Below are 72089 nucleotides of genomic sequence, written 5' to 3' on the forward strand. Positions count from 1 at the left end.
ACAGATTTTGTTCAGCAGCTCTTCTGGATACCAGATAATACAACCATGTGTGTGGGAGACAACAATCTTCTGCAAAGCATGACAATCTGTTTGTGTTCCATTCCCTGTAATGAATTCATTGCAAAAACTAATCAGGTGCAGATCAGCATAATTTTGCTATGATTCATTTCTGGGTCCCAAGACCTTCAAAACCAATATGTACTGACCAACTATCAGCAGGGGAATCGTTTCCTTTGTGTTCAAGATTAATTTTCTGTTAATTGCTGATAATTGTCTGAGATTGTGTACCATTGTGCTTGTTGCAAACCCTGGCCATATTTCCTGTGATCATACCTCCTTATCTTGGATCTGATGCCATGCTTTTGCCATCTTTTATTGCACTACCAAGATCCCTGCGTACATATTTTTCTATTCCAATAATTTTTCACTTCTTTGTGTGTTGTATTAAGACTCCTGGCTTGCCCTAAACAAGTGGATCTGTGAAGTGTCTGTCAGTGAGTTATGGAAGAAGGCATCTATCCTTCGCTATGCACTTCAGGTAGTCAGTATCCACATTGCGCAACGGCTATGTTTCCTGGCTAGAATTAAGTTTATGGACGCTTTCTAAGCCAGCCAAGTGGAGTTTAAACAGTTCAGAGATTAAATGTACTTGTTTGTAGGTTGGTTCTCAGCTAATTATGAAATTTCATTCATAATTTCAATTATTTTTCAGCTTCCTGGATTTTTCAATTTCACAGAATAGCTATGAGGACAATAAAAATATTCTCCAGTGTGTCTACATTAATAAAATAATCAGGTTTAAATTCATTTTAGCAAAATGATTGAGACTCTTTATTGGTAAACACATAGTTTAACTTAATCTGGACCAAACCATCTGTGTTTGCAACATGACCGAGACAGGTTTAGAAATCAGTAGACAGTCTCCAAAGCATCCTGTTCTGGTAGTTGACTTGAAAAGTTAGAACATTTAACTACAAAGACGCAGCCCAAGTTGTTCTTGTGGTATTTATCTGTACAGATGTAGCTGTAGACATGCAGGAAGTTGTCCAGCTGGTGGCTGGAAATGATGCAAGAGTCTTCCACAGTTCACAGAGTAGGCTATATTGTAATCTATGAAATATAATATAAAATATAAATGTGCTATTATATATAGATATAAAAAATTTCAAATATACAATATATTTGGCTCCTGTTTTGATTTATACTAGACTTGCTATATTTTCAGGTATTATAATGAGTAAAGAGATTCAAAAATATTCAATAACAAATGGTAATTAAAATAGGGGTTTTTTGTATTGTAAAATTAATGCTCCATGCAAATCTTGGCTACATTCTTGAACAGCTGGGCTATCATAATTACTTAATTTTGAAGAAATGAACATTTGCTAGAAGTGTTTGCAATAATATGGACACAAGTAAAATATTTTTCAGCCACACAGCTTAAAAAGTTTTTATGTTCTGACTCACATCAAGCTGGAAAAACAGGGCCCAGCATTTTTAATGATGTCTATGAAATAGAGGCAATTAATTTTTAAATTGCTGAAAACTAATTAATTGATAGGAAAATAAAGAGTTTTTCAGGTCATTCTATAAAGTGAAGGTCCTAGGAGATGCTTAGTGGCAGAATAGTGCTAGAAATCATTACTAGTAATAAAGAATGTGTTACTGTTTTATTGTGAATGCACAAAAGAAATACTTCTGTTTTTCTGCTTCTTCCTGTTCAGTTGTACAACAGTTATAAGACAACATTCATCAAACTGCACAGCTTTAATTGAATGATCCACCTATCAATTACCTGTACTCTGCCTGGTGTATTGTGGATATTACTAAAACAGAGGAAAAATGGGTTAAATGGGATATATGGATAGTTTGCTTGCTCTGAGATTATGTGCTGAGGAAGCCTTCAGAAATTTATTGTAGTTTCTTAAGGGAAGCTTAGAAAGTATAAGGAATACACAGTGGAACATGTTTAAGTATTAAAATAGCATTAATATTTATTAATGAAGTTCTGGAGAATGTAAGGAGGGAGAATAGCAGAGGTACTTCTGTAGACTTCATATTTTTATGGATCTCATTATCGTAGTGTCCAAAGACCTCACAATCATTATGCATTTATTTCAATGTATATTTAAGATCAGACTTAACACATCTTAAGGGATGGTAATTGAGCTCTAAAGAAATGAAGATCAAGAGATTTAAACATTCCTAGATGCCAGTGTCTGAAGGTGAGCAATGAGCTCAATAAATCCTAAAGCAAGATGACAGATGGAGTTCTCTCTTCTACCTGTGGTTGGTAACCCAATTGTTTGGACAAACACTTTCTCTTTTGAACCCTATCTAATCTTAGTAGCAGTCAAATGAGGAAGCAAAAGTAGTTGCATATAATTTTTCTTCTCCTTTAAGGAGTTGATAGTGATTTAGAGCCAAGGCAGTGCTAGCTTGAATTAGGAGCAATCAAGTGCACCTCCCTCTCTTCCTCTAGTGCATCCTACATATTATGTAACTTTCTATATACTATTAATTTCCTGCATTTAAAAGAAGCCTTTAGCTTACAGTACAATTTGCATATTCACAGAATTTAGAGTTGCCTGGAGCAATGATAGTTAGGAATCTCAAGTCCTTTGGATGTTGTTAAACATTGTATTACATGGAATGTTAGTTGTAACATTAGCCACCATTTTGAATGTGGTGTTTCATTTACAGTGGAGAACTCAATCAGTTTGATTTTCTTCACCCTGAGACAAATCCAGCTGAAATCTCCCCAAAGAATTTGAACAAAACACTTTCAGAAGCAGATAATGTTTTCTTAGCAAAAATTTAGGAAATTATCAAAAAGTACGTTGTCTTTTTCTTGGTGCTTTTGATCTATCTGAAAGGAGGTTGTAGCCAGATGGGCGTCGGTCTCCTTTCCCAGGCAACAAGCGGTAGGACAGGAGGGCATGGTCTTAAACTCTGGCAGGGTAGGTTTTGGTTGGATATTAGGAAGAAATTTTTTAGAGAGAGAGTTATCAGACATTGGAATGGGCTGCCCAGGAAGGTGGTGGATTCACTGTCCGTGGAGGTTTTTAAGATGAGACTGGATGTGACACTTAGTGCCATAGTCTAGTAACCACAGCAGTGTTGGATCAAGGGTTGTACTTGATCTGGTCTTTTCCAACTGGATTGACTCCGTGATTCTATGATTCTATGATTTATAACTGAATTTCAGAAAGATGGAAATACACTGAAGAAGTCAATGAATTCGAAACCAGTGAATGCATCAAGCAGTTTCAAATAAGCCTGGTGACTTTTTATTTATAAATATCTCCAATTATGCTTAAAGAGTAAAAAAAAAAATGTATAGCAAGTTAAGATATAATTCAATCTAACAGAGCTGTACAAAATATTTCTATATCAATTATTTAAACTAGATTAAGTAGGGCCAATGAAATTTTCAAGTGCAACAGTTTCTATTGTAAAGGCTGATGTAACAAAAGCTAAACATTTTCTCAGAGCATTAATTTCATAAAAAAAATTGGTGAAATATTAATAAAGAACATCTAAAGAAATAGGGAAGTTTGAATTCAGCCTTGGGTTGACTGATGTAAGTTAACTCATAAGATGAAGTTAGCTGGGTCTTTGCTCAGGACTGAACAATCTTCATCCTTCCCCCAGCATAACCCTACATAACAGATAGAGAAATCTGGGGATAAAGAATTGACACCTTAAGGTCCATTTAGTTTTTTGATTTTTCTAATTTTCTAATTTTCTTTAAGGCATCAGAATGAAGAGCATGTAAGTAAGAGATATGACAGTCAACCATGCAATTTGATCCAAACACCCACCTGCATTAGAACCAATGCTACCAGAAAGGGACATAGATTATTATTAGTAATTGGATTCCTTACTGAGAGGCAACAAAGCACCTATTTGACATTCTCTAGAGAAGTTTGCTGCTTTTTAGGACCTTGCATTCTCAATTGCCCCAAGAGGCTGCCAAGTGGTGGAGCCTACAGATCACCTTCTCCTACTGTTCAACATAGGATCTAGTGATACTGTGATGAGGGAACTTAGAACAATCAAAAGAGATTATATATGTCCCCCAGAGAAATCTTAAAAGGATGTGGAACACAGGTGGCTCTCTATCCTCCCAGTCAGAGCAGAGGGTTTGGGAAGGAGGAGGTGAATTAAACAAGTGAATATCTAGCTGCATAGCTGGTCCCATGCTCAAAGTTTTGATTTCTACCATCAAGGATCTACCTTTGAGAAGCCAGGTCTGTTGAGAGCTAGTGGAATTCATCTGTGGAGTGGAGTGAGAGGGTCTTACACAAAAAGCTGATCAGACTTTTAAGGAGAGCTTTCAACAAGATTTATCAGGGGAAGAGGATGAAGAGAAAAACCAAGGGATGTTGATGTGTTAGGAATCAACAGGGACATACCTGTGAAAAGCCTAAAAATAATTAGAGTGTGTTCCTCTGAAAAGGTGACATGGCTGATTGCCTGGATGAAGTGCCCCTCTGCCAATGCATGCAGCATGGGGAATAAACAGGAGGAATCAGAAGCCACTGTGCAGCTAGAAATCTGTGATCTAATCATTATCACTGAGATGTGATGGATCACACTACTGAAGTGGTGCAATTGGTAGCTATAAACTATTTAGAAGGGACAAGCAAGAAAGGTGAGTGGGGCAGATGGGTTGCCCTCTATGTAAAAAAAAATTAATTGACTGCACAGAACTGTCTTTGATAAACAGTGATGAACGCATTAGGAATTATAGGTAAAAATTAGGTGCCAAGCCAGCAAAAGAAATCTCGTGTTTGGTGTTTACTGCTGGTCAGCTCATCAATGTGAGCTTGTTGACAAGCATTCTTACTTCAACTATAGAAAGCATCATGTTTGCAGTCTCTGATCCTCATGTGAGACTTCAGTCACCCTGACATCTTCTGGAAAAGCAGCACAGTATGCTGTATGCAGTCCAGGGGACTCTTGGAATGCATGGAGAATAATTTCTTAATCCAGGTGATAGAATGCCTGACTAGAGGAGATTAGTAGACCTATTGCTTACCAACGTGGTTGAACTAATTAGAAATGTAACGATTGGTGGTATCCTGGTTTGCAGTGATCATGTCCTGATGGAATTCACAGTCTTGAGTGATGTAGGACAGGTGAAGAACAGAGCAGGACCCTGAATTTTAGGACAGCAAATTTTTGGTTGTTTAAAGAATTGGTGGACAGGAACCTCTGGGATAAATATGCTGAACAGAGCTAGTAATTCTCCAAGGTTATGTTTCTTAGAGCACAAGAACTCTTGATTTCCATGTAAAAGAAACCAGGCAAGAAAGGCAGGAGGCCAGCTGGTTCTCTACGGACCTCCTCATCAAGCTGAAGTGTAAGAAAGAAATGCACTGGCAGTAAAATCAGGGACAGGTATCCTGGGAAGACTATAGGAATGCTACCTGGATGTGTAGGGATAAGATCAGGAAAGCTAAAGCACAGTCAGAGTTGTCTTTGTGGAGTGATGAGAAGAATAATATAAGAACTTCTACAAATACATTGGACAGAGAAGGAAGATTAAAGAAAGTATACTCCTACTGATAATTCAGACAGGATAACTGAGGACAACCAACATGAAGAAGGTTGAAGTATTCAATAAATTTTTTCCCTTAATCTTTAAAGTTAATTTCTCCTTCCACATCTGTCAAGTCTCTGAAATTCAAGACAGGGACTGGGGGAAAAAAGTCCTTCACATTTCAGGAGAAGATTTGGTTTAAGACCACTTGAGAAACTCGAACAAATATGAAATGTACCCCAGGTTTCTGAGGGAAGTGGTGGATATTGTTGTCAAGTCACTCTCTGTCATATTTCAAAAGCCATGGCAGTCAACAGAGTGGAAAAAGAGAAACCTTGGGAGCTACTGACCAGTCAGCTTCACCTCCATGCCCAGTAAGATCAGGGAACAGATTCTCATGGAAAATATGTCAAGGCATATGGAAGACAAGGAGGTGATCAGAGAGAGCCAGCATAGCTTCACCAAAGGCAAATCATGCCTGACTCATTTAGTGGCCTTCTATAGGGTAGCAACAGTGTCAGTGGACAAGGGAAGAGCTACAGATGTCATCTACCTGGATTAATGTAAGGCTCTTGGCATGGTTCCCCACAACATTCTGTCCACTAAATTGGAAACACATGTGTTTGATGGATGGATTGCTAAAAGGTTAAGGAATTTGCTAGAAGGCTGCATCCCAATAGTTACAATCAATGGCTCAATGCCCAAGTAGAAACCAGTAACGAGTGGAGTTCCTCAAGGGTCTATACTGAGACAAATACTGTTCAATATCTTCATCAATAACATAGACAGTGGGATTGAGTGCACCCACAGCATAGACCCACTCCTCAAGCCTGTCAAGATCCCTCTGGATGACATCCCTTCCCTCTAGCATTACCAACTGCACCACCTATCTTGCAGTGGTGCAAGATGCCTCTTCAAACTTGCTGTGGGTACTCTAATGCCAGATGGAATCACAAAGTGTGGAACCTGCTGTGCTTCAGGACCAGGGTTATTTGCTGGAAACCAGGATGCAGCTGAGTGCAGAGGCTGCTTTTTTTATTTTCCTCATCTATCTTTTTTTAAATTCTTGAACCTTTTTCTTAACATCTGCTTCTGACTAGAGTAAAAATCAAAATTCTGCATTATGCTCATTTTTGGTGTGTTTTATTTTGCAATTCTATATTATTACAAATTCTTTATGGCACTATCTAGCCTAAACCGACAGATAACACTGTCAAATAACTAATCAAGTTCTCCTTATTCGATTACAAGGTGTTTTTCCTTCAACCTTGTGATTTGGAAGGATAATTATTCTTAAATTATCCATTAATCCCTCAAGGACAGGGTTCTGTCACCTTCTTGTTTCACTGGAATATATTTAATATCAACAGTACAATCTGAAATCCCTAACAGTTGCTCTGCAAAGTCAGACTAAACCCATTTAATCTCTTTCATCAGTTCTGGTGTCCTCAAGTTTCCTTTGAGGAAGGAAGAAGGGAAGAATTAGAAGAGAAAATTATCTTCAGGTTTAGTTCCACATATTCAGTTTCTGCCATGAAATGAGGTGGGAATTTTTAGTCCTCTGAAAGTATCATTAATGGCCAGTCTTCGCGAGCGAAGATTTGGGAAAGGTCATTAACCCTTCGAGCCTGCGCAGTGGATTTTTTAGGTGAGACACAGCGTGCGCTGAACTGAGCCCACCCTTTAATCCTGAGGTTCATCTGCCGGGGCCAAGCAAACTTGGACAGTGGCAGAGAGGGTCTCAGGACGTAGGTTTGTTTAGAGTGACCTTCTCTTAGATGGATGGCCTTACAGGGCTAACGAGCTCCATCTGCCCGGGGGGCTGGGAATCGAACCCGGGTCGCAGCGGTGAGAGTCCTGCACCCTAACCACTAGACCACCAGAGGCCCCACGAAAGTATCATTAATACGCGTGAAAATATAAACCATGAAAGACCTCCTCATGCAAGCATCCCCTATTCATGTAGGCAAGATGTTCTTAGTACAAAAACATTTTCTGCATTTTTCTGCTGTTGATAAATGTTTTGAAACTTAAGTCCCAGACCACTGCCACTAAATACTGAAGCAGGTGGGCGTCTTCTAATGTTCTGATTGTGCTAGTAGAAATATTAGCGAGTTAACACTTATGCCCAGGCTTTTCTGAAGTCCTTAATTTATTAGGAGCTGAATTTTGCCTTTAAAGTATAATCTTCACTCCTTTTATACTATTGACCAGAAAAAAACCCCAGTTTTTATTGACATTGTTTTCCTTTTTCTGATACTTAGAACCTAAAACAGCAGAAAGTCTCAAAAATGAAAGTTTAAAAATTATTTTTGAACTCATAAGAAAAGTTTCAAAAATGGATAAAAGTTTTACTCTTATTACTACCGTGAATTGTTGATTTACCAATGCCTTTCAGGGCATAATGGAGTTACATTCCAAAACTCCATTTTTAAACATGAATAAATCAATTGTAAATGGAAGGTCATAAAGATTGTGGTGTGTTTGTTATGTTCATTTGATAGCTTGTTTAGATGAAAACAATGCTGACTATTTGACATAAATTTTACTGAAGATTTTTCTATTTTTTAACGCAGTGGTTTATTGATTTTGTAGTTTTATTCCAAAGGTATGTAATTTGATGAAGTCCCACTGTTTGTGAATATTTGCAACTCTGCTAATAAAAAGCACATACCATAGATGACAGGATTTCTTGCTAGGACTTTTCAAAGAGTTTTGAAATCTGTAATTTTAAAAGAAATTACTAAAATAATGAAAATATTTTTGCATTGCTGTGTAATTGAATCACAATGCTATTGTTACATTCCAGGTTAATGGAAGACAGAAGAATCCAATCAATTTGCTTATGAGCAAGACTGAGTCTTCATAGGTCCTCTATTCAACTTTAATTACAAGATCTGAAAAGTGTACTTAAAAATTACCCTTAATTATGTAAAGCCAACTCAAGTGTAGGAGTTAGATTAATCTCATTATAGGTGCACAAATACATGTATGAGAGAAGCAGTATCAGCTTCCATGATTTATAGTATTCACTAAACCTAAGAGAATTAACATAATTCTGCAACCCTATAGTTAGTGTTCAAACCTCAGTCTAGTTCTTTCTTTGACTAAGGTTTCTATATTTAGTGCTGAAAAGTTACTGGCTAAGGAAATATTGATGAAATGTTGACCTCCTATATGATATGGAGCTAGGTATTTAGCTGCTTGAGAATCAGGATCAAACTCTTCAGTGAAAAAAAAGAATTGGGTCTTGCACTTCATATGGACTTGTTCTAAATAATGAAATAGAGCAGAAAGAGCAGTTTAAAATAAATGAATGAAATCTTTGCTTGGCCAAGGAAAAGAGCTAGATACTGTGTATAGGGAAGGGTTTCGGGATGGTTAGTCCTAGATAACTTTGAATTGATTGGCTTTGAATTTGGGGTATATTCTTTTATTACAAAAGTTTGTTTTCGTAGTCTATGACTGACTTCTGCATGTCTTGTTCTATGATGAACTAATCTCTCCATGCTTATTAGGGAAAACCTCTGCCCCACAATTCTACATTCTACTACAGAAGTCAGCACTGAAAATTTAGGGTCTGAGATTATCAGTCTCTTTTTTATTCTATCCATTCATGTCTGGAAAAAAAAATCTCTCCTTAGAGTGGTAGAAATCAGAGATTGCTATAAACACTAAAGTACCTTTGTATATTTGGTCACAGTACTAACCAGTTACAATGAGTCAGAAGTCACCTTAGAAAGTAGAGACTTGCACTACTTCTTCTGCTTCTGGAAAAGTAAAATTCCAAAACATCACATACACCTCTCTATGTTCCCCCAGCTCTGCCCCAACCTATTTCTGTCAGTGGAAAAGCAGGGAGGTTTCTCTTGTTTCACCTGAGATGCTACACTGTCAAATTAAACAGAACCTCTCCTTTGATGAGTGTAAAGTTCTTGTGTTCAAGGCTTAATGGCTACATCTACAATATTAAATTATTTCACATGAGGTGATGTAGAGATATTGTATCTCTCTTTTCAAAACTGTTTAAACTTAGCAGTAATGCATCCATATATGCCTTGTACAACTCAACTTTGAACCTTCTTAGAAGAGTTCTTTTTGAGTTCCCTGTGGCCCTAGAGTATAAATACTATTTTTGCCTTTTTTTTCATTGCATTGTCTGAAACTATAAGACAGCTGAGTTGCAGGCCACCAGAACATTGGGTTTTTTACATAGTACTGAGTATATGTGTTGAAAGGCTGGGATGGGACTTGAAGATACTTCAAAAAGTTTGCAGCCAAAGCCTGTTATTGGAGCAGGGTGTAGGAAGTCAGACTTGATGCTATCTTATACTTACCGACTATTGCAAATTGTCCTTGAAATAAACTATCCGAGAGTTACCTTAAAGTTTCTTCTCAGAGTAGAGCTAGTTTGCACTACCAAAGACTTCAGGAGAAAATGAACATTTTTGTAATGTTGAGGACTGGGGAACCGGAACACAGGAGTTAACCATGGAGTCAACTTAGCTGGTAATGTGAATGTGCAGCATGTCTGTCATTCATGTAGCTCCCACGCAGCAAAACTGAAAGCTCTTCCAATATAATTTCAAATGATGAATGAGTTTGAGAATTATACCATCTGCTTGCTGATACAGGGAAAAAAATGTGTAATTCACTGAATTCATTATTTCTTCAGGTCTGATAACAGCAACAGATTGTTTGGAGGATGTAAACATCAAAGAGGGAGAAATGTTATTCACAAGGAAATGGCTTCATATGGTGGGATTAAATGAACAGAGTAGGAATGCTAGATTGGGGGGGATGGGTGGGCTGTGCTGACATGCAAGATCCAAAGTCCATTGAGATAAGAAATTAGAATATGAAAGCAAATAGTTTAGCATAGAAGAGTTTTGGTAGATTTCTGAAGTTCCTATATGTGAAGGACAGCCTGGCTTAGAACATACTAAGGAAGAGAAAGAACGATTGTGTGGACTGGTATCAAAATTAACTGTTTTGAACCCATGGAAATTCCAAAAGTGAGAGAAGAAAAACCTTGACTTGATAATGCAGAAGAACAAGTATCCACAGAATAATTTTGTAGACCTTTTATAGATGACTGTATCTCTTCTTGATAATCCAGATTTACAAATATGACCAGGGATAAAACATTGAAGTACTTTACCTATGCATGTAAGGAAATGGTATTGTTCTGATGCTATGTTGGTAGAGCACATCAGTCAGATCTGAAGCCAAAGATGCATTCATTTTTAAGTGCTAATGACAAAAATTCTGCCAGACACAATTTTTTTTTTTTTTTTTAAGTATTGGGAGCAATTGTTTGGAACCTCTCTCACTTAACATATAAAAAATGCCAACAGATGGCTCTTCCTGCATCTGTGCAGCTGACAATTTCAAAATAAGTAGTGCTGAGAGACTTCTGGGTGAAGCTAAGGGACAAGAAAGGCAGCTGTCACTGAATATCTTAATTACAGCATTTACAAAGTTCTAATTAATGTAATGTTGTTTCTATAGCTATATTAATGTAACATCCATTAGTATGTCATTGGTTATACTTTGTGAATTAAATTAGGAGTTTGGCACATATAAGTAGTTTGTGGCAGCAAGTGTTTGGTCTAACTCCTCAGCATTAGAGGGAGAATACATTTAAAATACAACTTGAAAATATTAAGTCAAGTTTTTAGAATCACAGGTGATGTTGGACAGTGGTGGTAGACATTTTATGGCTGCTGATACATGAATACTTCTGAGCAGCATTTCATAGTGGTACTGAGAAGACCTACTTTTGAAGCGTGGTTTTTAAGAGATCAGAAATCAAGAATAATGTAGCTGTGTTTTTCTAGAGAATCAACACTCTGTGGCATTTAAGTTGGTAAATTTGATCAATGAAAATGTTTATAAAAATACTTTTTATAAAAAGCCTTAAAGAAATTCCTACTATAAGTTGAAGGAACATATGGATAAACTGTGTAGTTTAAGTAAACATCAAAGATAAAGTTGAAGGAAAAGTTTCAGAACTACATTGTTGTAACTTTGATTTCAAGATTATTCACTATTTTTTCTCTCTCCAGAAATCTTTTATTCTGATACCTGATTAAGGCTTAAAATAATTCTTTCCTTTCCTCTCACATTTCTAAAGTCACATCATAATATCAGAATCAGACATGGGAGACTGCTGTTAATAACACAGTCCTGCATTTTAAGAACAGTCCCTTTCAATAGATCTGGTCTAATAAAGCATTAGTTTTTCCTTTACCCCTTTATTTCCCAAATGCCACCTGTGTTTATTCTGACCAGATAGTTAAATATCACTGTGATTTGTTTCCAAAGGCTTTCACTAAAATAAGAAAGACCATGGATGGATACTTTTGCCTGGTAAAACTGTGTTTGACTGCACAGGGCTACATTCTTCCAACATTCTCCTGATAACTATAAGGATTGTCTTTAGTACTGGCCATTTTGTGTTGAAGAAGAGTAAGGAGTCAACATGGATTTCGTGTGTTGTGCAGTTTAATAAGGTGAAAGCAGTAGCTGTAAATAAGATACAAAGTGATCATACATGCCCTTGCTTCAGTTTGTCCTGCATTCGGTTTTATACAGTCACATGATATGGCAGGACAAAAGAGTAACTGGAAAGCTAGTTCTATTATTTTGTTAAGGAAACTTCCCAGTCTGACCATTCACGAGACTCTCTGGCAGTCACACTCCTAACACCAGAGACTTTCACTGCTGGAACCGGAGCCCCTTCACAGCGGGCAGCTCCAGCTCCAACAAGTGCCCCCGTTTGACTCCCTGCACACCCCACACTCACACACAGGCCGAGCAGGTTTCCTTGTTGTTTTGACCTCAGATTTCCAATAGCAGAGTCTCTGATGTCTCATTTCATAAAGTAATTTATTCACGATGCATTAACACAGAAACAGCTTGAGCTGGTGCCGCCGAGGAGGAACACTGAACAAAGGAACTCTCTACCCAGTCTCACTCTTCTTCCTCAGTTCTCTGCTCCTGCTCTCCTTCTCCATGCCCAAGCCGGCATCACTCGACTTCGTTTCCTTTGCTATTTGAAAGGCCAGCAGTTCTAGGCTCCTGCTGTATTTCTCAGTGTCCATTCATCTGGCTGGCACCCATTCTCATGCCCTTTGTTATCCCAAAGGTTGGCAGTTCATGACCTCTTGTTTTGGGCTCCCACCCAGAGCTCAATCTGCATCTCAATCTGCAGCTTGCAAGCTGAGCTATCCCGATCACATGTATTCCTCAAAAATTTGCAGGTTTGTAAATTACTGAACACCAAAATAAATGTGCCTTTTTTTTCTTTTTCTTTCAAGATGTACAGACTTGTACAGACTGCATTACTGTATGCATATGTTGATAGTGGATATGGTGCTTGCTGCTGTGAATAATCATATAGAAAACCATTTCCACATGAAGAACACATTGCAGACCATTGAGACTGAGGCAACGCTTGGAAGGATAAAAAAATCAGTACAATACAGGAGAAGATTACTTGCCCTTTTGGGAAGGAAGTTTCATGCAGAGCAGATTGTTTGAATTGATTACTTTCTTGTGTTGCTAGTAGTTTACCTAGGAAAAAAGCATTAAAAACTTTTATTCTCTAGTGCGGAAGGTAATAATAAAAAAACCCACCAGCTAACGAAACCCTGTAGGTTTCCCACTGCAAGACAATTGAAACATAATGGAAATTCAATTGATTTTCAGTGGGGAAAGCTGCAGGGCACCAATTATCTGTGCTCCAGAATTGTTGCTTGAAGTGCAGCTACACATTGAGGAGCCAATCAAATGTATTTCAATCCCTGCATGCAATATGCTCCTGACAGCAGCATAAGGATCACATTTTTCAGCTTCTAATTAAATGGACATATCAAGGCAACCTTTGGTTGGCTTTTAAAAGGACATTTGAAATGTTTCTGAAAAAATGAATGCCACATACAGTAGCAATTGTGTAAAACTTATAAAAATCTCACTTTTAGTGATGATGAGTTGTATTACTTCTGCCTATATAAATTCCAGCTTATGACCAATATGTCTATATCAGATTTATGTGAAGGATAAGAGTTAATTAAAGTAGTTAAAAATATTTAAAACCGACTTTATATTTTATTTCTTGATCCAAATCCAAATAAATCTAATAGCTGTTAGGAATATTTATTGCCTGCACATGGAAGAATTACTTTTTGGACTTTACAGAGAGTTTTAGAATTTCTTCATTCTCTATGTCAGCTGCTGATGGACTGCTGGTAGATAATGGCTGTCTCAGATCAAGCAGCACTGAGAAATCAAGATCTATACATAGAAGGAAACAGAACTATTCTGAGCAGCAAGGTAGAGCAACATGGCAGAGATTTAACTACTAAGTTGAACAGGTAAAAGTGGTTAAAAATACAGAGATAGAACATCATATGGTTTCTGAGGGATATTTTCTCTTCAGCATTTTTGTTACAACTTGAATAACATAAAAGAGAATACAGCTATTAAATTTATAACTCAATAAGAATTTCAAATTTTTAGGCAGAAATTAATAGTGGAACAGAACAAAAAACATAATAAACAGCAATTTTAAAGAAAAATATCTTCTACAGCGTATCTCAATTTGAAAAAAGTGTAAAGACATGCATTGTGTTAAGAGTGTATCTTGCAATATACACATAAATTGTTTCTTCTGCTCTGCTTGATAATACTGAGCCCTTGACTTGGGAGCTTGAGGTACTCCAGCTGCATAAAAGACGTGTGCCATCTAGCAAGAGTACAGAACATGATCAGACATTGTGAAAATGGAAAGATGTAGAATTTAATTCAGGAAAATAAAGACTGCAGGCAGACATGACAACCATTTTTAGATAAGCTGCAAAATACAAATTAGTAAATTGTTCTCCGGATTCCAAAATATTTACAGTTTCTTCAAGCTTTGTATTGACATTTTCATGTTTAACAACTGTACTCCCTATTCTGTCATCCAAGACAAGAACAGGCTTAATATTCAGCAAGAGAGATTTCGACTGGGCATTAGGAAAATATTTCTGGTAGATTAGCTAAGGAATGTCAATAAAAGAAGCAAAATTTGCATCATTTAAAGAATGATTTAGGCAAACATCTGCTTAGAATAAAATTATAGTTTTTCTTGTGATGAGATTGGATGGAGGAGAACTAGATTACACATTTTCCTCAAGGCAGATTTATATTAAATTTGCAGACAAATGTGCTGAAGTTTTACTAGTTGTTTGTGCCTTTCTTATCATTCAGATAGAAAAGAATATTTGCTCAGTGTACAAGAGAAAGAGAGTGTCATGAAATAGAAACTGAAGTGACTTTCACATCTTGTTCTGCTATTTCATACTGGAGTGGGTTTCATCTCTGGAGAAAAATGTTTTCAGGGTGCTGATTACTGAAAGGAATTGCAGAATACCATACACATTTAGAAAAAATTATGCTGTGTATACTATAAACATTGCCATATATTCCTTTTTGTTTCACTGGACTACTTACAAAGTAATATGCTCTTCAAGGTGAGAAAAGAAGTCAAAGGACCCCAGATAGATAAACTTCAAATCAGTTGGGAGGCACAAGTAAATCATTGCATAAATGAAGAAATTAACAAAAAGGGTAACCTGAAATTTAAGTGCTTTGATTCATTGATAGTTAGAAATTATCAGTTTTATGTATTGTTCCATCAGTTTATAAATTGCATTACTTGAATAACCCACAGATATTCTTTCCGAAGTTGTCATCCTGTTTTTGTCATTCTTAAACTGGATTTCTATTGCATATGAAATGCAAATATTTTCCCAGTATAAAGAAATAGAGCTCTGACAGTTTCACTATTTAGCTGGTAGTATAAGAGTAGCATTTACATAAATCTGATTTTTGTCCTTTACTTTCTATTAGAACCACTATCAATAGATGGTGACATATCAATTTCCCACCTTTAAGCTGACTTTACACTTTCACAAGTGGCTGCACAGCACGTAATTGTGATGAAATGTTTCTCCTGAACTGATTCTATAGCTTCGCTTGTAGCACTGGAAATTTGAATTTGTTAAATGGACACCCTTGTCCAGCTGAAGGTGGAAAGAAACATCAGGAAAAAAAAAAATCAAGGGAGTTTTTTTCATCAGTCTGTGGTTTGACTTTGAGGGCTTCTGATTCCAATCCAGCAAACACCTCAGATGTGTCATTCAGCTCAATAATCAGACTCCTACCTGTAAATGCAATCAGTAGAAATTTAAGAGCAATCCAGCTCCCAAAGTGGAAACCCAGAGCAGGATTCAGCTGTCTAAACACAGGTGTCTAGTTACACTATAGGTACTCTGGGACTTCTTACCTGCTATCCAGTTGACACATCAGAGGGAGTATGGGTCTTCCACAAGTCCTACATCGTATTTGCCAACCTGTTAAAACATCTTGATACTACAAGGTATCTAGACTGACTAAGGTGATCTACATTATCTTATGTGCCTATGGATAAGAAAAAGAGTCATATAATTGTTAGCTGTTCAGCTCTCTAGATTCCTGGACTGTTCTGATATCTCCATTGACAATAATGGAAATTTAGGGATGTCTTACACATTCCAGCAGCTATGTTTGGATTTCTTACAAAGTAAGCTGAATATTGCTCTGCATCTTTCTCTGTTCAACCTGACTGTAATTATGAATACAAGCTCTTTCTTTCTTCAAAGGGATGTTATGACTTTTTTTAGTAAGTGTAGTAAGTATGTTGATATCCTGGATACATATTCAACAGTAGGGAGCCAAGTGCAAAATAATATATGAAAATTGTAGGAAAAAATATATCAGAACTGTTCTGCTAAGTTAAATTTAGAGGAATTTTCCACTAGAAATTAATTCTTCTCTCCCAGCTGTTGCAAGTGTAACTTTTGAACACAACCCATTTTAGATTTTTAGCTGACAATAATTTTTGGGCTTTGGGGTATGTCATGCAATTGGAATGTTATGGAAAGAATAAGGATTTTTCACACATCAAGAAAGTATTAAAAGAAAAAAGAAATATATAACTCACTAGAATCAATTTAAATACCTAAAGAAATCACTGTCATGCCAGCCCATACCAAGGGCAGTATAGAAATTAGTAAAGGGAATGAATTTGTTGATCCAGCTGCAAAGGCTGCAGCCTGACAACTTCTGAGAGAATGCATGGTTGCAATTCCAGCAATAGATCAAAGTGAATGGCCAAAACTAACAGACCCCAAACCCCTGTATGAGTCTGCTCAGCAGAAGAAAAGCAACACTGGGAAGCAAACCAAGATAATGATGGAATACAGACAATTGGAGGGAAAACAATATTTCCAAATAAATATGTATTTACTATGCCTAAATGGTTTAATGACAAGATCAGGGGGGACCAAGGGCAATAGCTTCAGTGATAATGTTATATCTGATTAATGACTGGAATAGTAGATTAATGTTTTTACAGATTTGAAAGATTCATAGACAATTTGTCTTTGCTTGTAGACTACCAAAGCTGGAAGATTCTTCCTTTCCTGTCTTCCCAACTCACTTTTATCACTGACTGTAATGTTATGTTCTATGAAGGATATGTAGCTGGTCATTATCTACCTGTTCCATGTTATATATTTATGTTGTACTTTAATATCAAATATACTATTTTTTAATACTATAAGTGCACATCCATTGTGACAATAGAGGTGTTGTTAGGAAAGCAGTATCTAAAAGTTTGTCTTAGACTAATTTGAAGTTAATTTGTTACTCTATAACAAGAAAATGAGAGTATTTCTTTTTTCATAGAGAGATGTAAACAAAGATGGTAGAAGTTCTTCTTCTTCCTGATTGTTGTGTTATAGCACAGATCTGGAAGGGGCAACCAAAGGGGAGAAGTTCATCTTGTCTTTGCTTTCAGTCCTTGACTTCTCCAGTGAAACGGAACCAAGACCTTGCTGAAAGCCTGATTGTATTGTCAGACCAGAGACAGAGAGGGCAAATGAAGTCAGAACAAAAAAAATAAGATTCTTTCTTCCCCTCTGACCCAGCTTGAACTTGAGTTGAAGTGTTTTTGAAGGTGAAATTAAGAAGATCCTTCATGTGTGTGACAGCATCTTAGATTGAAACCTTATTCAGTTTCTTAAATGGATTGGGTCCCTGAAGGCTCCTGACTTCTGGGATATCTTTGTGAAGTGTGAAAAAGTTATCCCAACTAGAAAAAGCCTAAGCTGAAAGACTACAGGACTGTTTTGAGACTTTTCTCCTTGTCCGGACTGCCATTGCTGGAGCACAATACACTAAGGATCTTGATATACCAAATGCAGGAATGAATAGAGAAAGGTTATAAAGATACTGATCCACTAATGCTTACATAAACCTTGAAAATAGAAGTAAATAGTTTGGCAAGAAACAGTTGACTTTCCAGCTCAGAAGTTATGTTATGTGTTCTTGCAACACTAAGGTCTGTATCAACAGTAAAGGTCTGTATTCTATTACCCAATTTGATAATAAACATCTCCTTTCTGTGTTTTTCTTTCTGTTAACAGGTACACTTTCATTATGTGCAAGATCTCCAATAAATGGCTACAGAGCCCAAGGGTTCTGGAAGAAAAGTTTGACACATCCAAACAAAGGGTTCTGATCTCTTCTACAAGAGCTTCTCTTCCTGAACCAGCTGCACTTTCAGTGAAGTAAATAAAACTCTTAGAAACATAATAGAAGATAGAAGGGTGAAAAGTACAGTGTTTCCTTTTCTTTGTAAATCATGATTTTGGCTTAAGGAACAGAAAAATTCGAACTCAGTGCAAGTAAAAATTTAATGTTCTGGTCAAGGGCATTTTTATTTGAAATAAGTTTTACTGATATTCAGCAGGCAGAAAGAATTTGTAAAGTGCATATAAATTAAGCAAAAGTGAGACATAGTTTGTCGTTAAGGTTTCTCATTAAAAATTTAAATAAACTTTACAACTTTATAATCAGTAGGTTCAGACTTGTACATACCTATGCGTAATCAGATATGCAATCCAAAAGACAAAGATTTGACCTTTTTTTTGGCACAGTCAGAGTGACAGACACTTGAGTCTTTTTTTTTTTTTTGTCCAAGAATATTAGCAAACAGCTTGCAGGTTTATAATCTCATTATCTTCCGCAATAATAAACTTTTCCAATAGTAATTCACATGGTCTGTGATTGTAAGATGAGTGGGAGTGAACATTCAAATAAAGAGACAGGCTGGTTAGTCAGTAAGTGGCCTTTAACATCTCTACTTTATAGAGCATGTTTTCATAGCTATCCAATTCCTGCTTATGGAAAATAAATAAATGGAAAAAAGGGAAAAAAACCCCAACAAACCCTATCTCATGAGTTCTTCATATCTTCAAGATAGTCATACTTTGCAGTAAGTAAGGACAAACAGATTTGACTGTATGGAAAAGGTCTTCAGATTTTGTACATAAAAGTGCTTTTTGCTTTGCGTCCTATTTAGTTGGAAAATGTTTTGATTACATTTCTGAGAAATTATGCTAATAAGAAAAGACATGATCCATGTGTAACATAACAAAATATAATCATAGAATCATTAAAGTTGGAAAAGACCTCCAAAATCATCAAGTCCAGCCTTTGACCATACATTGTCATGTCAACTGAACCATAGCATTAAGTGCTACATGACAAAAAGATGTACAAAAAGAATCAGTGACCTTGAGCAGGTTTGTACCACAGGAGGTAGCTAAGCCATAAACAAAACATGCCAAATGACAATTTATATTGTCATGCAAATTCATGGAAAGGCAACACGGGAGGAACTTTATCTTTTACTGTTGCAGTTTTATAATTATAGATTCTGATGTAATAGTACCAAGAATGTAACAAAAAATTTCCATTTTCATTGCATTTTTATTTTTTTTTTTAACTTTTTCTGATCAGTGATTTCAATCAATTTTTCTCCCAGGCTTTGCCCAGGAGAAGAGCTGGGTAACCACATTGGTTACCTCTGAGCTCTCCATCGTTCTTATTTGGTCCTAAAATTATATGTAGACGATGCTCTGTATAACTTTTATACTGATCACCTGCTAGTATGAGATCAGCTGCTCACAGGAAAGGTGTGGAGTCCCTGTTCATAGTAAGAGTCAAGGAATTTTCTTGGTTTTTTTTCAGCTACCTCCAAAGCTGGCAGTTGAGTGTAGAGTCAGCTCAGCATAAATCATAGAACAGTCTAGTGTGCAATGTATAGTAAATTAAAGTTAATTTGTTTTACATGTTCCCTATACTGGCAGAAAAGGAAACATTCCTTCAGTGATAGAAAAAATTGACATTTTCGTTAATAAGAAAATAAGGATACATATTTGTTGGTGAATGCTTTGTTCCATGTTTATTTTCCTCTGATTCTGGTTGGCACTGAATCAGAATATTCAACATAATATGTTTCTTTGTAATGGAAGAAATTCTGTCAAGGAAGTGAATGTATTATTTCTGTCACATGTTGGTTACTGTATAATGCCCAGTGATAATTTAGATGTTTCAGAAACAGCAGGAAGAGAGTTTCTTTACCCCAAAAAACTTTCAAATATTGGTTTTGGTAATTGAAATAGAGAGACAGAAATCCATGTGTTTCATGGCGTCCAGGCTGAAAATTCAAAACTAAAATATTTTATGTGCCTTGGAGAATTTTAAGGAGGGTTCCTTTAAGATATCAAAGAGAAACAACAGTGGTTGAGTATTTAGTCAAACTACATTACCATCCTCACTTTGCAGGTACACTTCAGTAAGAATCTGTGGTTCAAATCAGCTATCTGGAAGCTAAACATAATGATACCAATTTCTTCTAGGAGTAATCTGAGATTCACATGTGGAAAGCACTGTATGAAAAGTGGTCATACTAGATATATGCAATTGCTCAAATTAAGCTTGTCAATTAGATGTGAAGACATCGATTTTTCAGTTCAGTGAATAAACAGCTCTAATGTGAGTGTACTTGTGGTGTGACATTAACAGCTTAAAAAAAATGAGAGGAAGAAAAGGATCAGAGTCCCACTAATTGTGGAGTTTAATGACTTAGAGAACTTTAGATGGGATGATGTTTGTAGGCCTCAGAGGACAAGAAAGGACATAGCCATATGACTTGGCAGGAGAAAGAGGTTTAGCTGTGGTTTATCTGATTTGTAGTGTGCAGCTTCTCTTTGATGTAGAAAAGGAAATACAGAATTTTCCAGTCAAATTTTCAGATGACTTGCACTTTTCTGAAGCCTGGAAATTAATCCTACCTCTTCAAAAGAGGTCAGGTAACAGCAGTTTTGTAGAAACTAGAACAGAAGGTGAAACTAGTTAAAAAGGTGGAGGAGATACAGCTTAGAAAAAGCTACGTCATGAAGGTTGAGGTCATACGGTAAATTTATAAATGTGGGTCTACTAGGAAAATGTCAATCTTATATTAGTTTCTGCATCCCTTTCAAAGACTTCAAATTAATCAGATAATTGGACCACATGAGGTGCATCCAAGAATGCTGAAGGAACTGACCAATGTAATCACAAAAAGAACAAAAAGGAGGATCCAGGAAACTGTAAGTCTCACTTCAGTCTCTGGGAAGGTTGTGGAGCAAAACCTTGTGAAAGCTGCATCCAAACGTTTGAAGAACAGTAAAGTGACTGTGAACAGTCAGCATGGACTGACCAAAGGCAAGTTGTACCTTCTACAGTGAGACAACTGACTTTGCAGGTGATAGGAGACCAGTGGATATCATTTACCTTGATTGTAGCAAGGCTATCATCAGATTTTCCATATTGTTATTGCATTCAGAAGTCCAAATCTAGTCAAAATACTAAATATGTTGACTACGAAGTGTGTAGCCAAACGACTGTACTGCCAGGCTCAGTGAAATACCACTGGTAGTCAGTTATGAATGACATTTCCCTGGGATCAATACTGCTTTGATATATTTTCCTGTAAGTAATGACTTGAAGTTTGAGCTGAGTGTGCCAAAATCAAATTCAAATCAGGGGGAATAATCAACTTGCTGGGTGGAGAGCAGGGCTGCTTTTTAGAGGGATCTCAACATGCTGGAGAAATAGACTGCCACAAAGTGTATGAATTTTGGCCAAAAAATAAGTGAAGTTCCACATGTGATGCAGAATAAGCCCATGCAAAAGCACAGTCTGGGGACCGGTTGACTGGAAAGCAGCTTTGCAGAACATGAGCTGGAGGTCCTTGTGCTGAACAAGTTGAACATGAGTTGGCAGTGTGCCTCTGCAGCAATGAGGGCCAACCACACACTGCTTTAGTAGCATCATAGCCAATACATTGAGGGAAATGGTTATTTCCTCTCCTTGGCCCTTGTAGAAACACATGAGAAGTGGTATGTCTGGGTTTAGACTCAGCAGTGTCAGAAAGTCACTGACATACTGGAGAGAATCCAGAGGAGTATCAAAAAAGATGGTTAGGGACAAGAGCACATGATGTGTGAGGGGAGGCTAAGGGAATTAGATTCATTCAGACCAGAGACGAGATAGCTGAAGGGACATTTTACTTTCTAGTCTGGGCATTCCTCCTCAGTTGAGTGCAAGTGTTTAGATTCTGTGTTCTGTGGATGCAGTCGTCTGGAACTGTCTGGACGCCATCCTGTGCAATGTATTCTAGGTCAACCCTGCTGGATCAGGGAAGTTGGACCAGATAATCCCACTGTGATCCCTTCCAACCTTAAGCATTCTATGATTCTGTGATTTGTAGATAGGTCCAGCCATATTCTTGAGTTTCTGTTTGAAATGAACTCAAGCTCTGAATATTTTGCTCACTGCCATCAACAATGCTGTTCACTACTGAGTATATCAGATCCCATCAAAATAGAATCCCAAGAACCACTCTGATTAACTCAGCTGATTCTTTAACTCTTCTGTTTAACTCAGACTTCCATTTTCTTTTCCACTTGCAGTCACATAAAGTTTGTCACTTGTGATATTTTCTTGACTTTACTTTGTTTGCCAGTGGGTATCATGATGCACTTAGTACATTATTTGTCAAAAAATGTGTTTTGCTTTTCTCTTTTGATGCCCCACAAATCTCCAGTCACTAGAATTAGATGAAAAACTCTGATTCCATCACTGTGGGAATTATGATTATGCAAGCATTTACTGGAGGTTTGTGTGTTTGATTTTTTTTTTGATATCTTAACTGTAAGAAAACTTAGAAAGTATAAGTTTCTCTAAAACAAACACACAAACAAATCAGAACTAACCCTGGGAATTGGAGATGCAGTTATACAGCTAAACCTGCCACATTTTCCAGTTCCTGGGAGTCTTAGGTCTACCAGCCTAAAAGGAAAATTTTTCATACATCATGCTGCAAGGTTCAGTGTTGCAGAGGTCTAGTAGAAGTCTGCTATATTTTTTGAACCCCGAGGAGAATAAGAGCTGCAAGGCTAAAATTAAAATATGTTCTCAATTCATCCTGGGAACTCAGCATCACAGAGGATCAGCTGACAAGTTTTTCAGTATGGATTTCCTTCCCTCTTGAATTTGAGATAGGCTTATGCTGAAAGAAATCAAATCTACTCCTCAAAAAAAATACTACTAATAAAACTTAGGAAATCACAGGCAGGGGAAGCTCAATAACAGCTAGATTGTTGAAGGTTACTTGACAATAAAGTGTGAAAATGAGGACAGAATTAGGAAAGCAGATTTCCTTTTTCACTTTCCTCAACATAAATTGAGAATGGCAAAATTGATGACCAGTGCAAGTGAGAACAAATTTGGACCAAGGAGGACTAATTAGAAACTCATGCCAAAACACTCTTTTTCAGTCTGTCTGCAGATGTAAATCTCTCTTCTGCAGTGCAGAATTCTATTGCACATTCAGCACTGAGAACTTCACCCAAACCCCATTCAGCAGGGAAAATTGTCCAGAAATTCCAAGACCTTTTAGTTCAGACCTTTCCTTTTTCTATGAAATTACTGTTGGCTTCAATTTTTTACGTGGAAATGGGTGAAAGCTATTTCTAAATAAAAATATAATGTAATCAGTAAATAGAAGTTTTCTTAATTTTACTTTTTTTAAAATATAAACTACTTTGTATTGTTTGCAACCTTTATAAAAACCACCTCTTACCACAGAGACAAATCATAAGTTAGTGCATAGGTAAGTACATAGGTAAGTGTTCAGCAAGTGCCTTTTTTATAAAGTTAATTACTTCTATGCCTTTTTAATAATGTTAGATTGGTCTAAACAGAGAGATGGAATAAAATATTGTCATAGTTTCAGACCTCTAAAATCCAATTCCTGAGTCCAAGCCCCCCTCCCACATCTCAGCCCAGTGTGAGATGGATTTTCCAGACACTACACAAGACTCAATATGGGGGGGAAGGGAAATATATTACAATCACTGTACAAATAAATATTACAATACATCATATACATAATCTTAACTATCTCTCCTATGATAAATCAGTATTTACAATGGATCAATCTCTTCTCCCTCCAATAAAAGTCCAGAAGGGAGAAGGAAAGATCCTTTCCACTCTCAGAGCAGCAGCCTCTCTTCCATGTAGCAGAAGTAGTTGGACTGTTGTAGCTGGATCTCTACATTACACACAAGGGGGTCTCCTCTCCTCCCCTCTCTTCCGTGGACTGCGATATCAGGGACAAGTTCACATCACCACGTCATGTCACGAAGTGCAGGGGCACCTTCGTGACAGTCCCTTTCCTCAGGGAATTCACCCCTGAGTCAGAACGTCTCGGGCAGCTTTCAGTAGAAAGTCTTTGCCTCAAGAGTTCTACCAGAGCTCCTGTGCTCTGTCTCAGCTGCTGTCAGCTTGGCAGCAGCAGTGGGAGCAGCCAAGGTCACCCCCTCCGCATTCCGTCTGGCCGTCCCGGTCCAGCTCCGGGATGTCTTGAGCTTCTTAGCTCCTCTCTCTGTTCCATGCTGCACTCCAAGACTCCTCTCAAATAGGAGTCCATCTCTTCCTCCTCTCTAGGAGGTCTCAGAGGGGTTTGAGGAGTTTGCTTCAGTTCTTACCCCAAACTGTCTCTCTCTGCAGAGTTTAGTCCTGCTCTGTCTCTCTCCATTAGAGATCTCTGTGTCTTCCTGCTTAGCTGCAGGCTGTCTCTGCTGCATCTTATCTCTTTCTGGCTCTCTACCACGGTTCTCCATCTACTGCTGCTCTGCTGCCGCTTTTAGTATCTCCTGCTGCCCACTCACAGTGCAGAAAGACTCTCAGCTTCTCAGTCACAGACCTCAGTCCAGTTTAACACTGTTTCTGAGTTTCTATGACTCCAGCTGGGGGCTGGTGGGCCATGGCCCCCCAGAGGGGCTCCTACCCCTTCTCCTCGTGGCTCTACAACGTGACCACTTCTCTTCCAACAACAAATACATCATTCTTCTTTTCCAGTCTGTGATATGTTTATATTTTGCAGGAGCGCTGATTGACTCAACCCCAACAGACAACACCTCCTCGGGTGTTACCATTTTTTTAACTCCAAGGGAAAAACTTTTTTTTTTCCCCCACCACAACTCTATAGGTTGAAAACACTTTAGTCAGTACTTGAAGCAATAATTTCTGGAGGCTGCTAGAAAAGAACTTCAGCCCAAACTGATATTTTTTTAAATTTATTTTTTATTTTTAATGAGAACTTAACATTTTCAGTCCTGTGCTGTGTTACTTGGAGACTTGTGGTACTTCCACGGAGAAAAGAGCACCTAGTTAGTTATTTTGAATTAAAATACCCACTCAACAAGGAAGCATGTAAAATGCATTTAGCTAAGAAATACTGCAGTGTCTTTACAAAGTGAGGGAAAATAGACCCTGACTTACAAAGCATTTTAATCAACAGAAATATTTCTGTTGACTTAATCCACTTGAGATATGTCTAGTGGTCCATTAAGTCTGTACCTGTGTAACAAGAATTATTCACTCATCTAAGTCTCCCTTGGTTTTAACATGACTTAGGCATACATTTGAACTTAAACAGAACCTTAGGTGGTTTCAATACAGAAAAGTTGAAATGTCCTGTCAAACTGGAACTTTGATGAAGGGAGAAACTTATAGATTAGTATGAACCCAACTACTGCATAGAGAATTAGTTCCCTAAACTGCGACATAAAACAAATCTAAACTTGGAAGGATCTCCTAATGTGTTCTGTTTTCCTGCATCTATTTTCAATACCTTGGAAGTTCTCTTGGAAAGACGATCTTGTGATTCCCACTGATTCTCAGACTCTTGCCTAATCCAGGTGCATTGTGATATCCTACTGCTTTCTGTTCAGTATTACACATTTTTAAAATTCTTCTCGCAGACAGACTGCCCTGTACTTACTGGTAAACTGGACCATTGATTGTGATGTCAATGTCTTTTATCTTTGGTACTGAAATATGAATAGTTTAAACTGAAACATAAATGTATCTAAATCATATTTAATAACATAGCTCCGGTATACCAATGTTGTGAGTTTTTTTAAACAAAACAAATTTTATGACATTTGCCAGGTGGATTTTTTTCTTTTTAAGAAGTTAATAAATTTTACTATCCACAGTGCATTACGAAAAGAAGGTTGAAACCTTCTGGTTTTGCTGCTACTAAAAAAAGAAAGGACACTGCACTATTTACACTTTCCTGGCATTTCTTTGCTTTTAGTGAAGACTGCACTGTCAGTTGTAGTGAAGGTTACAAGTACTTTCTCTGTGATGTGCAACATGACCACCAAGACTCATCAATGGATGAATGTTGAAGCTAGGATGACACAGAGCTTACACAGTTCCAGAAGATTTTGATAGCATAAAGTGAGTCTGATTTTTGTGCAATGCAGACAAAAATGTGTCATCCCACAACTTCATCATAAGCACGATTTTATTCAAGTTTTAGCCTACCTTTAACAACATGGAAAAATCTATAAAGAGCAGTTGTAAGCTCCACCTGACAACCAGCATTTTATAGAAAGGTTGTATCATTTCATCTGGACATTGTAAGAAATGTAATTTTTCGGATTTTTTTGTTTTTTTTTCTTAATTTCAGTTATCTAAATCATGATGAAACCACCTAAAATATGTCTCCATATTTCATTTGCAATGAAACAGAACAATTACCTAATGCAAAGTTATTTATCTATATTTTAGTAGGTAGTCCAGCAGCAACTCTACACTAAATGTTCTCTTTTCTGATTTTAAGATATGGCCATTTGAAGAAGTTTATTTTGGTCAGTCTGGCAAATAAAAATTGTTTCTAAAATTTAAGAGCAGGGATGAACAGAATAAATACAACATTGAATCCAGTGATTTAAAGGTTACTTTTGTTTATCTCTATCCTTTTGCTCCAAAATACCAAGACAAATTAACTGTCAGTAGCATATGGGACTTCTAAACAGCCCTGTGGAGTTAGTGCTTGGAATGAAGGATATAAAACATAGGAACCTCACCTTGAATAAATCTGCTTAGCTTCACTGATTTCAGAATGGCTAAGCTAATTTATAACAGGAGTAGTTCTGCCCCAGAGATATAGCCAAAAGTAAACAAAGGTAAATGCAGTCTTCTTTCTCACTTGAACTCAGGTATTTTAAAGTTTATCTACTTCTCTACTCACCTACTCTGAACAGAAGATTTTCCTCACTTTTTTGCACTATATATAAACATATCACTTTTTCCTGAATAAAAATTATCGACTTTATGGTATCAAACTTACAATACAGTTTTATTAGAAAGAACCTAATGACTGATTCATTTTATCAAAAATTATGTCATAGATGAATGCATTCAAATGCTCCCACAGCCTTTTATCTATTTGGTAGTGTGTGATATTTTAGCAGTGAAGTAATATGATGGATAGTGATATGATGCTTAAAGAATGGCTTCACAGTCGAGGGTCAGCGCTGTGGGTGTAGTGATGTGGTCTGACACCATTGCAGCTGTCATTAAGCCATTTAAATGTATTTTGGGATGGTATATTAGGAAAGGAAGAAAGAAAACTTAAGAAGAAGACTGAAAAAGACACTTCTGGTTTAGTGTGATAGGACCAGCACCTAAGGGCAAGCAGTGGTTCCACACAGGACCACGTCATTCGGTGGTAATTCTGTGCCTAAGAGTAGGAATCCAGACATCCTCAGAAGTATTGGCAGTGAGAGCACAATGAATACCAAATTTTATCCTGAGTCATAGTGAGGAGGTCCCCAGGGAGTCCCAATTCATCAATTGTATTCTCAGATCATGTCTAATCCAATGGAGAAGCATTGAGTTCAACACAAAGCACATCAGTCATGGTTATTTTAATTCAAAAGTGGACAGTGAGGGAAAGTGGTGTTACCACTGACCTTGATTTGCATAACATATACTTTTTAGAGTGAACCTGTCAGGATGGTCAGGTTCCCCCTGTTCTGAGTTCAGCAAGCACTTGTCAGTAAATCTGATAGTCTGCTGCCCAGATCATCACTGCTCAGGGTTGCAAATCCTATCAAAGAAATGAGAGACATGGCTCAAATGCCTCGTGAGACAGAATGGGATCAAAGCTTCATTTCTTTGTGAGAATGCCCTGGTCACTTTACTAGCAGGCTTGTGATGGAAGAGTCAGGTGAAAGTCAGGTGAAGTCTAGATGTTTTCACTGTAAGTTGGGAAGCTGTCAAGTGAGGAAAGGAAAGGTCATAAGCCAAGATCAATGAGGTGAAACAGAAAATGAGGGAAATCCTGGATTTTGCTCTGTGCTGATTATTTGTACACTTTGTATTTAATTGAGGTTGGGTCTGATGTCAGTATTAGGAATAGAAATCAAACACATTACTCCTTCTTCTTTAAGAAAGGCTTGCTCCCATCAAATATACAGGAGATTTAAATGGCTCTTTGAAAAGACCTGATGGAATATCCAAACAGTTACACAGAAGAGGCAATTTGCATGTCTCTGCCCTTCAGTTCTCTCTCTGAGAAACCAAGATTAGAAAAATATGTGATTGTTAACAAGTATACAATAAACAACAGAAACTGTCCCCACATGCTAATTTAAAAACACACTGTGAAACTGATCTCACTGCAGCATCTCTTGATGTTCTTTACTAGAGCAACAGGTAACTTTTTATTTATGATTTCCTCTATATGAGAATTATGGAGGATTCATAAATTATTGATAACTATTGCAAGCAGACTTGCATTATAAGTAGTTACAAACCTTAGATTAAAAGATACATTAGATTATTTTGAGCTGTGGATATTAGCAATCTATTGACACCATCACTATCCTGTCTGCCCACAAACCCATAACCTTGGTAATACTGCTAACTCAAGATGCCTATGTATCAGTATCTAGCTTTGGTAGACTGACTCTTATAGGTTCTCTGACACAAGGACTGAGCATAATTTTGTGGTTTTACAGTACCTAATATATTTTTATCCAGATTCCTATAGAGTAAAATTATGCAAAAAGATGTTTTTCCAGGATGCTAGCAAATGACAGGTTGTAGATTAAAAAAACCTAACTTTTTAAAAAATACCTGAGGATAAGACAGAAATAATATCTTACAAAAGAAGACAAATTCCATTTCTCAGAAGTCTGTCATGTTTTGAAATTTTGCTGCATTCTTTTAAGTAATGAGAAAATCAAGTGCTTTTCTGAAGAAAGAACCATATTAATTTTTAGATCCAGTTAAAACTTTTAAGAGGCTACATATTTATATGATCCACAGGAATGTTTAGAATAATAATTGTTAAATTATTTATGTTGGAGCAGAAACGGAATTTGGCTCAAAGATGATTTTTGTTAGTCTTCCAAGACAAGATACTGGCTGCTGAGAATATAGGCTCAACTGCACTATTACTACTCCTATTAATAGAGCCTCATTTTTTTACTGATGAACCATGATCAAGAACATGAAGAGATCATTCTAAGCTTATGATCCAGGAATGTTTTCTCTTTCCGATTGGTTTACTAGCGTAAATCTGGCATCAAAATTTGTCATTTCTACCTTTTCCAACAAGCAAGAGCTGGTCCAGTTGCCACTATGCTGTAGTGGTTGTTTCAATATTTCATAAAGCTGCCATAGAATTTGTCTCTTGCATGCATTTACCTATATCAGAGCCAGAGGTAACAGTCTTAAGTTGGTATAATTCAGTTCATGTCTGGCACTGGAACAGTAATTACAACACAAAAAGCACCAAAAGCTTGATGGGCTAGAACTCAATATTTGGGATTGAAGGAGACCTAATCCTTATGGACAGGACACAGAAGGGACAAGCAATGCATGTTACACCTATGTGTTACTGCAGGCAGTGCATGTTACACCTATGTGTTACTGCAGGCAGGCATACCATTTAACAAAATATATCTGGAAGGATCTGGAGAGATCAACAGAATCACTGTGCCTATTTAGTGACATTCACAAATGGGAATGGTAGATTCTGCATATAGACAATTAGAACCAAAGCCAGGCAGCTACATGACAAAACACACTTGATTACAAAGAGTTTCTTGCTTACTCAAGAACTAAAAAACTACTCACTTTTGTTTTTCACATAATGTAGTGTTAAGGGTTTTAACCTATACATCCTCTGAGTATTTTCTTCTTCACCTCATAGATAGGAGGCTCCTTTGTATGGTAATAAAACTTGAATAAAAACAATTAAAAACAGACAAAGAAGAAAGATCAGGTAGTATTTCAGGACCTGAGGTGTGGATGTAATAAAGGCTTTCTGGTGTATATCTAGGTTAAAATAAATGCAATTGTGTCTTAAGGAACTTATTTTTAAAAAGGCCTATTTGTAAATGTTATGCAGAACTTGAGTAGTTGGTTTAAGATATGTGTGACCAGATTTGTTTTCTACTGACTGAACATACGTGAAATATTGGGGCACTTTATTTGTTTAAACTGTTTTAGTGGGGGGTATTTTTGATCATAGTTATATTGTGAAAAGCTATTACCTAGCTAACATCTCTTCATTCAGGGACACCAGTATGTATCTAAGGCTATTAAAGAAACTTTTAATAGGGACTTTTTAAAATTCCCAAGTCAGTGTTGGCAAGACTCCTAAAATGACTTTTTAAACTTCTTTCCTTGCTGAATTGCTTTATCCTATTGGTCATTTCTGTGTTAGATGCTATACTGAAAAAAGAGGATCTATTTATTCTCCTGACACCTTTTACAGCTTTTATCTCTTCTTTAAGAAAACATCTGTCCATTAGCATACTAATAGCATCTCTGCTGGTACTTAACGGAGATTCTTTTATCTTTATGATCCCATCTGGTTTCAAGTTACTTTAACAGAAAAAATGGGTAAAAAATTTAAACATCCCAAAGGCTCTCCTCTTTGTTGTTGAAAAAAACTGTACATATGTATATAGGTAAAGTGCACTTCTTTGCTGACTCTCTTCTCCCTCTTGCAGAAAAGAGACTCAGATGAAAAGGCTACCAGCTCTACAGGATCTGACCACACATCACAGAATCCTAGAATCCTAGAATGCTTTGGGTTGGAAGGGACCTCAAAGGTCATCTAGTCCCAGTCCCCTCATGCTATGGGCAAGAACACCTCCCACTAGACCAGGCTGGTCAAAGCCCCATCCAACCTGGCCTTGTCCACCTATCCCACTCTCATGTCTTCAAAAGAGGTTAGATCACAGCAAATAATTAGACATGTAGTGATACTTCCCTCTTAGAAAACCATTTGCTTCCCATGTTTTGCAGGTATCTGGGGAGAAATGCCATGTTGACAAAGGTGTAAAGGTGAAATTCACTTCTTCCCATCTTAATAACAAAACCAACAGTAATAATAATAGTAATGCTTATTACATAGGAGAGAAGAAGTTAGGATAACTCCAGTATTTGCCTCCCTTTCCTGCTTGCTTCTGTGGAAGAACAGAACATGTGTTCCTCGGCAGACACAAATCTGGGTAGGGTGAAGAGTGGGATACAGCCTTGTTCTTCATCATTCCTCAGGCCAGTTGAGGGAGTCATGGGTTGTCTCAGTTTAACAAGACAAAAAGTTGGCCAAGGAGAGTGGGAACCTTCCTGGGGTAGGAAGAGAAAAAGAAAAAACCTTCTCCCTCCAAGTTATTATAACTTTGAAAATTAACAGGCTTTAGGTAAAACAAAAAGGTGTGGAAAAGGAAATAACAGTGCTTTACTAGGGAATAAATATATACATATATATATATAGCAAAAACAGAACAAGCAACACCACCATAACTAAAAACTTTTAAACAACGAAGTATCTTTGCCTTTTGGTGCAGTTCTAACTACAAAGAGTAGGGGCCGCCGTTGGGCTCTGGAAGGTGCATGGGCTGGCCAAGAGAGCGGTGCCAAGTTCCAGACAAACCCCACGTGGCAGTGACGGATTTCGGCAGCTGCAGACGGTCTGGGACCCCAGAGTGGGACACCACAGGGACTCTCACAGTTTCCCAGAGTGGGGGGTTTAGAAGCTCTTCTGTAGATGGTGCCGGCTTTACGATGTGTCCGAGGCAAGTCCAGGCAGTGGACAGCACAGGACGTGCGGGGTCGGAGGGGGTAAGCTAACCCCAGCAAGGCAGCAGCCGAACACCAAAGCCGATGGAACCAGAAACAGGTAGACCCGGCCAAAATGAACACGGAGACTCTCTCCCCACACCCCTCCCCGAGTCAGAGGACAAGGTGAAGCGAAACAAAAAAAAAAAACAACAGCTTACCGCCCCCAAGCCTACCCAAGCGATAAGGTTGGTATTTGGGGTATTCCCTACGCCTTTTGTGTGGCTCAGTCACTGGCTATCCCTTCAGAGCAGGGAAAACTAGTGAGCTAAACCCCCCCAGCTGGTTGGCATCCTTCTTTCACAGTGATAAATGGGAAAAATTCAAGCAGGAGTTTTAAAAGAAAACCTATGACATGGATTTATAACAATTTATATGAATATGCATGTAAAGAAAAGGTGGAATCTTCAGCTTTTCATAACACTGCCCTTATGCTTCAAAAATTGGACTCAAGTTTTTGCCTTATAGTAATTTTATTTAGAGAGTAAGACTTATCCTTTAGATGGATTCAGGATTTTCTAGCTGTTTGATAGAGAAATAGAACTCATCCTCTCCACCTATATTTAGGCTGATATCATAGCTAGTTAATTTACATGCTCTGAATCATCTTCCAGAGGAATGTATCTCTCACCATTGGTTACAGAGGTAACTACAGAGCTCAGCAGGATAACTGGTGTTTTCCTGGTCCTTCACAGGCTTGAATACCTTGATGGTAAACAGAGATTTTCACATGGTCAACTGACCATGTGGACTGCTCTAGACCAATGCAGGGTAAAGCAAATGCTGTGGTGGCAAATCACCTTCACCGAAGAGAATGCTAGGGGGTAGCACAGCTACTGAGTTACTGAAGGTGTAGTGGGGATTTCAGATTGGAATGTGCAAAAATATCCTAATAGTTATGGCTCCTTATGTTATTTTGCTTCCTTGTGTTTTTCTTTAAGAGAAGAGCCAACAAATGTAGTGCTGTTTGGGGTCACTATTCTCATCTCACATTTTAGGTACCCCTGGAGCAATAAATAGCAAATTTGACATTCCACGTGTGCTACATACTTTATTTGATGTATCTGTGTCTGTGGCACGAGTGCCCATGGCTTATACAACTGAAGCCAAGCAGATCTCTATTAAGTAGAACTTTAAGTGTGGGATAAAAAGAACTTATTAATGGATGTTTGTGGACAGAAGGAGGTGGCTGCTGTCACTTGCTGTCAGTTTTTTCTTCAATAGAAATCATGTGCTTGATATCTTGCAGCATCTGAAAAGATGCTTGTGATGTATGACTGAAATCTGCTAATATTTTACATGCTGGGTGCCTAATCAACAGACCGAAAAAACAACCAGTGGATTTCAGTAAAACATTCATATATCACAGGAACTCTAGGCAGTCTGAGACTGTGGAGACACGGGCACAGAAACAAGGTGAATTGCTATGAATTACATAGCCTTCCTTTTCTTCATGATTTCAGTAGATATTATGATATTATGATATTATGAGCTTAGGTTATGACATATTTGTTAGACTTTTAAGGACCAAAGTTGAAAAATTATAATTTTAACGTATGTGTAGCAGCACCTGTAATCTATAAAGTAGTTCATACCAATATGCATAAACATGTTCAAATACAGCAGAAAATTGGAGTTGAAATTTCCACACATGAAGCACATCGGAGGATAGAAGCATCTTTTGTGAAATCAACGGCCCTGAGTGAATGTAAAGATTGTAAATTAATGTTAGAGTTGTCTGCAAAAGAAGTGAATAACTCCGGTCTCCATGTTCTCATTCTGTAGTCATGTAATAAGGGAAATTGTGGTCACCTTTACACACTAGTGTGACCTACCCTGAGGTTGGTTTAGTCTTGTTCCAATGTAAGAAACACCTCTTTGATCTCTTTACTTTTGTAGCCTAAAGTAAATTAGAATTTGTCACCATGTTATTTGCTTCTTCTTCACCATGCTTTCCATTTCATCTGCTATGGCAGTGTTCTTCCACTTGCAACACTATTTCATATGTGAGGAAAACTGCTTTAATTTGAATGTTTGTCTCTACCAGACCAGCATTCCTAAGTACTCAGAAGAATTCTGCTTGCAGTGTTTGCTTTGATATATTAACTCTGACCTACGTGTGTTATTTCTTCTGTTGGCACCATGCCTGTTGGACCCCCTGAAGTATGGGATAGAGTGCTTTTGTTTATTATGAGAAAAGGCTTTTAAATACTTCATATATTTGTGTCCTCCCTTCTATTCTTTTCATACAATATCACTGTTGGATAAAAATAGATTAAGATTGCTCCAAATAATACCACAACTGCTCTTGCAACAAAAAGTTTAAGTGAATCAAAATAATAGTTCAAAAGTTCATTGTTGGTAAGTGTGAATGTTCAAGGTCTTCATAAACTTGAGACATCTTTCAGTGTCATCAGCAGGCTTTTATTAGTTAATAACTTTTAATAAATGTTTCCACAACTGGCTTCCAGGCAAAATCCTCTGAAATACACAGCCAACACCTTCAAAATATTGAGATAGTACAATGCTAGACTACTTTAAGTTGTACTTGTCAATCACATATCAGTTCAGGTATTTTTGCCTGTTTTTTGAGGAAAGATCTTAATTGAAAACATGCAGGCCTGTACTGCACAAAAATGAGATTAAGACACAAAATTAAAAGATAGAGAGCATAGAGTGGTGTTCCTGGGCATGCTGGTGCAGCTGTGCGTACAGCTGGGGAGCTTTCTTCTGAGTTCTGAATAAAAAGGAACCAATGATTTGGTAGACATCACTAGGTACTGCTGGTATATGTATCTTTCATGCTGTTTTTCTTCAGTGTGCAAATAATTGCTCACTCTTGGAAAGAAATGCTATTGCTGTTGGGTTTGGTAAGCAAATATCCCTGGAAGTGGTTATCCATGGAAGTGTTCAAAGCTAGGCTGGATGGGGCTCTGAGCAGCTTAATCAAGTGGAAGGTGTCCTTGCCTGTGGCAGGAGAGTAGGAACAAGCGATCTTTAGGGTCACTTCCAACCCAAGCTATTCTATGTTTCTATGAAAGTCATAGCTGGACATTAAGGGAAATGAAGCCTTTCATCCCTCTGCCTTTTCCACAGCTCAGTTGTCAGGTGCACTGAGAAGCACAGCACCCTCTGACAGAACTGGCAACTGCTTCTGCCCCTGTGTTGTTCTGACGTACATTTTCTTGGCTAGAAGGAGAAATACAAGAGTGCTTTGCTCTGCAACATAAATTCATTAAGTACTTTCCAGAAATATCAAATCCAGTATCCTAACAAAGTATCTACTTTGTAAGTTTTATGGCATATTTACCAACATTGCTGTAATAAGAGATTGTAGCTGACAGAAAAGAAATTCTTCACATCCATTTCAGAGAAGAAAAGTCCATTACAGGGTGTGGCTGTAACTCGGAAGATTCACTCCAAATATTTTTACATTTCTGTGCCATATATTTCATTATACTATGAGCATCTGGGGAAATATATTGTAGGCATTTAATATTTATTGGAATCACTTAAAAAACCCCTGGAATATACCTCTTTGTGAAAATGAAACCGATTATGCTGTCTCTGTCTTTGATCCTTCAGTCTTATTATCCAATTTTAATTCTACATCATCTGTGGAAAGATACTCTTTCTTTCCCCTCCCCAAACAATTTTGCCTAAAATACTAAAAATGTAAATTTAGATTTTCTTAGTCCTTTCTTGTATGCTGTAGTAAGCTGTAATAATTATATTGATCTTACTGTCACTACTACTGACACAAACACCTAATCAACAGAGTTATTGTCTCAGGCTGTGTGGGAATTCAGACAGACTTCACTGTGGATGTGCGAATATTTTTGCAAGATGTTGTCTGCAAATGTGATTTGTAGAGTATTTCTATTTTAATAAGAAAGTTAAGACTGAAGAAGAACTGTGGGAAAGAAAGCAAAAAAGGTCTTTCAATTTCAGCTAGTCCTTTATCAAATTAAAATATATATTTATATGAATTTGAAAAGTACTTTTTATCTTTCTTCAATGGTGTCTGGCACAGGAATAATAATAATATGGCAAGTTTACTCTCTTGTGCGGTGCCAAACTAATGGGTCATAAATTTGGCACAATGTTTCTACATTTGTTAAAGTCAATGGTAAGATTCCCTCTGGTATTATAGGGAAGAAGATCTGACCTGTAGAGTGCTCTTGTGACACTAAATACGTGAAACTTCTTCATCAATGTGGAGCTGTGAGAGCAGCTCTGTAGATGGCAGTAACTGATTAGCTGCTTGTAATAGTAGCATTAGCATCTCAGACTTTCTAATCATCCACTCTCAAAACCTGGCATAATTTTTTTTTTTTTGAAAAGAGCAGTTTTTTCCCATTCTTCATGACTTAATTTGATTAAGCTCCAAGGATTTGCTTAGTATCATCCTTCTGTTTTCATTTTATTGGCCATGATTTTGAAAGCCATTGGAATAGTTTTCCAAGAAAAGGGTAGCTGGTTAGTCATCTACTACTCTAAATATGTGCTCTCTTTACAGAACTATCAGAAGTTTAGTGCATGTTTTGTAGTTGCTTGTTCAAAGATCTTTTGCAGGTCTGGTAGATTTTTCTTACACTTCATCTCCCTTACTGGATCACAGCAGCAAATGATTTTATTTTTCATTTGCTACAGAAGAAGACCAAACATAATTTTTTGTTTAATGTCAGCAAGCTTTAAAAAAGTTGATATTTAACTGATGCTAATTAGAAATAGGTTTTTATCCTATCTTCTGTTCTCTTTATTTATAGAAAAGAGACAATTAGAATAGTCAGTTTCTAATGTCATCTCAGTTCTCTGGCCAGTCTCTTGATTTTAGCATAGGTCACATTTATGAAATGTCAATGTATGCAAAGAAATTTGTTATTCTAGTCAGCCATTTTATTTAAATATTCTCATGAAGATATAACAGATAAGACTGGATAAAATTCTCAGTGGTTTCTGGAGAAGAATTTCAATGTGTTCTTCTTTCAAGGCTCTAAAGGAGCATTATATATATTGCTGCTAAAATAACATTTGCAGCAATCATAGGAAAGATGTATGTGATTATGGAATTTATTGCTTAGTGTTAACATGAGGCAGATTCTGATAGCTCTTATACATAGTCCACAAATAACTTTACAAGTTAACATTAATGACATCAGAGAAGTCCTATGTTTCCATTGTCATTGATATTGACCCAAAAAGGGACACCCTCAAAATTTAATCTTCATACAGTGTGCTTGGTCTGTAAATTGAAAGGCACTTTAAAATCAAGATCAGTATCACCATCCCTTCTTTGCAGATGGAAAAAAGTGGAGAACTGTCTTACTGGAAGTTAACTAAAAACCCAGATGTAAATGCAAAATCCAGCTGTAAATCCAAATCCTATTGACTGCCTTATGTTTCACATCACTGTCTCTTCCAATTCATTGTCGTAATAATCTTGTCTATTTGAACTGGATGATACCTTTTCATATTTCTGGTGACAAAAATTTTGTTATAATATTCTATACAGGTTTCGTGTGTGGGTTTTTTGTTTACAATTTTTTTAGGGGCTGTAATTTAATGATATCTTGAAAGAAATAAAAATGCTGTCAAAATATTGCCTCAAAAAGTGTTAACATTTTGTAGTAATAGTAAATATTAATAGCATATTGTTTGTTACATTCATTCTTTTTGGTAACATAATATTTATCTGTACTTGAAGTTAAAAAAAATATGAAATTTATGTTTGTCTAAAATTACACTCACTGGAAACTAATTCAATATATTTGTTTTCCCAGTTCTTCTGATTAGTAATCAATTTCCCTTCAATAAATTGATGAACAAAAGGATCCACTTACATGAGAAATAATTTGTGCATGGAACAGTAAAAACATGGAAACATGGCACAGAAATGCTTGTTCCTATATATAGTACATGCTGTTATGGATGCAGTCTATCTTCCATTCTCTTTTTTTGTGACATAGGTAGCAAAACAAATATAAGTCTTTGACTGAGTCTTTTAAGTGCTGACTCAGAATAAACCTTTAATAATGCAGTAGAAAATAATAAAACCCTGATAAGTTATTTAATTTGCTATGAGGTAAGAGATTTCCTTTATCAAAATAAGACTAAAAATCAGTATCATTAGTTGTCCATGAATCCTTACAAGAATTTTATTTTGAAGAATTAAATAGTTTATGTAGTTTCCACTAACTGTTTTGTCCTATTTTAAAAAGGAAGACAAGCTATTGCTGCATGCACTTGAATTTTTATTAAGAAATTACACTGTCTCAATTGTCATCTACTCTTAATAATCCAGAGGAGGTAGTGAGGAGATTTAAATTTTAAAATATTCTAAACTGTAGAATAGCAGGACATTCTTCACTAATGTAATTTAAAAAAATAATAAGGAGATTCAGGCTTGACACACATTTAATTCCGAGGTTGTCCTTTACCAGATACATCTGATCAGAATGTTCTTCCTGGCTAGATCAATCATATGGAATCTATACATACATAGCTAAACACCATCTGCAGAAAAATACGTATAAGTAGATCATGTTCTATTTAGCCTTTGGGGAGAAATAATTTCATAAAACAAGAAAGAAATGCTTTTAATCATCCAGTGTTCCACTTTTCAGTAACTAATTATGATGAAAAGGGAGCTCTCCTCCAGCCTATGAAAAAAAAAGAGGATAATCTACTTCTGAAGATATATATGTTATATAAGATGTTCTCTTTTTAGTTCTAAAAAGAATCAAAGGAAATATATGCTTGCATGTATTATATAATATCTTTTATTATACAGACAGTAAATTGCAAGATATTCAAAAGAGTAATTTTTTCCAGTACTTTTAACTATTCAAATGAGGAAAATGGGGGCCTAACACATTTCAATTTTTTTCTTTTCTTTGTAAATATCAGATCCTATGAATGCTAAACTTTCCTCAATTTTAACTTAAAAAAGCCCAAACCAATCCCCCTCAAAAAACCCAACAAAGCAAGCAATCAAAAAAATCTCTCCCCCCCAAAAAAACCCACCAAAGCCACCACACCAAAAATACCTCAAACCCAGCAGATCAACAAAAAAGTGAAGCTGTATGTCACAGTCTGAAATCTCTTTGATGACCACTATTGAGTGAAGTGCTCTTGTAGTGTTCATCTTCAGCTAAAATGGCCGCAGTCTGATATGACATTGTGCTGGTTTAAAAGTAAACCAGTGGGAGAAATGAACTCAGCTCAAGAGAGATTACAAGTCAGAGTTACTATTTACTAAAAACACTACAATAAATACAATGATAAAGAGAAAACTGGTTTTAACCCACAAAGACAGATGTATAACCCAGCACACTGTGACAAGAACAGAATGGTGTTCATGGTCCCCCTGGGCAAAGTAAAAGGAAAGGAAACCTGTTGGTCCGGATGATGGTTGCAGCTCTGTTGAAGTGATGATTGCAGTCTTGTTGAGAGTGGCAGTCCAAGTCCTGTTGAAGTCCTCCTCTGGATCTGACAAGTGGTACAAGAAGTCCCAAACCCCCAAGATTATATGTGCTCAGGTTCAGGTGGGAATGCCCAGTACCTGCCCCAAGGTGGAGAGTTTCACAATGGGTGATTTAATTCTGTGAGTCATGGAATATTTTGGAATCTTTGATGGTCTAGTTCATTGCAGCTGCCTATTATGCCAGTCCAGTGTTGCCCATTAGCAGAGTTGACCCCTCAGACTGGGTGTGAAGTTGCTAATCCCTCCCTGGAGGGGAGTTATCACAGAAGAGTCATTGGTGACTTGTTGGTGACTCATTGGTAGAAATGCTACTCTGCCTTGCAGAGTTCTTTAACACCCATTTTGTAGCCTGAGGTGTCAGGTGTGCCCTGGGCAGCTGTTGCAAATGATCCATTATTAACAGTCCATAAGAAATGACAGAGAGAGTGTAGAATAATACACAGTTTTGGTTATACCCAAATAGTGAAAAACTGGTCCCAGCCCCTGTAACATGAACCCAGATTTTCAAATATACTCTTTAGTAGGATGAGAGAAACTGCCACATTGATCAGACTAATGGTGAACTCCAGCAACCTTTCTCCAACACTGGCCAAAACTACATGCAGAACTAGATCCTTCAAAGAAATGAGGGGGATACTTAGAAGTAGGAAGACACTGAATAGTGTTCCTAGTGAGAAAAAATCTTCCAAACTGATGAAAAACAGTGCGATGCTCTGCTCCCCAGCAAGTCATAGGATTTCCAGGGAATCCCTGGATACTGAAATCCCTGTCAGCCAGTGCGCTCTGTATCCTAGAAAAATGAATATGTACAATATGTGACTTTTGATGACTATAAATGTGGGCTGATGGAAACTGAGAAATAGTTAGAAACTGTTTTCAAGTAACTGGATACATTTCTTTGTAGATTATTTTTATTTCTGATGATATGAACCTCTCTGAGAAGCCCAAAGATTTGATTAAAACAGCAGACATCTAATATATAAGGAGACAATTCTCAGACATGCCCTAAGTCACCTTGAGACCTTTGAACTTTTTTCTCATGTAGACCATAATCTGATGAAAGTCAACCTTTCACTTTTTAGCCCTACTTCACCCCTTACCAGTCTTTAAGCCAGGGTGCACATGGCCTTTCAGGGATACTTAAAAAGAATCTAGTTGCTGTCAAATGCTTCAGAAAATGTGTGTCTCTCTCTCTTGAAATTCTTGGCAGAAGGCCATTTTTTTTTTTTTTTTGCAGTTTAGGTTCCTCATGCTAACATTACACATATCACTTCTTAAAATAACTGGAATAAGATTGTATGCACTATTGAGTCAAAGAATCCATGAAGTGCATAATTTGGTGCATAAATCTTAAGTTATGAACAGTTGGGGAGAGAACATAAGTTTTTTATTGAGTCCTTCATCTGGCAGAGTTTCCCTTAATTTCCAAGGGAATTTTCTTTGATGAAAGACATCAGTACTTGACCTTACAACTATCTTCTAAATAGGGAACTGTTTCATTGAATGAATCAGATGATTATTTCTTTTGTATGGGGCATCTTAGTATTTTTTTGCATATTAACAAAACATACACAGAAATGTTGGGCAAGCCCTGATTACCTGAATTTCTGAAAGGTCCCAACATACCCTACAGCTGAGGTTAAATTAGGAGGAGTGAATGTATAGGAAAAAATACCACTGCCTACGTTTTACTGTGATGCACCGCTTGACCCCTGTGGTGTTGACAGTGTGTCTCAGGTTGTATCATTGCACCTACTTCTTGAGGTTAGGGAGGTAATTAGGTAACACTGTATTATGTAGATGTAACTTCAAAAAAGTGAGTATTAAGTATCTCTGCACTTGAAAACCCTAACACAATGTTTTTTTAATAGGATTGAATTTCTGCCTTTGGAAACAAACAGCTTTGTACTTGGTTTAATGAAGAACACATCTCATGCTCTCTGCCTCTTGGATAACATTTGCTGTACTAGACATATAACTGAACCACCTAAATCCTGATAAGGTGATACAGGAGTAGGGAAACAAGAGGAATTTCCCAGTCCTAGACATCAATTTAAAAGAGATGTTGGATGGGGGGGTGAAATGCCAAAATTCTGGAGTAATAATCCAAACTGCCAAGAGTACACTCTACTCAGGTGAGGGAATGTGTTCCTTTATTAGCATCTGGTTTTTCTCATCCTTCAGCAACACCACTGGAAGATTCTTCAACTGTGTAAACATTGTTGCTGTGATCCCAGATGAGGCCTGAAAACTCGCTCATACAAAGCTGTGAAGAGCAGTGGATTGAATCAGATTGTAGATGCTTGTCTCTAGAAGGAGCTTGGGACATGCATGACTCTAAATTAGGCACTTAATCTCAGGTCTGAATATTAGGGTACAGATGAAAGCTCATTTTCTTTTTTTTTTTCTTTTTTTTTTTGTTGTTATAAACCTGTTTATATCTACATTTTCCTTCAAAGAACTACCCACCTCTTGTCTTACACTAGCTTTTCTCTTATAACTTTTCCACTATGGAAAATAAACTTTCTGCACAAGATTCTAATCTGTCACTTTGCAAGAGTGTCACATTAATCCACATGAAATATATGCCTTTTCATTCATCACAGAACTCTTTTTGTCACTTGGTTGCATCTCTAATTGGGATGTCCATTTATATCACAACATATCCTACAAATTTACCAGATTACTTTAATTAACAAATAAGGAAATTAGACCACTGTAAGTTTTGTATAAAGCCAGCAACTGTATCACACCAAAGAAGCTTGCCGGAAGGCAGTGCTTCAGGTCTCAGGAAATTGCACACTTGTGTTTCTGAATATATAAAACAGGTAGTTCCTCCAGATTCCTGGTAATAAACACTCTGTAAAAAATGAGATAGTTAGGGTCTACAGCCTTTTTTTCATTAAATAGTGTATTCTATAGAAATGAGGGCTACTTGACCAGCTCCTCAAGTGGTAAACCTTGACATTCAAACTGTCACTTTACATCAGCTGAGAATCTGCCTTAATTCATTTCTCTAAAGGAAAACCATTGTTCTTCACAAGACTTGCATGATACCAAATCATTGCAAAAAGTCAAAAAGGCATCTAATTTTCCCTAGCAAAACCAGTTTTCCTTCAGCTAAATTTAAAATGGAAAATGGCATTATAAGCCTTACTGTCCTTGAAAGGTTTCTGTGCTTATTAGAGGAATTGAATAAGGTTCTTCGAGGTAAGATGAGGTCTAAGGTTAATGTGACTGGTTGTAAATTCAGGCATGGGAATAATTTGTTCAGAGGCAATATGATAAGCTGTGGTAATAATTAGTTGATTTAAATGGTACATTAAGTGACAGAAGTAGTATCTCCGTCTGGTAAAGTACTGTTCTGATTCTAGTTTATTGTTTTTAGTGGCTAATAACATGTGGTGGAATAGAGAGGTTTTGTTTGTGGTATCCACAGGGGATAATTTATTCTGGTCCATGATTTGAATTATTGCATGGAGGGGGGAGAAAAAAGTGAAAAAATTAAAATTTCTTAAATTAAAAGTGATACGTTATGAGACTTGTCAATATTTTACACTATTTCTACATGAACTGGCTTTATACAAATAAATATTTTCAAACCTTGGAGTTTTTTGTATGAGGCTGAAAGTACCCAACATATCATTCATTTCTATTCCTGCAGAAATATAAGGAACATATTTTCCCTAGATTTCCTATTGTAAGAAATTAATTTCATGTAGCTTGTATCATCATAAGAACTTGAATGAGTAGAGAAATCTACATTAGAAATGGCAGGGCAAAGCCTGATTGGGAAGTCAGATGTGTTGTTAAAAGTTATTGCTATTTTCAGTTATGGGTCAGAAATTATTAATAGATAGAAACATTGCCAATAATTTGCAGATGGTCAGTAGGTCTGACAAAAGTAGGAGATGTCAAGCCAACCCAGTAGGATAATACTTTTTGTGAAGTAATAAAGAAACACAATGTCCATTTATACACCACCTTCTGAAAGTTTTGTAGAATGAGCAGAATTTGCTTCTGAGTCACTGGACTGTAAGTAGTTGTGGCTGCTGCTCTCCTGATCAACATAACAATTTATTTGTTATGTTTTCTTGGTGTCTTCTGTATCTGGGCCATCTAAGGCATTAGTGCCTGTTTTGTTACTTTATCTGCATTATTCGTAGGATCAGATAGTCACTGAATCTCAGTGGTGCTCTTGCCTATATCACAAATAGTTATAATATTCTTATCAACGCTACTTCTACTAGTCAGATGGAAGACCATTTCTGCATTCCACAGCAGCCTATAGTCTGCAAAAAAATATTTCACATAGGCAGAAAAGTGTTACTCTACAGGAGCTATGGCTTCAGTCATCATTTCACTGTCTTCTCCTTGTCCCACTTTCTATTATTCTTTTTTTAACCAAGTTGAGGACTCCTGTCAATCTCCTTGTGCCCCATCTCTGATTCTCTTGTATGTACCTTAATCATTGCCCTCTGTAATGCTGTTTGCTATTCTTGCTCCTAATTTTTTCCTGGATATTTTAATTGTCTTAACAGCCCTGTCTCAAATATCCTCATGACCCCCATCATTGCTGTACATAGGATCGTTTAGGTTGGAAAAGACCTCTAGGATCATTGAGTCCAGCTGTTAACCCAGCACTGCCAAACCTACCACTAAACCATGTCCCTACATACCACATCTACACATCATTTAAATACCCCCACAAATGGTAACTCCACTCTTTCCCCAAGCAGCCTATTCCAAGGCCTCCCCTGGTGCAACTTGAGACCTTTTCATCTCATTTCTTGTTACTTGGGAACAGAGACCGACCTCCATCTCACTACAACCTCCTTTCAAGTAGTTGTGGGGAGTGCTAAGATCACCCCTGAGCCTCCTTTTCTCCAAGCTAAAGAACTCTAGCTCCCTCAGCTGCTCCTCATATGACTCGCTCCAGATGTGCTTGGTTGCCTTCTATGGCCATGCTCTAACATCTCAGTGTCTTTCTTGTACTGAGGGGCCCAAAACTGAACACAGTATTCAAGTTATGTCTCTAGCTCTCTCCTCCTGTCCCTATCTCATCATCCTAAAGCACAATTTGTTATTGTTGCATTTAGTTTTTCCTGTATTATCTTGTTCTAAGTCAGTCCCACAGCAGAATCAAGAACATAATGGACTGCACTTCCCACCATAAGTGCTATATATCAATGAATTAAGCAAGCTCTGCAGAGGTCTAACCCTGGACCAATCCTGGTTTCCTCCTGGGATAATAATGATAACAAGCATTAATCCATAGCACATTAGGTTTTTTCCATGAGACTACTCAGAAGCAGCTGGATTTTACCCTAGTTCCACCTTATGCATAGGTCCACATAGCAACCCTACTTCCTGTTCATGCATACAGTGTGCTTGGTTTGGGCAGGGAAGGCTCAGACTGACATTTTGCCTATCCTCTTGCTCTCCATACATATGTTAGCATGTGTTTTAGAGCATAGACAAATGCTCTAAAATGTGAGAAGAAGACATTATTGATGTGATTATAAACTTTGAAATCCTGTTCTATTTGTGTGACTGTAAACTTTGAAATCCTGTTTCACTGGGATGTTTTTTTCTCCAGTCATGCCTTGCAGATAGCATGCAAGCATCTTAACAACTGAAAAAATGGGCAATTTACGCAGTATACCCATCAACACTCACGTTTTATAAACCATGCCTGATAGATCCTCAGAAACTGTGAACACTCTAAAGTTTCTCCCTGCTCTGTGCAGTGTCCACAGGTGAAAAGTTGCCTACAAACACCCCAGAAACTGCATTTCTCCACCTCTATGTCACACAGGGTGCATTGGACCTTAGATGCAAAGACTGGCACTTCCTGGTGGCTTTTAAAAAGCTGACAACATGATAAAAGAAATTATTTGGCTGCCTGAAGCATAATAGTGTGTAGAATATGCATCTACATATGTTGAACCTTTCTTGGTAATGACAACAGAAACATTTCAACTTGGAAGAGTATGAAAGGCTGACACAGGGTGAACTCGTGGAGCCAATCTTTGTCAGCATTTCTAGAGGGCAATGTAATAACAGCGGGGGAAAAAACCCGACGTCTACGAATGACCAAATGGAGAACAGTCTTCAGGAAGCATTTAAATTGAATGACAGTTAAAATTTATGACTTAGGCATTTAGTCTCAGGCTTTTCTGATCTTATGTGTCAGAACAAAGTCAGTTGTAAAGTGATACCACAAAATCATTGGTAATGAGTGAGATGCAGCTGTCAGACAACAAAGTTTCAAGTGGAGTTGAAGATAAAAAGAAAAATAAATTTATGGTCTGGGTGCTTGAAGCTTTCTGGTTTCATTTGGTGTAGAAAAAAAGAAATGCCACCTTCAGAAGTGCTGTATTGAACTGTAAGTGGAAGGGAAAAAAAAGAAAAGAAAAGCTGCCAGCAAATAGAAAAGTTTAAAGCTTCCCAGACACATTTTATTGTCTTTTCTTAAAGAGCATATATTTTTCCTTTTTTAATTTTTTTTTCTCTTAAAACCTCATGGGAATCTGAAAAAAACCAGTATTCTTCATTGTGATACACCCTGAAAAATAGTTAAAAACTTGTGAGGACTTTACAGATGCCACATGCCAACATAATATATCTAACCTGATATTCATGTAGCTGTTCTGCCATACATTATTCCAGAAAGTTATTAACAAGTGAGTTGAAGAGAAATAACTTTCATAGAGTTATATATATTGACAATATTGCCGTGTAGCCATGTCTAATACCTGAAAAATGGAATATGAAATGAAAGTTTCACAATGTGGTAAAACTGAAGAAAAGGCACACTTAAATATATGATACACTGAAATCATTAAAGGCCACATGAGAGCTACTCTGTTTTGTATTAGCCTGTGATTCAGTCCCTAGATTTCAGTGTTCTTTTGGAAAAGTCTGCAAAATTTTGATGATAAATCTTGTGCTTCCAACACTCACCCTCGCATGTATGTATCGTTTTACTACAAGATAAAAGACTGGGGGTGGGGGTGTCACTGTGTATGGGGGTGTGACACATTATGTGGTGCTGGGAAGAACATTTCAGGATTACTTACTAGAGGCTGCTTGGGGAATGAGCTAAAGGTTTCCAGTGGAGGGATCAAGGTGGTTGGGAGAGTAAAAAACATGGGAAAACAGAGAAGGGGATAAAAGGGGAGGGTTGTACATATACAGGGTTGGTCAGTGTGTGTGTGTGTGTGTGTGACCATGTCTTGTGCCTGTGAGTGTATTCTGTTCTGTATTCTCATTAAAATCCTTTTCTGACTCTTTTTCTATGTAAGGAATTACCTATGTCTTGGGCATATGACTAGATGGAGGTCTAAGTGCCAGCAGTTGGAGAGGGGACCCCAAAGATGACTTCTTTGAGCTAAGTTCAGATAAATTAATTTTGTAATCAATATAGGTGAAATAATTAGCTGCTTTAGAATGTTAAAGTGATGATTTATTTCAGACATAAAATGTCTGAAATAAAATGTAAAAAAAATGTAAAGACTTTTAAGGTAAAAATACCAGTTTCTCTTTAATGACTGCAAAAACAGCCCAGGATGATTATCTCACTGATAGACATTTACATTTGACAACCTGATCCTAACTTAGAAGACAAACATTGTGTATTGTATTAGGGGCAGATGACAGAGAAAATCACAGATTATAATTTACCCTGCTTACAAGCAAGGGCTAAAGCACTCATATAAGATTATTCCAGTTAGAAAGATTATTTTAGAACTTAATATTTGAATATTTTCATTCTTATTCTTGTTATTGGTGAGCAGCTACTCTTCAACATCTTAAAAGTTGTTTCAGCTAAGGATCGAATGTCACAAAAGCATTTCTTTGATGCTGTGTTGTTACTCAGAGTGAAGGTAAGCTACAACCTGTTTCCAAAGCATAATAAAGAACAAATTGAGGGAGAAATAGTCTTTGCTTACACTTCAAATTCAGAACTTAATTCCAAATCTTTTGGGTCTTTTTTTCTTCTAGAGTCATAAGATCACAGGAAAACTCATATGGGAATGGGTCGCAGGAGGCCTGTAGTCCAATCTCTTTTCCAAGGAGCATCAGAGACAAGATCAGACTAGGTAGCTCAGGACCTTATGCAGACTAGTCTTGAAAATCTGCAGTGATGGAGATAGCACAACTGCTCTGGACAGCATGACTATCCTCAGAATGCAAAGGTTTTCCCTTCTATTCAGCCTGGACCTTTCTTGTTTCAAGTTAGGCATGTTGTCTCCCATCCTCCCACTATACACTGTGGTGAAGAGCCTGGATCTGTCTCCTCAATAGCCTCCGCACAGATATTGGGGGGCTGCTGTTAGGTGCTTCCTGGCTCAATAAGACTTGGTCTCCATCCTTACAGTTGCAAGTGCTTCAATCCCCTACAGTCTTCTTATTGTGTATCACCATCCTTTCTGTACTTCAGTGCCAAAGCTGGATTCAATATCTTGCTGTGGTCTAATAAGTGCTGAGTAAAACTCTTGTCTCTGTTCCTGCTACGTCAGCCCAGGATGCTCTTAGCCATCACCACTTCCAGGGCACTGGACTATCTCATGATTGCCTTTCTGTCCTTCCAGGGCTTTCAGGTTCTTTCCAGAAGTACTGCTTAGTATGCTGAGAATAATAAAATATAAACTTATTAAAAAAGTATATTTTAGTGACTCATAACCTTGACCTAGCTTAGTTTTTAGAACTTTCAACTTCTTGAATGCTCACTTTTCTCTCTTTGCAAATACAGGCTAGTAAGATCTAGGGGTTAATGTGGCCTTTTGGTCTGAGCTTGTATTACATAGTGAATTGTTCAAGCTTATCTAAAAATGATAGTGAAGGCAATAATATAAGCAATCTCTACCTCCAGGCTAAGATGTTCCATCTCTTTTTCTCCTTGGTTTCAGACCAGCATTTGCACTAAGGCTTAGAGAAGATGAGCTGGCTAAACCCCTTCTGCTGATGAAATTGTTTGATGACAATATTACAGCTGAGCAGACAGTGAAAATATGTTCACTGAGTTAATGCCATTGTTCACTTTTGTATGCTCTCTCTCTAACCATTGTATTTTATTTTGAACTGATCATTATGATTGGACAAAAATAGCTATTTTCTCTTGAGCTTTACTCCTAACCGTGTCAAGGGTATTCAGAACAGCCTATTTTTTTCCTGAATAAGGCTTTGGATATCTTCAATATAAACCCCAGAAAAAAGTAACTGAACCTCAGAACAAAATATGTGGAAAATGAAGTAAGTTACAGTGTCCTGCCTCTGTGTTCACTAGGGAATAAGAAGGGGAAAATAATATTTCTAAACTCTAAAGATCACATCTGTTCACTCCAGAAGCTCAGTTAACTTGCTTTTTCCCGTATGCTTTCAGCTTTTAATCATCTGCAATGCTTGTTTCCATTATCAGAGATCTTTCTTTGCAGAACTTCTGCATTTAATATGCTTCTTTTCAATAGCCTGACTATTTTGTACAATTGTTTCAAGGCCAATTCTTGATAACTAGTGGAAGAATAAGTATTTGGTATTCCAGAGAGATGTCAAATTAAAAAAAAAAGCTTTGGCATTCAGAAATCGAAGTCAGTAACAATTAATTAATCTAAATAGTGTGGTTTGATGGGGGATATTCTGGGTTAAATGAAAAAACTACTTAATTCAGGGAAAAGGCATCTTTCTTTATGGTCTGTGAGAAATCCAAGACCCTACCTAATATTAACCTCCTAATTCCATGCCATCTTAAAAAATATTCCATATTTTTGACAGAGCCAAACAATTAAAGCTTAGATCTACACCTGCTTCCTGACATATTTCTGTTGTACCTACCTAATTAATATCCATATTTACACAGAAAATGACTTAAATATCCAGGTTAATTAGATAACTACATTAAGATATGCAGGGAATTTGGATTTGGCTTTCTGCTCTCCCTTTTCTCCTTCCTGTGAAATTACTTTAAGTGTTCATATTGTGTTATATGTCTGATGTAGCAATATTGTTTTTTGAATTTGAACAGTGATGTCCATCAAGCTTTTGCTTGGATTTTTCTGTTGAGAATTTCCTAACACATTTCTGCAAATTACAAGTCTGCAAGTGAGAATGTGAGATATGAATTTATGCAAATGATATTGCAAACTTGGCCTGCTACCAAACAAACTCTGTATGAGAATGAAAAAAGGTTGATGCTCCTCCTGTAAATCCTATGGGAAAATATAGACATCTGTTGTTAGATGTTTATTCAGTTTGCAAGTAGTGGAGTTGGTAGAACTACTTTCTAGTCAATGGAGAAAAAAATGAGCACTTGCAGAATATGTTTCCACTTACCCAAATAGAAATGTGTAAAATGGTTCAAATGAATCATGTTTTTAAAGCATTTTTGTTCTACTCCACTTCTGGAGGAGCCCAAAGTAACTATCTCAAATGTAGGCATTTGCATTACAACATGCTAAAGTAACTGAGATAAATGTCCCTGAAGAAACCTGGTTTTGAGGGTCAGGTTGCTAGTTCGATAACACAATGTTCATCTCGAGTTTGGAAACACAGTTTATTTCCCTGCTGCCTCAGTGGGACCTTCCTGTATGAAGCAGAGCAAATAATTTTGAGTGAGAGACTACAAAGTATTTTCACAGGCTAACCAGGAACTCTTTGAACAGATTTTGTTCCTGTGTTTGAAAAGGCACTTTTGTATAAACCTTATTAGAAGTTTAGTTGTTTCTTCAATATGAAACTTTGTCATTCAAATCTCAGTTTTGCTGAAATTTCATGCAAATTCTCTTAAAGGGAACTGTATAATTTGTTACACTTTGTGGGAGCAGAGACACCTTTTCTGTTTGCATTTTATACTAACATCACCCAGTGTGGCAAAATTGACACAAACCCCTGATATTTACCTATCCACAGAATATGTTGTAATTATAAAAAAGTCATGTCTTTAAACCGAGGAAAATTTTGATCATTCAACACAGTCAGATCAGATGTAATTTTTATCATATAATATGCAAGACTGTGCTTCCTTCAATAAAGGGCACTCTAACCCTTTCTTAATGGAGGACATTCTTCACGTCAAAAGTTTGGAGAAGCCATTTAATAAACCTAATGATACTCCTAATAGAAGAGGGGATGCCCTCAAAAAGATAGAGAGCATTTGATTTCTGTGATCACTAATAATTTTTTTTAAATATTATAGTCTAGTTAGTGATGCTATACTGATTGATGTATCTTACTTAGATAAGTTTCATAAAAGCACTACATCTTCAATGATTTATAAGAAATTGAATTGTGCTGCAGGTAAATTAAACACTCTGGAAAATTTCTCAGATAGCATAGCTAAAATAATCCAATTATGAAAGGCAGGCAGAATTACTTGCTTTTTAAAATTAAAAACAAGAAAAAAATACAATTTTGGCCAAGTTCCATGAAAGAAAAAAGAAATCGAAGAGATCTTGATACTTAGCTTTAAGTATCATATTGTTTGTCCTATTTTTTTATGCTTTCTAGTAAAAGCAAAAGTCTACAGAAGAAGTTTTAAGCAAGAGTATAAATGAGACCCTTATGCCAGGTAGAGAATTTTGTATTTATGAAACAGCTTCTAAATGTACTTCTGTCTGCTGACACACTTATCTATTGCCTTCTTTAAATATAGAAAATTTTTACTTTAATGCTGCTTTGAATTTCAAGTTTGGTCAGAGTTCCTAAGGTGACCAAAGACTTGGTTGATTGGAGAGCAAAAGGTTCTGAGATGGCTGTCTAGCACGGTTTTCCTCCAGTCTGTTACTTATAGAGAGAGGGGGAAGGACTGATTTTTACTTCTACTTTTCATATTAAATTTTGGCCCTACCTGGGAGCCTCAACAAAGCAATAATCTATTACTGAGGGCTCATGGTGACTCCAAGAGTTTTCATTTGAGTTGCAATAATACCTTCGTACGTTCTATGAAATACTAGATAAATAAAGGGATATTAGATAGCAAACCTGTTGTTTCAGTCTGTCACCTTAAATCTCCTGTACAAATATTATCTAAGATTCTTGTTTTCAGGCTGAATGGTTTCTTTCTTATGCTATAAGCTTAATTTAAAGAAACTAAACTGATCCTGACAAAAAGACACCCTAGTAACAGTAGGAAAGCTCTTAAACTTCTCTGCTGTATTAAACAATGTGTGCCATAGAAACAAAATGAGGAAAGAAAGACCTTGAGTACTGAGGTAGATGTATTTAGAGCTATTAAATAGTAGCAACTGAAATATGTTCTTCCTAATGTCCTGGATTCTATGTTGAAAGATAAGAGGGAAGTCACTCTGTTTCTAACACTGTCTTGTTCATTTAAAATCTAAGCTCCTTGTGAACTGATCAGCTCTTGTTGGTAGTTGTACAATATCCTTCAGAATGGGACTTCTCTGGGAAAATTATCTGGAGTCTGAACTTTTAAATTTACTTCTAGATATATATCATAAAATAAAATATATTATTATACATATAATTCACACATTATATATATATATATATATATCTACATATATAGATAGAGATGATAAGTACATTTTATTAGACGTGGTAAAGGTACAAAGGCTGACAGATATAGTTACCTTCTTACTGTTTAATATGACCTCTTAAAATTACAATTTTACCTTGACTGGTCAGCCTTCATGTTCATCCTTCTTTAGGTTTAGGGGTGATGAGTAATCTCCCTCGGCTTTCATTGCGTATGGATTTCTTCACAATTGCAAGATTTAAAGCCTGTTGTTGACTCTTTTCCTCTGAGTGTACCACAGTGGAAGCCTAGGTAAGGAAGTAATTTCCTTGACTACACAGCTCACTTCATAGAAGCGTCTACAAAGGTCCCCCAGAAATGATTGCTAGCAAGAATGAATGTCCAAAATGCTTGGGGAAAAAAAAAAAGACAGAAAATGTTTGTATTGGGTTTGTGTGGCAAGGTGTTGGTAACTGGGGGCTATAGGGGTGGCTTCTGTGAGCAGCTGCTGGAAGTTTTCCCTATGTTCGACAGAGCCAATGCCAGCAGGCTCCAAGATGGACGTGCTGCTGGCCAAGGCTGAGCCCGTGAGCAATGGTAGCAACACCTCTGGGACAACATATTTCAGAAGAGAAGCTAGAGAAGAGGGGAGTGAGACTATGTGAGAGAAACACCTCTGCAGGCACCAGGATCACTGGAGAAGGAATGGGAGGAGGCACTCCAGGCACCAGGGCAGATTCCGCTGCAGTCCATGATGCAGACCATGGTGAGGTAGCTGTCCCTCTGTAGCCTGCGTAGGTCCACAGGGGAGCAGAGATCCACTGGCAGACACTGGAGGATCCCCCTGCAGGAGCAGGTGGATGCCTGAAAGAAGGCTCTGATTCCATGGGAAGACCATGCTGGAGCAGGCTCCTGGCAGGACCTGTGGCCCCATGGAGAGAGAAGTCCATGCTGGAGCAGGTTTACTGGAAGGACTTGTGACTGCCCCAGGGACCTACACTTGGAGGAGCCTGTTCCTGAAAGACTGCACCCCATGAAAGGTACTTATACTGGAGGAGTTTGTGAAGAATTACAGCCCATGGGAAGGACTCAAGTTGGAGGAGTTCGCAGAGGACTGTCTCTTCCCAAGAATTCATGAACCTCATAAAATGTGGTCATGTTCTTCTGTAACTGTAGAATTAGTATAATTCAGTTGGCCAAAAGCCTTTTTACAAATTGATCTTTCACATTAGATCTTTGAAATCCATGAAAAGATTTTACTGTGAATTGATGTTGTTGTTTGGACATGAACCCTTCATGGTTTACTTCCATCCAGAGGAACATTTTAACTCTTCTTCCTTTCTCAAACATATCACATCATCATGCGAAAAAAGATCACAGTGAGTTACATGGGTTGCATCAGGTTCCTAAGACATGAAAAGCTCAGTGTGGAAATAACATACTCTTGCAGGTGAATTCATTCTGCTGCGTAACTACAGCCAACATGGGAGACAGATGTGATAGCTGGGAGCATAATGTTCCCTGGTGTATAATGCAGTGATAAAATGTGTAACATTTATTATGATATTTGTTATGAAATATGAGATGCTTTTTTTACCCCAAGGCAATGAAGGAGCTCCCTTAGCTGCCTAAGCGATAAGTTTTTTCCAATATCACTAGACAATAAAACACTGGCAACTGCACAGTAAATATCCTCTCCAAGTATTTGTTTTACTGGAATTAACCCTTGCAACTTTTCAACAACCCCACTGCTGCTGAAGAACTGCACATAAATTGAATACAACATAAGTTACTTCGTCAATCAATTGAGGTAAAAGTAAAGCAGTCTGCTATGGAGAGATATATGTGTATAATTTCTATGTCTGTACCATGTTCTCAGAGAGTAACCACAGTTGTGACTGTTGGTCGGAACTGAAAGAGGGACTATTTTCAAATTTTCTAGGATTGTATGTTATGTCTAAGTGAGATTTTTGCTGTTTCAGCAATGTACTCCTCAGTGTTTCAAAAGCAATGTATTTTTCTTTGGTAAAATACAGAAAATAGAGTTTAAAAGTTTTTCTTGAGCAGCCATCAGAAGTGATGCAGATATTCTTGGCCAGCGACATATCAAGATTTCAATGATTCCATCTTTCTCCCTTCTGATACGTCATTTAGAGTTTTAGTATAGCTGCCATATTTCTTAATGTACTTATGCTTCAAATTGTCACATCTTAATAATGCCAACATTTCTGATCAGATTGAGCATTTTTCTTTAATTAGATAGGATATTGAATACTCATGAATGAACTAGTTGATCTTGTGCGTCAGCTCTGTGCTTCTTATTACCGCCTCAATTCGCAAGCAAACCTTACAGAGATGTGTCTAAGAGAAGGCAGGTGCACTCATGTACATACACAATGCAAATTTATTTTGTTTAATCTACAAACCCTTCAGGCTTACCCTTGGAATCTTTGCATTATCAATAATATATTGATAGTTGTGGTTTGTATTATACTGACATAGAGGGACCTCAGGAACAACCAGGTCCTGCACTGGAGAGATGACTGCAAAACTCCTTTGCAGTCCTGAGACAATTTGCCACTTGTATGACTAGGAATAGAAAGCAAAAATAATCCTTTCTCTAGTAGAAATCCTTTAAAATAGTTCTTTGGAACTGATAAAAGCTGTGTTCATAAACATGGCCCAAACACTTGTAATATACTTTAATTAAAATGCATATGCCTTTCACTATATGGCTATCTAATATTTTCAGAGATGTGTACAAATCTAATTTCAGTATCAGAGAAGCATTTTTGAGGTGTGTATCATCAAAACCCTGTTACATTTTATTATTATTACTTATATTACAATAACATGTGTTGTCAGAAGGTAGATCAGAGCCTGATTGTATCACATTCTTTAGAAACACAATAACTGAGATAATGTCTTGACAGACAGATGGTTCAGCTACTCACTGTATTAATCCACTGTTCATCTCTATCATGTTCATAGCTTTGTTTTCATCTCAAAATATATATGACAGAACTAGGGAAAATTGGAAAAGGACAAAGCACATGTTGGATGGAGGTATGTCTTCCACTAATAGAAGAGCTAAACACGGATGGACATACAGAGTGTCTTCGACTGATAGTAACGCTAAATGTATCAGAAAAAAAGATATGTGGAAAAGAGATGTTTTATTAAATCTCTGATGATATCTATTAAATATCTATGATATTGAGATTTTGATTCTTCATGAGAGGTGGTTGTGCACAGAATCTCTGCCCCATGTCACATGTAGGATGCTAAAAGCTGACGTGGGGTCAGGGACTTAGTAGATGTATTCCTGGGGAAAAAAAAAACAAAACAACAAAACATGAAGGATGTAAAAACAAAGACATAAGTCACTGAGCTAGAAAGGGTTGGAAAGTGGGAGAATATTTTTGGGAAATGTTGCTACAAGTTCCCTCTGTTCATATTACTCTGCTGTAAGCACTGGTAAAACTAAAATACTAAGGGATATGGAGTTTTTTTAAGACTTATTATGGGATCTCACCTGTCTACTGATGATACAAGCATCCTTGGTGACTTGTTTAAAAAGAATGCTTAACAAAAATAAATAAAATTAGTTGTAATGAACCTTACTTTTAGCATCCCAACACTTAGCAAGACCTTAAACATATGCTTGGTGTTAAACATGTGATCAGTCTGTTAAAATGAAGAGAGAGAGATTCACAAAAGTGGCTTAAAGCAGTGAAAGGAGTTGTCTGAAATAAAGTCAGTAGAAAGAATTTAAAGAAAAATGCTTATTGATTATAATTTTAAAATTTGTATATAGCAACCCAAGCAAGCTGCCATGAAGTAAGCCAGGGAACTTACTCCATGACAATGACCCTGAGCAAGCTCTCACTTTCTCTGCAGGACAAGCGATGACAGCTTATTGCAGGATAAAAATCGTTCTTGCAGGGAACTGCTATTCACAGAGCAGCTGATGCGCTTATAAATCCAAACCCTACTTCATCTCGTGATAATTTATGGTAACTTATGATAACAGTCGAAGTTGAGAGAGAGCTTCCCCATTTCCTCCTTCCCAGTGAGGAAAACAATGGATTGTGTTATCCTGAAAACTTTTGAAGAATATGAATTTGCTACCTGTCCTGCAGACTGACGTATTACTTACTCCTATACTGGAATCTATTACATATATTTCCCAATTTGAAACGAAGAGGAAGCAATGTGAATTTATGTCCTGATCAAATGCACAGATCTTGGGAAGCACCCTGAATAAATCAAGAGAGTTTTCCAAGATTACATTTTATGCTGGCCCATCTACTGTAACGTTTGCTGTAATCACAGTTCATTTAGTATTCCTGATAATCTAAAGAAAGAAGAGCCGTAAAAGTCCTTGGACCAGTATAATCTTTTTCCCACTCTGAAATAAAACCATTCAAGCAATAACTAAACTAGTTAATAGATAAACCTTTTGTAATAAGGGCAATCAGTAAAACTAAACTACAAAGTGTAATTTCTTGTTTCCAAGAAAAACACACTACATCCATTGCATGTCCAATAAAGGATCTTAGTTGACAAATCTTAATTTGACTGTGGGCAAACTAATTGTCTATTATTTTAGCTTGGGGCTGTTTTGCTTTGAAAATCAAATACTGATTTTGAAGGAATAGAGTAAGTAATTTTCTCTGAGAACACAGAGTTGCCACTGACAGTGGCTATTAAAAAGATTTAATGAAATCATCAGGACTTGTTTGAAGCTGGTCTAGGTACATTTTTATACTCAATCTGCACATCAATATTAATTTTTTAACATGGAGGTTTTATTGGTACCCAAGGAAGGAAGTAGAAAAAACAGTTTACTAGAATTTCAAATTACAAGCAAAGCAAAAAACTGATGGAGGCAAGTGTGAAATTAGACCTATGAAACACTATGAAAAATAGAATGTAGTAGAGAGATATGCAAATTTAAGGGGATACTGGAAAACAATTGTGACTGGTTTACTTTCCATCTAAGCAAAACATATTAGAGTGACACCCATCTTCTTTATCATGTTAAAAGTCTGCAATTCAAATCATTATAGACCCTCCTTTCTGAAAGTTTAATTATGTCTTGATTAAATCTGATATCAAAATCAACACTGCATAATTTCTGAGGTTTGTGGAAAAATGCTTAAACATAAGATCTCATAAAAAGACCTCAGATCTGATTCATCTCCAGTTCAGGTCCTAGATCTTTTTTTTATTATTCTCCTCTCGCCAGTGTGATTTCATTGCCTGGCTTTTTGTTAAGGTAAATTTTCCTGAAATCTGAGAGTAAAAAGCGTCCTTGAAAATTGCTAGTACCTTTTCTGGTTCCAGGCAAAGGCATCTTTTCATATTAAAAAAGTAGCCTAAAAAGGCAAGTATTGTGTACAAATGAGGTAGTAAATAACACACATCACTTGATTAGCAAATTCTGGGTTAGTGGCAACAAACAAATTTAGAGCTTTTGTAGGGGTACAAACTCAAAGCCCATTCATAGGAAATGAAAGCTGTTTACAGGTATAATTCCTACTTAAGTCAGCTGAAGCCTATTTAAATACTGTATGAGTTTCACTGCCATTTATTTATTGAACACTCTAGCTGGGCATCTCATAAACTTTTGGTAGCTTAGAATACTATAACACTGTAGTACTACACCCATTTTATAGATAGGTAAGTGAGAAACAGAGTTTAAACTCCAAGTTCTCAGAAGACTCCTAGGTACTTGTATCCCATTTAGTCATCTTCATTCCTCTGAAAGAAACACTGAAGGTTTTAAAAGTTGGTTAAGCTAAAAATTCAGATTAACCTTAGTAGGAATAAGTCTGAAGATCTTGGATGATCTAGGTCTAAAGATCTAGCTATGTGTTTTCAGGAGGAGTGAGAGTATAAAATTTTCGTCACATTAAGCTATCTTACCTTGCTAATTCAAAAATTATTTAAATTAATGCTTTTCCAGAGACATAAAGAAGGATCAAAAGTGATTTCACCCAGCTAGCTATTGTTAACACATGTTGAATCATTGATGTGAAAAAAATTACTGTCTAAATATAAATAAATTAAAGTATGCTTGGGCACCAGAAGCCTTTGTGTCTGAATTGAATATGAGTGATCTCATTTTAACCAATTTTCGTTGGAGGTACCAAGCTAAGGGTGGATCGTGCTTTCTGCTATGGACTAAATGTCAGTTGTACAAGAGTTACAAAAGGTAAAAGTAAATGTATCACCACAAGGACAAGAAACACGTTGAGGGTGACAAGATAGACTCCGCTGATGGCAAACATCACAGTGGCAAGTGTCACAGGACACTCTTTCCTATGTCCAGGAAATTTTTTTTTAAAAAAAAGAGAAAGAATGCAAAAATTAGGTAGGGGAAAAAAAAAACAACAACAAACACCTATGAAAGAGAAAAGCGTAAGTAAACAGTAACTGTTGTATTGTGTGTACATGGAATTTTCAAGATAAATATGATTTCTTGATCCAAAAACAATTTCCACAATTTCCCTATTCTCAGTAGAAGACAAACCAAAATGCTCAGGAGGTTTGTGAAGTACTCATGAAGGATAGACAGCACAAAATTTCATCTGTATCACCTACCCAGCTCAAGATGTCAGATATATATCTTTATGGCCTATCCCTGGAAGTGTTTAAGGCCATGTTGGATGAGACTGTGAGCAACCTGATCTAGTGGAAGGTATCCCTGCCCACGGCAGAGTTGTTGGAACTGGATGATTTTTTAGGTCCCTTGCAACCCAAACCTTTCTATGATTCTATGAACATGTATAAGCAAATACATAAAGCTCATATTTGCACGTTTATGTCTACTCATGTGAAAAACCAAAGCTATCATCACTGGGAGCCAAAAAATGTCTGTTTAGGAAAAAATGTGAGGCAGCAGATATCATTGCCCTTTAGTGGAAATGACATTACGTTTACAAAATCTACAGATTTCAACTGCTTACATAAGATTAGGTAAAACAGGAAAAAGCAAAAGGAAAACAGGAGAAAGACCTGTAACTAGAGCTCACATAGACAGCAGGAACCTACAGCAGCAGATTGTTTGCAGTAGCTGAATGATTCTTGATGTATGTCTGCAATGGTAGAGTCTTGGAAAGACAGGTTAGAGGGTTTGGTGAAATTACATGGCATTTTCTTTCTCCGCCTTTCCTGTCTCCCCACTTCTCCAATATTGTACATGTAATTTGAGAAATTGTGTCACTTATTTTAATATGATCCAGGGTGTAAGCCTATTTTTGAGAATATTTTGTCTTGGGTTCATTGTGTCAGTGAGATCTGAGAACCAGCTGTACAGTAAAAAATTCCATCACTTTATATACAACTCTCAGTGTCTTCTCTCATAAGGGTTCTCTAATTAAGGGTTCTTTAAAACCAAAACACTTTAAGGATTTAATTAACACAGAGCACTGACATTTTCAGTTTAAGTTGAACCTCTTTCATCAATAAATACTTTCATCATTCTTTCTTCTTTCTCCCTTTTCGCACTTATTACTTGACAGTAAAATGGTTTGCTATTCCAATTTAATAAACAGAAAATACAGAAGGTGATGCTTCAGATGCCTCTCTAAATATTTTTCTATTTAAGGAAAACACATCATATTCTGGGATCAAATATTTTACTTTTAACTAATTTTCCAATTGTCTTTGTAAAACAGAAGTACTTCCTTCTAGATTATCCTGCCTTTTCAAACTTACTTTTGCATTTGTTTCCTAGTTTTGCAGAGAAAAGCTTTTGGCCTACCATTTTTAATCCAAATTCTACAACCCTTAGTGATCATTAAGATTACAAAGTAGAGCAGATCAGTCTCTTCATGTCAAAGGAAGCTGAATAAGGATATTTCAATTGTTGTCTAGCAGGTACTGTGAATCAGCTTTCATTTCTCCATCATTCTTTAAAAGAAAAAGGGGGGGAAAAGGTAGTTTTACTAGCTCTTTCTGTTTTCTCAGAAAGCTTTTCAGTATATCATTAACATCGAGTCAGATTTCTCTTAACAAATATTTCTGCACTTCCATCTGTGATGCTGCTCTCAGTTCTAATATCTTCTGAGAGTCTGACTAGTCATCCATCTTAGCACACGGTAGCAAGCTCTCCATCACACACTGACACCTTCCTTCTCTTCCCCGAGAAGCTTTTCATTCTGAACTGCAACATATTCTGCCTGCTTTGTCCAGGTTGCCATGGTCCAGTCCATTTCGTGGCTGCCATCTCCCTGGATACTTTCTTTCTGCCTTTGTATTTCTTTCTTTTATACATAAACTGGACACTGGTCTTGGTCAGTCTGCTTCTGTTTATTACTTTAGCTTTCCCCAAATCTTCGTTCGCAAAGCCTAGCCATGAATACTTTGCCTTTGACCTTTTGTTTGACCATATTTGTTCTGAACCAGTGATTGTCATTGTTGGGAGCTTTTTTCCCAGACAATATTGCTGTCCTTACTATTAAGATGCATTTCTCCAGGGTGAAATCTTCCTCTCAGCACTCTCCAGTCGTGTAGGGTCAGACATCCCACAGCCCATCCTGTCAATTAATAGAGAATCTCTAATGTTTCCAAATTTGCATGCAGATACTGGAGTTTAAATTTCCTTTATTTGCATTTAGTTCTGGAATAAAAAAGACCCACAATATATCTCTTTGAAATCTCATACTGTCATCCGTAAGAGACACTGGACACCCCTCATCACTGTTCTAGGAATTCTGCCATTTTTGCAAATGGTACCACCCCATTCACTCCCTTTACCTCATGTTCATTGCTATTGAAGATCCATCTTAAAAAATGTTTTGCGCTGCTTTTGTTCATTTGTTCTCACTGACCTCCTACGAGTTTCCCTAAAGTGACTGATGTCACTGCACTTTATGAATTCTATGGCTGGATAATAATAAAGCACCATATTTTTAAACATATGCTGGTTATTTATTAAACAAATAATTAAGACATTCACTCTCTCCACTGTGGACAAAAACCATGCGCATACCAAAAAACTCTCCTTTTGCAATCTCTGGTCCCACCCCAACTTTCATTCAGATAATTGCATTGAGATAAATGAATGATAAAGTGAAGCATTTCACACAGAGAGATAGTCCTGCAATAGTCTTGCTGTTATTAGGAAATCATTCAATTCAGAATTTCATTTTGGTCAGTGTCATCTCATTACAGTCAATGGCATCCCACATTGCTGGTAAATTATTCTGTCACTCTTAATTTCAAGGACATCTGAGTGTTGTTATTTAGGATATGTGTGCAGCAGAGTGTCACTGCTGTGGAGTTTTCTCAAGCTAGTAACACAGAGCAGTCCAAATATCTTCATATAACACTCCGACCCAAGTATCATCCCTAATATATTCATGACACTCCCATGCAGGCTAAGCATTGTAGAAAGGGAGCAATCAATATTTAGTCTGTAAATCTAGTCAGTTTTACGGGCTTGCAATTCTGTGATTTATCTTTCTGTGCAATTTTAGCACATGGTGATACTGATGTGGTCTGAGACACTGAGAATAATTATAATGAGAGATTGATTTGGGGTTTTTGAGACCTTGGTTTTGATCTGAATTTTGGTGGGATGACAATAATTTTTTCCATGGTGAATCTGCATGGTTCTTTATGTTGATGAGTTTTACATTTCGCGCAAAGTCCATGTAATAAATTGAAATCACAGGTACTGTGACCTAAAATAGAAAAACAGACTTCACACATTCCCTGAATTCCTGTATCTCTAATAAGATTTTTCTTGCCAGTCTAGTAGGGACTTGAAAAAGGTTTTTTTTGTTTTGTTGTTTTTCTGTTTGTTTGGGGTTTTTTGTTTTGTTTTAATGGGATATTATTATCTTGTCTGGTAGAATATTTCAATAAATAAATAAATACATAATAAAAATTTTGGATGTAAATTTTATTAGAAGTGTTATTCTCAAATGACCAGAAATATTCTTCTTCTGAAGTCTCATCAGGGCATGAAACTTTGGTGCTTAAGAGGCTTATGAAGAAAACCTGCTAAATTGCTAAAACTGTCAAATTAAATTGCCTTTTATAAGTGTGTACTAACTAGAAGACAGTTTTATGAACATGTTCCTTGTAGAGTCCCCATTTTGGTTCAACTTGACAAGAAAGTAAGCCTTCATAACATACACGTGTGGCATTAAAGAAAACTGGACCACAGGAGGAGTATGGCAAAATGAGTCACGTTCATACTCACTTTTGTTATTTCCTTTAGCACACTGATTATTCAGATTAATCCATTTTGTCATCTTTCTCATCCCCTTACTGGTAAGAAATCGTATTACAGCCTGTCCTCAAGTAGCATTTGGCACTTCTTTTATGAAACTCTCAGGTTTATGGAAAAGAGGTTTTGCCTATATTTTATGCCTATCGACAAGTAATTATTTTTTTCCTTGCCTTCAAAACCAGTACAACCAAAGAATTATTTCAAACCTATGTGATTGTGCTCCTGTTTGGAAGTAGGAGGGCTATAAATGAAATCCAACCTTCACAGATTTTTTTTTTAGTTATTTTTTTTTGGATGGCATTTGCTAGGGCTTGCATGGGAGCTGTGTAACACGTAGAGCTGGTAAGAATCTCTCAGGGTTTCAGCTCAGCCTGTAGCAAATTGCTGATCTGCTCTGAGAATTCAAAATTAAATAAGGGATCAATGCTTTTTAAGTCATGCCAGCATATTCTGACATAGGGGAACACTAGAAATACCAGCATTAATCATCTCCCTCTCCTGGAAAGCATACAAAGCAATATATAGCTACCTGAGAGGGCTTGTTACAGTGCAAATTCAGGTGACCAGGAGTTCAGTTGGTCCTTACACAAAAAGCATTGATCCAGCTCCAAATTTTGTCAGTGATTTGCCACTGACATTCTGGTAAAGAGTTTTACCCTACTAGAGGTTTTCTTCATTGTGTTATCTGAACTTACCTCTTACTTCAATGATTTGGAAAATGCTTCAGCACTGCAGGGTCAACACCTGGATGTTAGAAAAGGGCTTTGTGTTGGTATTTAAAAGCTTGCTCTAGAATGCAGAGATAAACTTGAATCTAGACTTTACAAGTTGTCTTATGCAGATTATGCATACAGGAAAGTGTTGTTTTGAAGCTTGAGAGTCTGGACACCAGATCTCTGTCTCGACACCTGAAAATCCCATTGAATCCCATCAAAGGACTGAGACATTTCTTTTGAATAGAAGATGGAATTTCATCTAGCAGGTTTTGAAGTAGTAAAAGGTATTCTTCTGCCTGGAAAGATAAAGCTAAGCAATGTAGGTGTCTCTTCTGGCTCGCTAAGTTTCGGTTGCAGTGTTTTTCTTGTTCATCAATATTAACTGCAGCCAGAAATGGGAAATATGACAAATATTATTACTGCACAAAGCTTTCAAATAGAGTGCATACAGAGGATAATATGGCCATACAAACTGAATTCATCACAACCAATGTTATTACTCCGAGTGTCAAAGCAGCAAATAGTGGCTGGCATCTTCTGTAGCAATGCCATTTTCTTTGACACAAGGTGAATGGAAATATGCACTGGCTTTCTAGTTCCTTGATGAATGACAAAGGCAAAAATGATGCCTTTCCTGGCTGACTTGGATATGTTATTTACTATATGTTTCTACGGCAAAATAATAATAAACAAAAAATATTTGTCCTGGAACAGAAAGATTTGCAGGCTGTTTCCTTGCCAGTTAATGATATCTTTTGCAAAGCAATGAGATTGTGAAGAAATGCTCATATTATTTGTAAAATATTCCCAAAGCAAGAAAAGAAACTGACTCAGATAAAGGTACTAACTGTGCGGGAAGTAGAATTCTGTCCTGTAGCTTTGAAAATAAAGCGTGGGTCTCTAATAGCTCCAAAAGTTATGACTGTTATTGGAATGTAGTAGTATGTTAGTGTGCCAGGGTCTTAGTCACTGATCAGAACCTCAGTATGTTAAGTCAGTTAAAAAAAAGGTCAAACAATTTCTCTTCACCACAACTGGCTCACAGTGTAGGGCAGGAGAAAACAGATGGGTGTACAGATATGGGTGTACAGAGATATGCAAAGCAGTGCAACCGTTCATTGTCAGAGAATTATAGAATGGTTTGGGTTGGAAAGGACCTTAAAGATCATCTAGTTCCAACCCCCCTGCCATGGGGAGGGATACCTTCCAGTAGACCAATTTCTCAAGGCCTCATCCCACCTAGTCTTGAACTCCTAATAGTGTTAAAGATCATCAACTGAAAGAAGTTTGAAGGCTTCAGGATTAAACTGTTGGAAAGATAGGAATGAATGTATGGGGGAAAGGGTAAAGACATGCAAAGCAGATGAAAGAGGCTGGCATCAGCAGCCAGTCTGTGAAGGAAGATAACATTACTGCTAAAGAAATTTTTGACACTAGGCTCCCCTCTCCATTAGATAGGTTTATTGGCACAGGTCAATTCTGATATGTGGTAGCTTGAGCTAGGTGTCTCAAAATGGGGTCCACAAACAAAGAAATCCCTGAGCAGTTATACCCTCACAGTTTTGCCGACTGATATTTCTGATGTTGCTGTATTGCTTATATTGCTTATACTGCTGACTGATGGGGCAGGAGGCAAAAGACGCTTTGTGTACATTTTTGCATTCTTTCTTTGCTATGGGGAAAGAATCTGCAAAACTCACATATCACTCTCATATATCCACATATGCGGATATAAGGAACAAGGCATAAATGGTAGAATAAAATGCCCCAATTTGTAAGCTAGAGTCTTATAAGAGAGGATTAAATCCATTGTAGCAACAGTTGTTGTTCATGATTGTGGTAATAGGTTTTTATCTAGAATGATATTTATTCAAATGTATTTGAAGCCTGATGCAAATTAATAATTTTACAGATAATTCATTGGGTTTTTTTCCTTAAAGCCTTTGAGACCTGACTGAACAATAGAAACAATATGGTTTATCTGTACAGCTGTGTGCAGCATGAATTTAAGCACTAAGCACTTTTAAATGAAGGATTGATGGAGAAGAAAAGAGAATTATTTCTTGACACAATTTACACATTACTGAAGACTGGTTAACATATATACAGAATGTAATACCTGATCTTGAACTTCTTATTAATTTGAACGAGGAATTAATCTCTGATCTTGCTTTTATACATTGTACAGTATTATTCATAAGAGTAATATCCATTAATTCCTGTGAAAATGCTCTTTAGCACGATAATGTATATCCATAAGACTGTTTAAGGACATACCCTGAAATAACACATGCTAGATGGGGCTCTTCCAGCATCATAATAGAAAATTCTTTCCTCTGAAGTGGACATTCTTTACAATAGGATTTACTGGAGTACTCTTTATGATTGAAGTAGGAGAATTTAGTCTACCACCCATGGTGTAGCTTGTGAGTAGGTCTACTAAGAATCTAACCTGCGTTTTCATACTTTTAGGTCAGGTTTTATGCTTGTTGCTACTTCTAATCTGCAGAGTTGCTGCCTTTGACTACCTAACCATGCTTTTTTTCATTGACAATTTAGAATTATTTTAATTGTAACTCAGATCTTTTCTCTGTGATAAAATTCAAAAGGTGAAATCACATCTTTGATGTGAGGGCTAAGCCAGGTCTTTGATCTGTAAATAGGGGCAGCAAAATTGAAAGAGCCTCACCTGTGTTTGTGAGTAATTACTGTATATTATTCTGAATTCAAGTTTGAAATTACATTGCTGTATTAGCATATCAAGGGCTTTCAGAGCAGAATATTATTTGACTAGGAGTTAACTATTTAAGATAAGCTTGCAGGATGCCAGAAAAATCATATTGCAAGCATAAAAAAGAAAAGCAAAGAGAAATTATAACCAGCAGAATTTAAATATTCAAGCTCGAAAATGTTTGTATACAAGATATATGAATATAGAGATCCTTTTTAGGCTACATTGCTTTTTGTCCTAGCATAGGTCAAAAGAAAGTAAGGAATGGTGGAGCTCCATCTCAGTATCTGATATTTTACTGGAAGTTAGGATGATCAAGTTTTTTATCTATTTCTAATTTGGGTCAGTCTTGTCAAATTTCTTGCTTGCTCCAGGTGATTATTATGGCTTTACAATGACAAGAAGGATAGAAATTTCACTATCCCAGTATGTTCTAAATGAGCCTGAAGAAAGGGTGTATGGTTCAAACCAAACTCAGACTGCAGAGGGAACTGACTCTATATTGCCAGCTCCAGGGTGGACTGAGATTATGATGATTAGGACCTGAATCAGTCATGTGTGCAAAAAGAAATGCCATGTGTTTTTGTGGGGCAGTGGAACAATCATCTTTGCCTGAGTCACCAGTCTGGCAGCAGTGTTGACTGCTAGGCAAAACTTTCCTTTCAGCACTCACTGTTGAGCGCTGTCAGTTCAGTGTGTAGGGGGCTGTGAAGCTAAGCACTGAACTCTACCTAACTCCTCTATAACTTAGGTCCCCACTTGAGAATATGAATTCCATTTCCAGATCTGAGTGTGGCAATGCGAAGTGTCATTGTACCTGAGTCTCTTGGAAAATCTGGATCCAAACTATGACACTGTGAGTTATGAACATTAATCTAACAGTTTCATGAAAATAAATGTTGCTAGTGACTGAAAGCACAATTGTTGTCTATGTCAATATCTTGAATAGAAGAGGAGAAACCTAAAGAAATGTTGAATAAAATCAGCTTGGCATGGAGGAGAGTTTATTCCTTTCTGCTTGTCATCTTTTGAAAATAAATGATCCCTTAATATTGGACATTATGGGGAAGCAGTAATGGACATATATCATTCTCCTGGGGATGATGACAATATATTAGCCTAAATCACAGTTTCCAAAAAATAGAAGAAAATTAAATAAAAAGACCAAGTCTACTATACAATGTTTCAAAACTCTGTATAATTGCCAAACTTAAATAAAAATTAAAATTAAAAAAAAAAAGAAAAAAGCCTGATTCATTACTTAAAATGTAGACAATTTTCTTTTTTCTCTGTGAGTTACAACTTCTTGTGTAGGTCATTTGCAGTTCTTTATAGGTCTATAGACTAGACACTTCAACTTCTTTTTATCAGTTGTCCTGAGAGATTTTACTAAAAGGAATCAGAGAAAAAAAAGGGAAAAAAGTGACACTTTTTTCTGGAAGAATAATCAATTTTTCACGAAGACGAACTTGAACTCCTATATCCATTTTCCAGATGCCTGTTGAATAAAATTATGTGTCTTGGTTAGATAAAGGTCTGAGTAAAAATAAATGGAAGGTGTGTGTGAAAATTCTATCCAAACACAATATTCAGAACCTGCTTATCTACTATGTATAATAGGGGTCTTCCAAGGAAATGGACTGATTTTGCATGTTTGGATCACACAAGTTTCAGTTTAGTAAAAAGTGTATAATTTGTCTTCAGTTGATCTTCAGCTGTTTTTAATTCTCTACCCCAGTTTTATGCTCATATTTCTTTACAATGTGAAGGAAGGAGAAATTAACTAGAAGAATTTAAAATTAAAGAACTAACTTTACAAAAGATGCACATAACTTATATAGAGAGCCAAAAAAGGTTCAGAAAAGGTAAACTGCACACAGAAGTAAATGGTTCTGCCACTTCAGAGGCTCATTAGTAGAGATGGTAGGGGTTACTACACAAGGCATCAAACTGTAATTCCTTCCCTAGAACTAGAACCTATGATAAATGGAGTAACAGGTCTTTTACTTGTTTATTTTTGCTTTAATTGCAGGAGTGCTTATTAAATAATATAGAACTCTACATGAATACAGCCACGTTGGTGTACTAGATTATCCCCCATGGACAGGTTATTGTAATTTTCTTTATACTTAATGAAATTCAGTTGAAAGGTAAAATATATTAGAATAAACTTTACCTCAGCAGCGGAGCAGTCTGTGGGAGCATGTGCAGTGAGTAACAGAAGCTCATATGTCAAGTCTAATCTTAATAAAATACCATTTTTCAATGATTTTCTCCATATCTTTATGTCTTTAATTTAAAATATGCAGGAGATTTTTCCTGCTTTCCTTAGACAACACTTCTTATCTCACACCAGAAAAATCACCTAACCTCATTAAATACAGAGAAGCTAATGTTTCATCATTGGTCCATGAGACTATCTCATAAAATATTTCCAAAGTCTTATAATTAAGATTATATTCTTGCATTTTATATGTCATAGTTACAGCCAATATTAATATTTAAACTGGATAATATAACTGGAACATGTATGAAAGATGTGAAGTAGTATCTTGAATTTTTTAAGGCATTTCACTTATATTCACTTCTATAACCATTTATGATAAAGTGTAACGAACCTGGAGAGGGTGAGCAATTTGCATCCTCCTTGCCTAGACCAGCCTATGTGAATGCATATTTTTGGGCCAGTATCTTGACTGACTGAACTCTGATACTCTGGCTCATATTTGCAAGGATGCTATTAGCTCATACACAGCTTCACTTTGATCATATGTAAAAGCATTCTGGTTTTGAGACTGTTCTTTCACACCTTGAAGTGTATTTCAGAGCCATGTTTCTGCAATGTTGTGTTAGCATTCTTCATAGTCACTAGGTTTTGAAAATGGAAAGAAATCTCTTTATGTCTTCTTTTCACCTTTTTTCCTGTAAACCTTTTTATCTGACTGCTAGTGCAGAGTGATCTACTTTTGTACAAATGAATCTTCAATTTGTCTCCTTCAACATTTGTTCCTTCAATTTATCAGTATAGTGTATGTTCTTGTCATCATCACCATACTCTACTATGTCTTTTGACTTTCCTTTAGAAGACTAATCATTTACATCATCCTCACCTATTACTTTTTTTATATCATACCCAAATTTTGCATCTACAGTTTTTCTTCTATAATCTAATAGACTGTATGTCCTTATAGTACCTCTGCTTTTCCATCTATTTAATGAGGTATAGGAAAGAACTTCTAGTTAAAATCAATTAAACCATCTCTTTGTCTTTCAGATAAGCCTTTCTTCCTACTGAATTGTCTGCAGACTCTGTCAAATACTATGGTTCCAAAAGCTACAATAAGATTTCCAAAGTTTTTTCATGAAATCACAGAGTAGTTCAGGTTGGAATGGACCTCTGGTGACCATCTTGTCCAACACCCCTGCCAAGACAGGGTTACCTAGAGCAGGAATGCGTCCAGGTGATTTTTGAATGTCTCCACAGAGAGAGACTCCATGACCTCTCTGGGCAGCTATTTTCAGTGCTCTGTCACCCTCAATGTAAAGAGGTTCTTCCTCATATTGAAGTGGAACTTGTGTTTTAGTTTATGGCCGTTTCTCTTCATCCTGTCTCTGGGCATCATTGAAAAAACATACTCTTGACATCCAACTTTGAAATATTTACATGTATTGACGAGACCCCCTCCCAGTCTTCTCTTCTCTACACTAAACTGGCCCAGGTCCTACAGTATCACCTCATAAAAGAGACGGTCCAGATCCTTAATCATCTTTGTGACCCTCTGCTGGACCCACTCCAGTGGCTCCTTGTCTTTCTTGAACAGTGGAGACCAGAATTGAATGCAAGACTTCAGATGTGGCCTCAGTAGGGTAGAGTAGGGGGTCAAGATCATCCCCCTTGATCTACTGGCCACACTCTTCCCGATGCACCCCAGGATACTATCGGTCCTCCTGGCCACAAGGGTACACTGCCAATTCATGATCAACCTGTCACCCACCAAAACCCTCAGATCATTCTCTACAGAGTTGCTCTCTAGTAGATCAGTTCCCAGCCTGTACAGGTATTTGGGGTTATTCCTCCCCAGGTTCAGGACCTTACACTTGCCTCTGTTGACCTCATTAGGTTTTTCTCTGCCTGACTGTCCAGCGTATCAAAGTCCCACTGAATAGCAGCACAGACTTCAGGTGTATCAGTTTTATATCATCAGCTGAACATTATTCAACAGTTCCTATTCTTCTCTTTTTTCTTTCTTCCGGTTTGTAAAAAATTATATTTACTTGGTCTTGGTTCAGTTTCAGTCTGAATTGAAATATCTTTTAAATTTCTGGTGAATTAGAAACTTCCTGGATCCTACACCTCTCCAAGAAAATTGATTCTTTTCATCATAAATTTCTCAGCTTTAGCAATTTATAGGAATACTAATACTAAAAAGTTATAAGGTCTTCAAATGGTGGAACACCAGGAGGGTAGAAAGAACCCCTCCACCCCCTGTTTTGAAATCAGTTAAAAGTCTGTCAAAACCTAGACGTGTCAAATGAAATTGAGTGTTTCAGGTTTAGCAAATGGGTATTTTCTTTTTTTTAGATTGTTTAATTGAAAATTGAAGAGAAATCTTTATTCCATCACCACAATGACACTTTCTAGTATTTTTATTTTTTGTTATCTTTGATCATCATTTGACATGTGTCTTGATTCTGATATTCCAGAATGATAAATTTGATAATGAATAACTACCGTGGCTACTGAGGAAATAAGGGATTAAAATTCATTGTTAATATTATGAGATATCAATACAGAGATGTAACCACTGCAAACTTGTTAAAATGGCAGCTCATACATGGTTGACTAAATACTTCGAAACATTTGTCTACAAATTCAATGATAACTTAGGTGGAAAAAAACCAAACCACAGCAATATTATTCATTATTAAGATACTTGCAGTAAGAGGAAAAGAACCTGAATAGAAGTGGCAATGTATAATGTATATCAGATAAAAGATCTTGCTGAAGCTTGACACTAATACTTGAAAAATGAATTATCTGTAAAATGCAGTACTACTAGAAGCATCTTGTTTATCTAATTATACTTGCAGCAAAATGCTACGTGTAGGAAAACAGCATGAAGTGGGGTTATTTAATCTTACTTAAGTAAAGATTATTGTGTATTTTTTCATTTATAAGAGCTCTGATTTGCATGTGTACATGTTAATTAGCACATTAATTCCAAGTTGTTTATGAAAAAGGAAAAAAGGAAATGGTGCTGTTATACTTAGTGCCATGTACCATTCAGCTTAATATACATAAACTTTTAATATATCTAGGCAATAATCAAAATGATATAAACTCCTTCAGTTATTTCCATCGTTTGCGACCTATAGATTTTTATTTCTACCAACACAATTAATATTGAAGTTCTAGCATCAGTTTTAGTGCTTGTGCAGTCTTTATGCTAAAATTCTACTTAGTTACTTTTAGTTATGCTGATTTTTTATTAACCGGTGTCAGGAATTTCAGTAGGTGATTTGGGGTTAAGACTTGCAATTATGTTAAGGTTGGAAGTGAATTCTATTAAATTTATAAAATTGTTTATAATGCTAAAGTTTTAACCATGGCTACAAATACCAATAACTGAACTAAATTTTGTTATAAATCCCAAACAACCATTTTTCTAAAAAAACTGCTGAACATCAGCTGTATCTTCTAGCTGTGTATTTAAAGGGCCATATGTTTAAAAGGGATCTTAATTTGCTTATCACAGAAGACCTGAAGACCAATATATTTACTGATTCACTCAAATATAAGTATTTTCGTGGGATTAGCTTTTGGACGATATTAGTTTTTGCTATCTACATTTTTTTTTAATGTGCTCTCAATCCATGTTAAAATTTAGCATTAAAAGTTGTGGATGAACCAGGAGAGAGAGGATTCCAGAGTTTGAGGACACATTCTCCATGCCAGAGAGAGAACTTCCAGAAGATATCCATTGTATCTTACTTTTAAGAAGATTCGGTATTAGAGGCTAGTTAGAAGATATCCAAACCCCATAAACAAGAAAATCTGATTAAATATGCTCACAGCCATTGTGTTCTTCACCTTTCCATCCACTATGTTCTTGATCACCCTGACAGTGGAGGGGTATTCCACTCAGATTTTCTTTGACTGTATTTTCCACTCTTTCTAACCCCATTTCTGTCAACATAGTCAGCTTTACCCCTCATTCTTAGGGAAGCAAAAGTGTCTTTACCTGCCTCTTTAAGAAACCTTAAGCTAATGCTGGTCTTCAGAAACATTGGGCAAATGGCAGATATTCACATAGAAGCAGTTGTATTCATAAGAGCAGTTAAGTTTTTGCCTGTAAAACCACTAGGAAGTACCTTAGTTTGTGCAGAATGCTGAAGCAGTTGGCTTATTATTCAGCACTCAGCATCATTTGGGCTGATTTCCTCATAATGAAAATTCTTT

Source organism: Lepidothrix coronata, unplaced genomic scaffold (genome assembly GCF_001604755.1).
Source record: "Lepidothrix coronata isolate B3197 unplaced genomic scaffold, Lepidothrix_coronata-1.0 Scaffold161, whole genome shotgun sequence".
Classification (NCBI taxonomy): domain Eukaryota; kingdom Metazoa; phylum Chordata; class Aves; order Passeriformes; family Pipridae; genus Lepidothrix; species Lepidothrix coronata.